The sequence below is a fragment of the Mugil cephalus genome, chromosome 4 (genome assembly GCF_022458985.1).
Source record: "Mugil cephalus isolate CIBA_MC_2020 chromosome 4, CIBA_Mcephalus_1.1, whole genome shotgun sequence".
Lineage (NCBI taxonomy): Eukaryota > Metazoa > Chordata > Actinopteri > Mugiliformes > Mugilidae > Mugil > Mugil cephalus.
The window spans coordinates 3,309,204-3,380,248 of NC_061773.1; the positions used below are offsets into that span (position 1 = coordinate 3,309,204).

General features: G+C 41.3%; 5 protein-coding genes across 6 annotated transcripts; 4 read left to right on the forward strand and 1 right to left on the reverse strand.

Moving 5' to 3' along the window:
* Positions 1-206: 206 nt before the first annotated feature.
* prkcda (protein kinase C, delta a) lies at positions 207-12,925 on the forward strand. Its single transcript, XM_047582202.1, has 18 exons — positions 207-534; positions 3,258-3,387; positions 3,506-3,705; positions 3,794-3,860; positions 4,151-4,307; positions 4,995-5,026; positions 5,139-5,224; positions 5,829-5,958; positions 6,043-6,143; positions 7,123-7,219; positions 7,375-7,505; positions 7,582-7,755; positions 7,839-7,930; positions 10,049-10,111; positions 10,758-10,896; positions 10,998-11,186; positions 11,719-11,847; positions 11,939-12,925. Exons 2-18 carry the CDS (start codon positions 3,279-3,281, stop codon positions 12,095-12,097), a joined length of 2,055 nt encoding a protein of 684 aa, XP_047438158.1. The 5' UTR covers positions 207-534; positions 3,258-3,278; the 3' UTR covers positions 12,098-12,925.
* Positions 12,926-13,849: 924 nt separating this feature from the next.
* rft1 (RFT1 homolog) lies at positions 13,850-16,743 on the forward strand. The gene is made up of 10 exons (XM_047582203.1): positions 13,850-14,116; positions 14,199-14,284; positions 14,375-14,497; positions 14,569-14,860; positions 14,940-15,074; positions 15,153-15,413; positions 15,510-15,654; positions 15,745-15,850; positions 15,938-16,187; positions 16,278-16,743. The coding sequence occupies exons 1-10, from the start codon at positions 14,054-14,056 to the stop codon at positions 16,440-16,442; spliced, it is 1,626 nt and encodes a 541-aa protein (XP_047438159.1). The 5' UTR covers positions 13,850-14,053; the 3' UTR covers positions 16,443-16,743.
* A 2,556-nt stretch (positions 16,744-19,299) lies between these two features.
* mustn1a (musculoskeletal, embryonic nuclear protein 1a) lies at positions 19,300-20,883 on the forward strand. The gene is made up of 3 exons (XM_047582205.1): positions 19,300-19,737; positions 19,818-19,944; positions 20,209-20,883. Exons 1-3 carry the CDS (start codon positions 19,729-19,731, stop codon positions 20,304-20,306), a joined length of 234 nt encoding a protein of 77 aa, XP_047438161.1. The 5' UTR covers positions 19,300-19,728; the 3' UTR covers positions 20,307-20,883.
* ruvbl1 (RuvB-like AAA ATPase 1) lies at positions 20,452-29,182 on the reverse strand. Its single transcript, XM_047582204.1, has 11 exons — positions 28,883-29,182; positions 27,589-27,675; positions 27,343-27,475; positions 26,057-26,208; positions 25,667-25,756; positions 24,979-25,128; positions 24,812-24,875; positions 24,533-24,731; positions 24,324-24,426; positions 24,149-24,240; positions 20,452-21,390 (listed from the first exon to the last, which is right to left on the reverse strand). The coding sequence occupies exons 1-11, from the start codon at positions 29,021-29,023 to the stop codon at positions 21,231-21,233; spliced, it is 1,371 nt and encodes a 456-aa protein (XP_047438160.1). The 5' UTR covers positions 29,024-29,182; the 3' UTR covers positions 20,452-21,230.
* Positions 29,183-29,343: 161 nt separating this feature from the next.
* On the forward strand, positions 29,344-40,593 carry eefsec (eukaryotic elongation factor, selenocysteine-tRNA-specific). Of its 2 annotated transcripts, none has more exons than XM_047584078.1 (8): positions 29,344-29,579; positions 29,806-30,120; positions 32,232-32,439; positions 32,654-32,750; positions 33,485-33,649; positions 34,766-35,395; positions 36,954-37,110; positions 39,752-40,593. In XM_047584078.1, exons 1-8 carry the CDS (start codon positions 29,573-29,575, stop codon positions 39,931-39,933), a joined length of 1,761 nt encoding a protein of 586 aa, XP_047440034.1. In that variant the 5' UTR covers positions 29,344-29,572; the 3' UTR covers positions 39,934-40,593. The 2 variants fall into 2 exon arrangements, with proteins under 2 accessions (XP_047440034.1, XP_047440036.1); XM_047584080.1 differs by having other exon boundaries at positions 29,344-29,548.
* Positions 40,594-71,045: the final 30,452 nt, after the last annotated feature.

The following is a 71,045-nucleotide window of genomic DNA, read 5'->3' on the forward strand; positions in this document are numbered from 1 at the left end:
CACACACACTGTAGGCTGTAAACTAGGGCAGGCTCAGCAATGCAGATCTGCAATGTACAGTTGTAGTTTTCCAACTGAGGTGATCAACAGGTCTGTGGGGACGAGCCCCACACTCGGCTGATTTAGATGGAAAATGACATATAGCCGAAACTGGTGTTTGTGGGATTTGTGGGGGGAGGGAAGTTAACAGTCCAGCCCTGTGGAAACATGTGTTATAACAACAGACACCATCTTTATTTCAATTAGGGCAACTGAGTGCAACCGCGAGGGCACAGACCGCCCTGGATGGGTGTGTGTTTAAGCGTGTGTCTGGTTAAGTGTGTGTATGCGATTAAGTTTGTGTTTAAGTACGTGCACGTGCGCGTGCGTGCGAGGTAAACGTCACAGCTTGCCGAGAAAGCCTCCGCGAGCGCGCGCCACACTTCCTCAATCGACGGAATCACGGAGAGAAAAAACCGACAGGAAGAGAAAGAGCAACTTTCATCGTGCAGTGGAAAAAAAAGATTCAACGGAGAGTTTGCACGACGAGGAGAGGTGAGACTGCCATTATTATCTCGTTTTTCTGTCGAGCACGTCCGTTTGACTGTGAGTCTTTTTACGCCTGGAGTTTGCAGAAAGTTGAGCAAAGACCCAAAAAAGAGAGAACGTCTTCACCTTTTACTGCTCCTAAACAAACGCTCTTAACCGTAGCCGTTGACGGTACATAACTACTTCTTTACAGTGGACACGTACGTTACCATAGCGCAGTAACGCCGTGACCACACATTTGCTTATCAAAGGCAACACTTTCCCGGTTATTTTAACATTCAACATTTTTTTAATCCGTGTATTTGATCTCATTTAAAAAAAAGAAAAAAAAAACGACTGAATCTGATCTGTCAGGCTTGACGGTGCCACTATTTGGGTAAAAACAAACAAAAAAACAAACAAAAAAAAACACTGAGTATATTTTGTCAGGTGACATGTCAGGACTTAATAATAATACTAATACATTTCTATCAAAATGTGTGATCCTGTTTAAATACAACAGGGTCACTATTTGCTTATGGCTAAAGTGCATGTAGTATGGCGGCAATATGGAAACTACGTTGTAACTCCTGCCTGCGAGGAGGAATGTGAGCAGGTCTGAACAACAAGGACAGGCGACTTAAAAAACAAACAACAAAACAAAAAACTAAAAACTCTTATTTTTCATGAAGACTATCTGTCTGTAAGCTGACTTGTGAGTCAGCCGCTAGGTGACATCTGTGATTAGCCAACTGACAGTCAACCACATCCTTCAGAGAGCGCGCTGTCAAAAACAAAATCAAATGCACTGACTCTATAAGTGTCTCTCTCAGTTACATTTTTAATTGCCGTAGTAGTAGCTGCTTAGTAGTGACCTACTTAGTCACAGTCATAGGTGGTTGAGTTTTGCATCTTGTGCAGAATTGCATTCATAACTGGTCACAATCTCAGCAGGTGTGTTTCAGAGAGGTGACTGTCGGGGCTTGTTATTACCAGCAGCTATATGGGTGTAGCTTTTCACAGAACCCTGTTACTCTTCTTTCTGCATTCTTTCTTCATTACTATAATAGCATGATTCTAATGTTCTATAAAAGCTACAACTGGGACTTTTGCAACTGCACCTGTATTATATTTGCAAGTCTTACAATGTAGGCTATATGTTCAAATGTATGCCCACATTCTCCTCCTCCTCTCCTCCTTCTACATACGTTTCTTTTACAGCTTACAACAGAAATGGCACATCTCAAAAACATCTTAAATAAAAGCATGGATGAGTACATTTTACAGCCTGAACGAGGGGCGTGATAAAGTTATAATCTAATTATTAATAGGAGCAGTGCTTCTGCAAACAGATGCATTTTTGTGTTGTTCTTCAATTCGCGTCTCAGGAAGTACACTCTGGGGCAATCTGTGACAGTCTACCAGGTACTGTACACTGGTACATAGGACTAAATAGTGAATTTAACAGTTGAGACAAATCGAAACTGCACACAAACAGTTTGCTGGGTAATCAATTACTGCCGCCCTCCATCACATAGTGTGCTTGCTCGCTGTTGATTAACTCCCCAAACCCTGACATCACTGCTCGCAGCAGCAGCGAACATCGTCGTTCACCCCCCTCCCTTCATACTTTTTTCTCGCCTGTGTTTTTTCTGTCTTACTTTTTTCGTCTTAGTGTGGGCGGTTATGGTTTTAGGATTGTGAATACCAGCTAGGCCCACTGTGGAGCACACACAGCATGCTTGTATTTGGATTTGCGACATGTTGAGGCTTGCTTCGCCTTTGTAGTAGAAGCAAACACCTCCAGGGTTGCAGCTGCAACCTCTCATACACCACTACATGCAAAAAACATGCACTTTTGGGAAATAAGAAAGTGGCTGAGTTGCAATTGTGATGCAAGCACATCTGATATTGTGGTTGCATTTTTTAAAAAAAGGGGAAACAACAAAAAATATATATAAGATATACGGGTGTGACTGATGTCTGGACACGAGATAAATGGGCATCGTCACTTGCATTGCACATACAAAAACTGGGGGTGCACAAGTGCAAGAATCATGCATGCAGTCACTAGTGACTGCATGCATGATTCTTGAGATTTGTCTTGAGATTTTTTTTTTAACCAGTATGCCTCTGTCCTTTCTTTTTTTCAGTTATTTAATTTGTAGTTCTTTAAAATGCCAGTGGCAATAATGCCATTTACCATTTTTTCTCCTCCACATTTTTATGTATAATACAAATTAAGGCCACATATTTAATTAGTTTTTAGTTTAACACGCTTTTAAGTCATGTAGGAGCCTCAGTCCTCCACACGAAAATGGGTACAGGCTAAGAGACTTTGTGTCTCTCCTCCATGTGGGTGTGACGGGGTTTAAGTGTCTATAAGAGAGATGACAAAGTACAAGAGTAAATGCAAAGATACAGTGTTGTTTTTTTGGGTGGTTTCTATATGGCTCAAAAGAATTTGTTCCATGCTAACATGGCAATCTGCTGTTTTTCTGTTCAGTCAAATAGGGTGACAGGAACAGGAATCAGAAAGAAAGAAACCAGTCTTGTGTAACATTGTTTAGTCTCACAATGTATGTGCTCAAATGTGACCTTGCAGTGTTGCTGCATGAAAATAAGAATCTGTGTAAACATATGTAGCATATGAAGTGAGTTTCACGGTGAACTAACTGTGCCTGTAACTAGCATTTTGTAATTGATACATGCCACAGGGTAACAATGTATTCGCCCATCTTTGAACACAGGTGACCTGAGTACTCGTCATCATGGCTCCTTTCTTGAGGATTGCCTTTAACTCGTATGAGTTAGGTGTCCTGCCGCCTCTGGCTGACCCTCCTTTCTGTGCGATCAAGATGAAGGAAGCGTTGACGACTGGTGAGATCATTTTTTAATACATTTAATTTATTAGAGCTATCACATCTTCTTATTTTTTGTTCTTGAAAACGCCACTAAAATGTTTCTCTATCTCCTGCGTTGTTCACCTTGTTCTTAGAACGAGGTAAGACCTTGGTTCAGCGGAAACCCACCATGTACCCGGCCTGGAAGTCCAGCTTTGATGCGCACATCTATGAGGGCCGTGTGCTTGAGGTACTGCTGATGAAGACAGCAGAGGAGCCCTTGGCTGAGGTCACTGTTGGTGTATCTGTCCTTGCTGAGCGCTGCAAGAAAGCCAACGGGCGTGCTGAATTCTGGGTAGGACATTAAAAGTCGTCAGACTGTCCTCTGCCTCATAATGTAAAATCTCAGGCTCTTGTTGTTTAACTATGCATTTTGTATTCAGGTGGATCTCCATCCTTCTGGAAAAGTGATGATGGCAGTGCAGTATTTTCTGGAAGATGTGGATACAGGTGAAAATAAATAAAATAGAAACATTTTCTTCTGTTTCCTGCTCTCGTTATAGTTGATTTCTCAGCTCACACATTCCTTTCAAATCCCATCCATCGTCTTTGCACACTTTCTTTTACAGTTTTTCATTGTTAACTTATTCTGATCATTCACAAACATTTATATCAGAGACTCCTGTGAATATCTGTAGATTATCTTTAATGTTATCAGTTTGTATAGATGCAAATTTACCTTTGTTTTCCATTGCAGTGTTGTGCAATGACTAATTTGTGTATATGTGTCTATCTGGAAGAGAGAAAGCAGCCTGGGAAGGAAGAAGAGGCGCCTACTCTGAACCGCAGACGAGGGGCCATCAAGCAGGCCAAGATCCACTTCATAAAGAACCATGAGTTCATCGCCACATTCTTCAGACAACCAACTTTCTGCTCTGTGTGCAGAGACTTTGTGTGGTCAGTCTGGTCTACACTTGAATTCTTAACACTCAAAAACTGATAAATGATAAAAAAAAAAAAATGATAAACTGCAACACAGAATGAGGGACATGTGGTGTTAAGGAACTTTACAGTATATGTCACCATATGGTGATAAATATAGATATGGATTAAGTCATGCTGTGGCTTTAACATATGCCAGATTTTCAGATAGATTTTCTTCCATACCCCACCCCAACATAGAGGTGAGAGGTTAAAGGCATTGCCCTTGTGCTAAGTTGTGTCAATGTGCACAACCAAGTGCAACATTATGAATATCTCCTTGCAGACTGACTGAAAGTACATGCCGTTATCCCCATTGTAAATCACAGTGGAAAATTCACGTCAGCCATCTGACTTTTCAGACATAGTGGGTTAGGAACATCTCAGTAATTTGAAAGTAATTTGTTTAGGGAAAGTAAACCATCCGTTCCTTGGTGTTATTGATAATGCCGATAGGGTCATGTTTGCCATCCTCGATGGCTAATCATGACTAATTATCTGCTTTGATGCCCACATTGGCATGATTGTCAAGACACACTGATAAACAAATCCGCACACTGCTCTTCAGCTGCATCTTATCACTAACAAATGATTCATCTGCAAATATTCACATGGTCAAATATTGATACAATGGACCCATTTCTGTCTCTTTGTCTCCCACAGGGGACTCAACAAGCAAGGCTATAAATGCAGACGTAAGTGTATATATAGTCATTTTAAAAACCGTCCATGTAGCTTGTACCATTGTGTGTATTATATGTGCTCAGATAATGAATCTAACAAAATATTACTATTGCATTTTCTCAGAATGTAATGCAGCCATCCACAAGAAATGCATAGACAAAATCATTGGAAGATGTACTGGTACTGCTGCCAACAGTCGGGATACTGTGGTACGTAACACAAACGCATAATTCTGTAGTAAACCTGTGTACTGTGTATTCATGCACTGTGAGTGTTCTCATTACATCTCCAGTGGTGAGTGTAGTGTGGGCTTTTCCCACTGTGGGTTTTTATTTATTTTACTGAATCCCACCATAAGAATATCAGTAGTGATGACATTTCATTTCATTAAATTAGCACATGTTGTCGGGTCAAAGTTAAATACAAAGGCTGATATCAGTTAGCGTCGACATCCAGAACAACTCTTTTCAAAGATCATCAACGATGGTGGATAAAGATGATCAAAGCCTAAGTGGCCTAGATAATAGAGACATGGGAAGGACCATGCACACACCCACACAGCGGCTGAATAGCAGCTTGGGTGTGGTCTCAGAAAGACATTTGAATCAGACTAGGGACAGACCTGGGAAGGAACAAGAAACTTTTTTATTCTGCAAGGTTAAACTATCTGCCAAGTTAAACTCAGGGAGGAAATCAGAAGATTAAAGAATGAGGCTGATGCGCAGGAATGTCAGGTGTTATAGACCCCTGGTTGTGATTCCTTTGCTACCAGTCATCCATCGGGATGATGATGAATCCTCTTTTTCGCAACAGTTCCAGAAGGAACGCTTTAAAATTGACATGCCGCACCGCTTCAAGATCAACAATTACATGAGTCCAACCTTCTGCGACCACTGTGGAAGCCTGCTGTGGGGTCTGGTCAAACAAGGCCTCAAATGTGAAGGTACAGTGCAGATGTGATTGAATGGTTACGGGATCGATTGTGTCCTTATTGTGTTTAACATTCTGTGTTCCATTCTGTTTGTAGATTGTGCCATGAATGTCCACCACAAATGTCAGGATAAAGTTGCCAACCTGTGTGGTATCAATCAGAAACTACTAGCTGAAGCACTTACACAAGTCAGTCAGGTAAGTTCACGGAGAGTCTCACAATTCATTCAGAGCATTGTCAAATCAAGTGTGAAGTATAAGGCATGAGAAGGACTGAAAAGGCTGACTCGAGTATCACGCCAGCTAATTAAATCACAACGTAGCACTGCAGACACTGTTGATATCTGATAATGTTATCATATTTGTGCACAGTACTGAGATAGGCTTTAAAATGCTACTGGAACATGATAATTGTGGACTATTTAGTGTCCTGCTCCAGGTAATAAAATTGCTACTCACTTTTTTCTTCAACCACAAACACGTTATGAAATAACTTCCTTGTTTACTAGTCAACTGAGAGTTTGACTTATTTGGATTGTGTAGGTGGATGTAACTGTACTATAATGTGGCACGAATATCACAGAATATAAGATTTTACAATAATTTCACCATGGTAATGACAAGGTGTTAAAATTGAAACCCATTCAACCACATATCTGCATTATATACAATTGAATGTCACTTAACAAAATGAATTCTTCGTGTTTTTATATAAGTACTTGTCATGTAGCTTTTGTTTTGAATGGAGAACAGAGGCAAACACATTGAGTGTTTGACAGCTTTTAAATACACCTGAAATGCTGTAACATTTTGCAGTTAGTTCTGTTTACTTACCCAGACAGAGCATCACAGGGTGCATGACACATTACAGTCCATTGATAAGAAGTTGATAATTAACAATATAGTGTCAAGAAGTGTCACTTGAAGGTGAAACTCCTAATTGTGTTGACAGATTGTGTAGAGTGCGACACCTGACCTTCTTGGTTAACCTGAGCTTCCTGCCCTGGTGTGTTTAAGGACTGTCTCGTTCTGGAACTCCCAGTTCTCCTTTTGTCTCTTTATGGGCTTGTTTATGTTTGCCCTGAATATATTACAACTAAATGAGTGACCATTGCTGGAAATAATTAGTCTGGTGTTTTATGTTTATTTTTTCTTTGTCTTTTCTCTTCTCCATCAGAAATCATCCACTCGTCGTTCAGATCCAAACCTGCCTGCTCTACCTGATATTGGAATCTATGATGAGGTCAACAAGCTCGCTGCACTTGACATCACTGGTCAGTGAGCATTCTTCTGTTTGTGCGTTTACTGAGTAGGCAGTATCATGTCTGTGCTGATAACAATACCTGCACAATAACACACACACGTCTAAGATAATCACAAGTGATTCATGTGTACAATAATTGGACGAATGGCTTTCTTTCTCCAATAGATGGATCCCCCTATGGCAGGCTGTGGGATGGGTCCAGCACACGGCCACAGTCTCGTATTACCCACCTAACCCGGATCAATGTGGACAACTTTGTCTTCCACAAGGTCTTAGGAAAAGGCAGCTTTGGCAAGGTACAAGGCAACAATCAGTGAGAATGAAACTGTTGTCCTAGATTCTGTCTTATCTAATCTTATCCTGTCTTTGAAGGTTCTCCTGGCAGAGCTGAAGGGCCGTGGAGAGTATTTTGCTGTAAAGGCTCTGAAGAAAGACGTAGTGCTGATGGATGACGATGTGGAGTGCACTATGGTAGAGAAGAGAGTCTTGGCTTTGGCCTGGGAGAACCCCTTCCTGACACACCTTTACTCCACCTTCCAGACCAAGGTAGGGCATTTGGGCACAGTTGTTATCTGCATCACTGGTCAGGTGTCATGTCCTCGATACTAAAAGTTAAACTTCATCTACAGGAGCATCTGTTCTTTGTGATGGAGTATCTGAATGGAGGTGACCTGATGTTTCATATTCAGGAGAAGGGCCGCTTTGACCTCTTCAGAGCTATGTGAGTCAACACTTTTGGAAACAAAACACACTACGTAGGCTTCATCGCTGAATGAACACACACTCACGTAGCCGCTCAAACACTCATACAGCATCAATGTGCTGATGGAAAGCAGACATTCATAACGAAGGCAAAATGTTTACTCTTTCTTTGTCTCTCGCCCAGTTTGTTTTTTTCCTTTACATAACGTCCTGAAGGGCCAGCACCCATTAGCTCGCGTTCACCATCAGACAGGCCTTGAAAGGAGGTTGCAGCTTTAATGGCTGTGTACTGTTGTGTTTGTGTATGGGAGGTATCAGTTACTACCACCCACCTCTCATCGCACCATGGGAATCCCTCCAGAAAAACACAATAGCAAGCTGGCAGAAGAACGTGTTACAAAGTCCAAAACTTGGTGGCACCTCCATCGCCATCTAAAGTTATAAAAGCTTGCACATTTTCAAACCTGCTAACACTTTTTTTTGCAAATTCAGTTAGACTTACAAATCAAGTTTTTGATATAGCTTAGAAAAAAATGAGTAAAGATTATGTTAAGTGACGCTTTTACCATAGAAGTTAATTTGGTTTGACTGTGTTAAGTCAAAAAATGTACTGTAGCTTCATGTGCCATGTAAGGTTGTGAAAGACAAAAGTCAGACAAAACTGACTGCATTCGCAGTGATCCTCTGCATGAACCAGTACTGCTGGTCCTCTCAGTTGCTGATCTTACAATGCTGATCCATGTCCTGTTGTTAAACCAGTGTCTGCTCCTGGGACCCATGAGATGACAGGATTAATTCTCTGCTTTGCAAACACAGACACCTGATCTTCTGTTGGCATCTGCCAAAGTCCTCCTCTACTCAGTGACTATTCATTCTGGATAACTTATCCTCAGTGAGCAAGATGGAGAGGGAGGGATGTTTCATCATCGCACAATGATTCCATTTATGTGTTTGCATATTTGATTAGAAGTACGCTCAAGTTTTCACAATAGCAGAAATTTGGCAAATTCTGCAAGTGTTGATACAGAAAATCATTTTCACAAACATAATTATTTGAACATAAATTTTGTTCATTATATACAGTGCACTGTGTTTGGGCTAAAGCAGGTACAACTGGAAAGTTCGTAACAATCGGTATGACTGTCTTTGAACTTATCATGTAAGTTTAAAATGTCGCCTTCCTGACATTATTGTCTATAACTTAGCGCTGAATCCGGCTCAGACACTAAATATGATTATACATGACTCTTGGTTTGTGTTATTCTTTCCACACATTTCACGAGGACTATTGTATTCTAGGATAAACGAGCACTGTCACGTTTTCTGCACAGACTTGGTTCTAAAACGTCAGTTCTCGTGACATCCCTAGTTTAAATATAATAATCTGGTGAGCTGCTGCACAAGCTGCCACAGTTGAATGGATTGTATCTCCTGGATTTGGTTATGCAACATTTTTCCTTTAGGCAGTGACTGAACTGCAGAGTTTCAAGTGACCTCTTTACAAGCGCAAAGGCCTGTTCTCCCAGTGGCCTCGGCTAACCTGTTGACCTGTCCAACAGAGCGCTGTCCATCATTTCAACATTACTGGTGGAACAAAGCCCAGTTTAGCTCTACCTAACGAATACAGATTCAGTCTTCATCCGTTTTGCGTCTGTGCTGGTTGTTTATTGCAGCTTTGTTGTACATGTCAGTCCATTTAACTTGTTCCATGAGAGCTGTGTCATTATTAGTGAAACAAAAAAGTTGTCTTTTGTCTCCGATACCTCTGTTCAGAGTTTGTCAGTCGGTCATTTACAGTGAACGACCAGGAACTAGGTTAAAGTGACAGCTACTCTGTCTACCCTGTAGACTCAATCGTTTCACCTGACACAGATGACAAGAGAAGCACACCGGCGCTGGGCTAATCTTTCGGCTCTCAGCAGCTCTTGGGTTTCACATTATGAGAGCGTTATTCACCTGTCTCCTACTCCATACAAATGTCCTCCTCAATAATTCAGGCCTAAACTGAAATGAGTCTGCAGTGACACCAGTGTCCAGCTGCCAACTCGTAGTGAGATAGCTGCAGCGCAGGCCTGTAGCTTTCCATCAGAGATGAGTGGCTGATACGTGTCTGCCTCTGCTGCCTTTGTCTTCCCAGGTTCTACTCAGCTGAGATCATTTGCGGACTTCAGTTCTTACATTCCAAAGGGATCATCTACAGGTCAGAGCAAATATATGGATACATGTGAATGTACAGAAGTTACACTTAAAATGACTATTTTCTTTACAGCATAGCTCTAAGTATTAGTGTCTCAGCTCAGTGAGTGCACTGTGAAAGTAAACTTGCTTGGTTAAGTAATCCCACACATTATGACACTTTTTTCAATCTGAAAGTTTCGTTATGATTGTGTGGTAAAGCAGCTGTGAGCGAGGAATGTTTAGAAAACTGTCAGTGTGGATGCAGTCCAAAAACCAAACTGAGAAGAAAAATAACGACAGACTTTGTGAAGTGTGAATTTGTTCATGTCTTACAAATCTGACTCTGAAGTTTTAGAAATAGTGGAACTGCTTTGTAGTTTCATAATCATGCAAGAATTATGTAACTTTAACAAATAATTTCAGTGGAGCAGTAGACAACCCTACTTACCTCAAGCAGTGTCAGCAATAACAATATACTGTAGCAGCCTTGCATAAGTGCAACTTAAAATCAGTGCTTATAAAATGCAAATATGTATCAGTGAACAATAAAGTAATAAAAGTTTCATTTTTTTAAACTGACAACACTTTTTTCATCATATATTTAATCCCCCAATAGTAAAAGCATATTCATTCTAATAAGCATCTGCTTTGATTGTGTTTTCATCCAGAGATCTTAAGTTGGATAATGTGATGCTGGATCATGAGGGGCACATCAAGATCGCTGACTTTGGCATGTGTAAGGAGAACGTGTTTGGAGAGAATCGCGCCACAACTTTCTGTGGCACTCCTGACTACATCGCTCCAGAGGTATAAGAAACGCTCTCTTTTTGTGAAATATTCACATATGCAGCTGATATGGTTTTCTTATTCTGTGCAAACATGTCTTAAAACACTGTGTTTTGTCCCAGATCCTGCTGGGGCAGAAGTACTCATTCTCTGTGGACTGGTGGTCATTTGGGGTGTTGCTGTATGAGATGCTGATCGGTCAGTCGCCCTTTCATGGAGATGATGAGGACGAGTTGTTTGAGTCCATCCGCATGGACACTCCCCACTATCCTCGCTGGATCAACAAGGAAGCCAAAGACTTGCTGGAGAAGGTGTGTATTTATGTTAGTGGTGTGTTTAGAAGTTAAACTGACAGAGGTCCCACAGATAATGACCATGAGCTTCATAAAGTTACACCCTAAAAAAAATATAACCTCATATTTGAGCTATAGAAAAAACATGTAGCACAAACAAATACTAAAATCAATCAGTTTCTTGCTTGAGAAGGCAGGAAAATGCCCAACTATATGAACTGTCAGACTTAGTGGATTGTGATTCTAGTTCAGGCTAAAGTCAAGTGTAAATTGCCAAAACATCCTCTAATATGGTTAACGTGGTTAATATTTGGAGATGAACAGTTCTTAGATGATATCACTATGATATTTTCAGATGAGTCAAAATTCAGCCTACACAAATCTGATGGTGGAAAGTTTGTGTGGACTGGTTGAAGAAAAAACTTCAACAAGTCTGCACTGAGGGTACGATGAATCATGTAGGGAGGACCCAGAGCTGATTTACAGTAAGAAAACAAATATATCATGGCTCATATTCCTTCCCTAAATGTCATTATTTTTTTCCCTGCAGTTGTTTGAAAGAGACCCCAGTCGCAGGCTAGGGATTGTGGGTAATATCCGGTTGCACTCCTTCTTCAAGACCATTAACTGGCAAGCTTTGGAGATGAGAGAGATCGAACCCCCGTTCAAACCTAAAGTGGTATGCCCCGCACATGACACTCTGTTTGCTTATGGCTGTAATCTGGGATAATCACCTCTACTTCATCATTTTTGTTTGTGGTCTATTACAGAAAGCACCGAACGACTGCAGCAACTTTGATCGGGAGTTCCTCAGTGAGAAGCCTCGTCTGTCCCACAGCGATAAGAACTTCATAGACTCCATGGACCAGTCGGCATTCGCTGGTTTTTCGTTCATAAACCCCAAGATGGAGCACCTTTTAGAAAAGTGATTATTGTCTGACTCTGGTTACCTCCCTACTGTTCATTGGAAAATTCACTTAACTTAATCCATGTGAGTGAGCTGTTCCATAATCAGTATTGATGAAACCTTATTTTAAGCACAAACTTATCTCTGTGGGTACGTATAAAATGACAAAACGGGCCCTTTACTGTATATATTGGTGTTGTGTTCAAGTGCATGCTTATTATTAGTCTGAGTTGTGAAGGCCTCTCTGAGAAATAATATAAGGACGGGGGGTTAAAAATCCTCACATTCCACTTGACATCATTGGTAACATCTGCAGCCATTCTGTGTCCCTTTTACATTCAAATTTAACCCAAATGGGGAAAATCAAACGAAGAGGGGGGTGGAGAATCTGTATAATTAAACTGTACTGTGTACTTTTGATGTAGATTGTTTGTGTGAATGAGGTGACTGCATGTATAAAAATCTCAGATCATGACAGACTACCTGTCCTTAAAACTTACCTTAATTATGAATGTTGTCTGTTTTTGAACTGTCTGATTTTTTTTGCTTTTTGACTTGATGAATCAGAAGAGAAGGATAGGAAAAAAGAGAACTTCTGGTTTTTGTGGTTGACTGAACAGTGCCATGTAAAGATCAAACTTACAGCTACAGATGTTCTCAGCTGTACTGAAAGGATGGGGTGGACTTGGTGCAGTCATGGATGCAAAAACTGTGGGTGGAAAGTCGCAAATGCTGTATGTAGATAATATATGTATATTGTTGTAACATGTATATTGGTTCACTGAGGATGTAATTTTTTTTACTGTCTCCATATTTTACATCTGATTAAAAAAGCATCAGCTCCCCTGTACGTTGTGTTATTTAATCTTTTTAATAAAATAGAATAAGAAAATATAGGTGTTTTTAAAACGGTTGCAAAGTGTGGAACACTGATGCAACTGTCTGGTGAAACTGAAATGGAAGTAGCAGCTGTTGTGCTTAATTCAATTTGCATTAAATGTGGTGCAGTTGCGTTTAGGGCTTTACAGAAAAGGTTTAATAACATCAGTCTCCCTCACTTGTGATTATAAGGTTTTTAATGTGCAGTTCTGACAAGGTGCAAGTGATAATGTTTATTTTGAAAATCTCTGGCCTGGTGATAAGGATACAGGCCCCTTTTTCTATTTGTTTAAGTGACCAATGACCTGAGGATGTTCATTTTTTGCTTTTATTCAGTTTGAAGGTTTTAATAGTAGTTTTTGACCAGGCATTGAGATTAAACCCTTGGCAAAGTGTGTGGAAGCAAATTTTGTCACTCCAGCAGCTTTCCTTTGAAGTGATTGAATTTAGATTCAATGACCCAGATCAAAAATCTGTGTCAACAGACATAGGATCTCCCATAGGATCTAAATCTAAATAACATGCAAGACTGTTCGCAAATGTAACTGCAAGAAATGTTAATTGCTGGTTTATTGCATGTGTGTGCTCTTTATTATGCTTATATAAACTTTTGTTGGATTAAATGATCTCTTTGTTTGTGTTATTTTATAAAGGTATAATCCACCTCCTGGTATCAATGTGTCTGTAACAAACATCTGATCTGAACATGAGGGTGTATACGCTTGTAGTTGGCGTCTGTGGCGAACATGGTGCGCGGAGGGACAAAGCCGTCTGTATCTCTAATATACGGCTTTGGGGGCGGTATGAAGGTTACGCCCTCTAGCGGCGTCACGGTTGGAATTACGCGTTGTTTGACGTCATCGCGTTACGTGACTCCGTGCAGTGTGTACGGAAGTACTTGTGCTCCAGTTCTAGCCCTCTACAACTGACACCTCACACTTACTTGCTCATGGAGAATAAACGCCATTCACATTTAGTTTTGAGGTAGCCGCGAAGTATTCCTTTCAAAATATGACTGTATAATGAGTTTTCACAGTAGAAAGCAGGGGATACCTCGTCAACTTAACAAAACTTAGTAAGGAGTCAGAGAAAGTCCAAGATGAGCTCCCAGGATATACTGAAGGATGCGTCCACTTTAGCATCCTATAATGTCTTGCTACAGGTAAGTGAACACAGAAACGAGGTGCGAGGTAACACGAGCGTATTGAGTGTTATTTATTTATTTGTTTATTTTAAAATATCAGGTGATGTTCCGTGTTCTCACCTTCTTGCTGAACGCGTTCACGCTGCGCTTTGTCTCCAAGGAGCTTATAGGCGTGGTAAATGTCAGGTAAAGATGACTAAAGCACACTTAGACTGTCACCTTCCACTGCTCCAGCTGCTGTAACGAGTCCTTTTTTTCTGTGTCTTTGTTGTGCAGGCTTACACTTTTATATTCCACATTAGTGTTTTTATCCAGAGAGGCTTTCCGGAGAGCCTGCCTGAGTGGGGAATCTGGCACAACCCGCAGCTGGAGACAAGTTATTAACCTACTGTGGCTGACGTGAGTTCACTGAAATTGACAAAATTTGTACTTTGATGTTCGGCTTTGATGCTTCACTGTTCAATTTTCAGGGTGCCACTTGGTGTGCTATGGGGAACCCTTCTTGCCTGTGTGTGGCTCTGGCTCCTGGAGGTCCCCGATGCTCAGTCCGTCCCTTACTACAGTCCTGCTGTGGTGCTGTTTGCCTTCGCAGGGGTGCAGGAGCTCCTGGCTGAGCCCCTCTGGGTCTTGGCTCAAGCTCACATGTTTGTCCGTTTGAAAGTGGTGGCTGAGAGCTTAGCAATGATCGCTAAGTGCAGTATAACTGTGGTGCTGGTGGTGTTTGCCCCTGGATGGGGCCTTTACATCTTCTCTGCTGCTCATGTAAGCGATCAGCTGAATTACTTTTTATATTGTTTCTTCTTTATACTTTAAATAATTTTATGCCGTGTTCTTCTCTTAGTTGGTGTACACAGGATTCCTGGTGCTGTGCTACACCGTTTACTTCATTCGTTTCTTGGGGTCTAAAGGTGCATCAAGGAAGAGCTTCCCTCTGCACAGTGTTGGAGATCTGCTTCCCCGGAGAGTGGATGGAGAGGTAATAGGCCCGTCCGCAAAATCACACTGTCGATGTACCATGTACCATCCATTCATTGTGTTTTCATTGTGTTTAAAGCCTCTGGTCGATTGGACTCTAGCCCGGCTCACGTGGAGCTTCTTCAAGCAGTCCTTCCTGAAGCAGATCCTGACAGAGGGGGAGCGTTACGTCATGACATTCTTGAACGTCCTCAGCTTCGGAGATCAGGGTGTTTACGATATCGTCAATAATCTGGGCTCCATGGTGGCGCGCTTCGTCTTCTTGCCCATCGAAGAAAGCTTCTACATCTTTTTTGCCAAAGTGCTGGAGAGAGGACATGGTGTCAAAAGTCAGAGACAGGTCTGAACTGAGGAAGTAAACACAAATGCACAATTGTGAGCAACTTAGTGTGATTCGTGAACGCATTTAAAATGTTGTTGTGGGTTATGCCTGCAGGAGGATGTTGCCATTGCTGCAGAGGTCCTGGAGTGTCTTCTGAAACTGGTGCTGGTGATTGGTCTGATCATCACAGTGTTTGGTTACGCCTATTCTCAGCTGGCTCTAGATATTTATGGTGGCTCTCTGCTGAGTAGCGGGGCAGGTATGTTAGTTACAATACAGTTACAAGAGATAGCAACGTGTGAACATAATATCATATCAATTGTTTTTTTTTTTTTGTTTTTTTTTATAGGGCCCAGTTTGCTGCGATGCTACAGCTGTTATGTCCTCCTGCTCGCTGTAAACGGTGTGACAGAGTGCTTTGTATTTGCTGCCATGAGCCAGGAAGAGGTTGATAAGTAAGCATATGCAGGCCTACACACAGATGCCATTATAGAACACAATATAAGCAGTCAGCTAAAACCATGTATATCTTTTGTCCTCAGGTATAACCTAGTTATGCTGGCTCTGTCTGTGTCTTTCCTCGTCCTATCCTACATGCTGACCTGGTGGGCTGGTGGCGTTGGCTTCATACTGGCAAACTGCCTCAATATGGGCCTCCGTATATTTCACAGCCTGATGTACATACAACGCTATTTCCAGTTCAGTGAGTGGAAACCTCTGCGAGGCCTGTTGCCCTCCCCGTTTCTGTTACTGGCTCTCTGCATCAGTGCGGTTGTCACTGCAGCTTCTGAGGTACTGCAGAACTATTGTGCAAAAGTTTTATTGGCAAACGTTAACTATTAACAAATCAGCGCTCATAACTTTTGTATTCTCTGGTTTCAGGCGGCTTTCTGTTGTGACAGCGGCTGGTTGCTAAGGATGGTCCACATCGGTGTGGGAGCATTGTGCCTGCTTGGTGTGCTTGTAGCCATTCTTCTCACAGAGACTCGGCTCATTGAGTTTGTAAGGACTCAGCTCTTGCCCCGATACAGGAAGAAACGAACTTAGACAGAGATGCTGCACCTGTCTGGAAGAAAACAAACACTGACTCAAAGTTTACAGACAAACTTTTATTTTTATATCGGCCTCATGTGTGATAAAAGTGCACTGAAACATTCCTGTGTCATATATGAATGACTTTGAGGATGTTATTATGGGTGAAACAAATGGGTGAATGTATATTGAGAAACCGGTTGAATTTGTTACAGGTCTGGTTTGTTTTGCATGGATTAAACAAGGCCTCCTTATTACCTTTGGTGGAGGCATAGTTTATTAAAGTGGGAAATGCTTAAATGCCAAATGACTCAAACCCTGGTTCCAATGGTTAATTAAGTTTATTTCAGTAGCATCTGATTATACGGATGTATTAAGCACCAAGACATCCAAGACATCTGACAAGATGATAAACAATAGAATTTAATTAGTATCAATTATTGTTCAGCTTACATATATGTATACCCACACACACACACACACACACACACACACACACACACACACCAGACACTTTATTAGGTACACTTTGCTAGTAAAAGGTTGGAACCTCTTTTGCCTTCAGAACTGCCTTAATTCTTTGTGACATATTTTCAGCAGGGTATTACAAACATTCCTCAGAGATTTTTCCCAAAGTTGCTCTAATGGATTGAGGTCTGGTGGCTGTGGAGGTTATTGAAGTACAGTGAACTCATTGTCATGTTCAAGAAAACAGTTTGAGATGATAAGAGCTTTGTGACTTGCTGCATTATCCTGCTGGAAGTAACTGTGTGGTCATAAAGGGATGGACATGGTCAGCAACAATACTCAGGTAGACTGTGACTTTTAAACCATGCTCAGTTTGTACTAAGGGGCCCAAAGTGTACCAAGAAAATACCCCCCACACTATTACACCACCACCAGTAGTCTGAACCTTTGATACAAGGCAGGATGGATCCATGCTTTCATGTTGTTTATGCCAAATTGTGACCCTGCCATCTGAATGTAGCAGCTGACTCATCAAAACAAGCAACAGTTTTCCAATCTTCTATTTACCAACTGTAGTGAGCCTGTGTGAAGTTTCCTGTTCTTAGCTGACAGAGTGACACCTGGTGTGGTCTTCTGCTGCTGTAGCTCATCTTCTTCAAGGTTGGACATGTTGTGCTTTCAGAGATGTTATTCTGCATTACTTGGTTGTAATAAGTGGTTATTTGATTTACTGTTGCCTTTCTATCATCTCCAAACAGTCTGCTCATTCCCCTCTGACCTCTCACATCAACAAGGCATTTTTGTCCACATAGCTGTCGCTCACTGGATATTTTCCCTTTTTGGGACCGTTCTCTGTAAACCCTAGAGATGGTTGGGTGTGAAAATCCCAGTAGATCATCAGTTTCTAAAATACTCAGACCAGCCTGTCTGGCACCAACAACCATACCACGTTCAAAGTCACTTAAAGGCAATTATGAAGGCAAAAGGGGGTCCAACCTTTTACTAGCAAGGTGTACCTAATAAAGTGGCCGGTGAGTATATATTGAATAGTCTGACAGTATTCTCTGTCTTGAGGGTATGTTTGCACCAGTTTTAAGTTTTTTTTGTTTGTTTGTTTTGTTTTGTTTTTGTCCTTTTTCGTTTTCTTCCTGTGAAATTTTACAAACAGCTCTCAGTTCCACTTGGAGCAACTCGCTGAGCTCACTTCAGCGCAACTTGAGTGATATTTAGAAGCCAGAGCATCAACTGAACTTTTTAACTCAGCTGCTTGTTATTGCAGTTCTAGGAGTTACAGACTCTAACATAATAAGAAACACTTCTGAACAGAATGTGGTGTGTTTTTCCAGCCTGCTGGCAAAAAGAATGACCTTGCTTAACTGGAAACAGACAACTGCACCAACACACTCACAGCTAATGATGATGAAATATCAGGAATTAGAAAACATAAACAACATAAACATGAGAAGGGATTTTTAATATCTGGCATGATCAATAAGATCTGGCTTATTGATCATTTGTGGCAGACAAAGGTTTTAGCGTGACCTTGTTTACTGTTTTTTATATATATATATTTTAATTATATTATTATTTAACCTCTGGCTTGATATGTTTTATGATTTGTGTTGTTCTTGTTAATCAGTATTTTCTAATGAAAGTAGCCTCTTTGAACAGGTTTATGCCCCAAGTAGAAAAAAAAAAAGGATTCAGGAGTGATTGAAGGAACAACAGGTTCAAGATGTGAGCTCCTGAGATCTTAACCCAGTCAAGCATTTTGGGATGTTGTGGTCAAACCAATCTGACCCATGCTGGCTCCATGTTGCATATTACAGGACATAAAAGGATCTGTAGCGTGTGAGAGTCAAATACCACGGCACACCTTCAGAGGTTTAGAGGTGGAGTCCTTGCTACGATGACTCAGGTCTAAAGGGACCTACACAACATTAGGCAAGTGCACAAAACGTTAATTTGTTAAACTGCAGAACGAATGTTAAATAATGGTTCATTTTATAGGAAGGTAAATCAACATCTGATGCCAACAGAGAAACTTCACTTGGAAAGACGTGTTCAGATGAAACCTAAATGCTCTCTACTGTCTGGGGATCTGTTAGTTAAAGAGAGATCTCTTTGTTTCACTCCAGTGATCTTAAAAACTATTTTTAACAGTGCTGTTTCTAAGCTCAGCTCAGTGAGTTCACTGATTAATGACATGTTGCGGTCTCTAGATATTTGTGGTTCTTTCCTCTAACTAACTTCAGGATCCCCGAAGGCTGAAAAATGATGTAAGTATAGGAAATGAGCAGGAAGTGGGCGGAATGACATTCTTTTAAAGAGGGGTCAGTGCTTGTTTATTCTCCTCTCTGCTCCTCTGTAACGTATAATTCTGCATGAGTCGGGATCAGAGTAGAGCTTGATGTCTTGACACAGATAAGGCCTTATCCTCAGAATGTGAACTTTGAGCACTGTTTGCTCGGCCTGTTTGTTGCCAGCGCCATAAGGAACTGGTGGTTTCAGGAAGGAATCCGCTGAACAGATTTTGTCATCTTCCTGCACCTCTGGGATTTATTTGGTGAAATGTAATGGCGCAAATCATGGCTGTGATCTCATCATCTTATAATGATACAGCTGAGGAGAGCAGCCCATGAGAAAAACCAGAGACAGAAGAGGGGAGGAGCCCGTTCTCTCATTACGTCATTTATTAGTCTAAGGCAGAGAGATTTATTTTTCCACTAGAGAATCCCTCTTAGATTGTGTGTATATAAGCCAGTGTGTGTTGAGCTGAGTGAGCTTACAGGAGAAAGAAGAGGATTTCTTACAGGTTGTCTCCAGCTACATCATGTCTCAGGTAAGAATCAATTCATATTTTCTTCACACGGTAGAAAGGAGCTGCTGCAGACTCTCTGATCCTGCTGTACTGTCCTTCAGCCCGATCAGGAAGATGAAAAAATGCAGCGCCCTGAAGTGAGAGAAGAGGACCTGACTGAGGCCAGGAGCAAACTGGATACTGGCAGGCGTGTAAAGAGCAAGACGTTTGAAGTCATGGAGGAGTGCGGTGAGAAATATGCACTGACAGTAGATTTTAAGAAAATAGTTGCTTTCTAGATCTAACTGAGATTAACTCACATTAGGGCAGTGAGGGATCCCAGGGGGCTTTTCTCATGTCGCCTAAGTTTCCACTCCATATACAGAGTTGTGTTGTGATGGTGGCAGAGCTCACCCGGTGGGATTTGTCCTCACGCAGCCTCGTCTGCTCAGTATCTACTCAAGGCCACCTTCACAGTGATGTATTTTCATAGTCGACCCTTGCTCTTCGCAGAGAAATCAGGTAAAGCGGCTCCCTCTGTGTTCAGTGGAGTGAGGTCAGGAGCGGAGACGGCTTTCAACACGCGCTCAACTCGACCGATCAAGAAGTAGAGGGAGACTTCCAGACCAGGACTGGACAGCAGCTGTCCCATGTTAAGGGGTGTGGAACAGTTGTTTCCCTGATGTCTTCCATTAACGAAAGAAATCTTGCTTAAAGCTCATTGTTTCAGAGGGTTCATGCTGTCACGTTTGTTTATGGTCACAGCACATTTTACAATAGTGCTGAACATTGAACAATTAACTGATAAATCAAGTTTAAATGTATGACATTTTGATTTGTTAATGTATCTATTATTAGTTTTCCGTGCTTGCAGTACCCCAGTTTTAGTGAGGACAATACATAGATCAGCCATAACATTGTGATCGCCTGCCCTCAACTGGAGAGACATGGACTCCACCTCTGAAGGTCGGTGGCTCCATTGGTTGAAGTTGTTTGTACTGAAAATCCCAGAAATGATCGTCTGGACTGAGATCGAGGGAATTTGGAAGCCAAGTCAGCACCATGAACACCATGAACATGTTATGGCAGATAAGTGTATTGAGACTGATTTTTCTGTGTGTGTCTAAACCGATGGTTTATCAAATGTTTACACTTTAAAATCAATAAAAAGTCTCAGAAATGTGCAAATGTCTTCTCTTCAATCTGCCCTGTCTTTGTTTTCAGTGCAAAATGTAACATCACAAAATATATATAAAAAAGGAAAACTGCCGCAACATGTTTTTTTTTTTTTTTAATTTTTATTCAAATATGTTTATGAACAAATGGAATGACTAAAACTTTATTAGTACAAAACAACTACAGTGAATGTAACAGAGGCTGGGACACTAGAATGAGCCATGGTGGAGAAAATAAAGGTGGAAAAATGCAACAAGCATGGATGAAGAAATAAAGTGAACCAACCGTAGGAGAACACCAGTCCTGGGAACTGTTACAGAAAAAAAGGGTGGGGGTGGGGGGGGGGGGGGGCTCCAGTTTTATTTCATAAACTTGTGATGCTGGTCTTGGAGGATTTTGGCTGAAGACTTTGCATCGTAGAACAACTCATTGATCTCCTCCACCTGCTCCCTCTCCACAGTCTCTTTTCCCTGAACGCGACCCAGCAGACTGGCTGGTGTCAGCAGCTGTACAGCGTATCTGTAGAGGACACAAAGATGATGAGCCACTGAGTACTCTCACAAAGTATATATATACATACATACATATATACATATATACATACATACATACATACATATATATATATACATACATACATACATACATATATATACATACATATATATATATATATATACATACATATATACATACATATATATACATACATATATATATATATATATACATACATATATACATACATATACATACATATACATACATATACATACATATACATACATATATACAGTGGGGGAAATAAGTATTTGATCCCCTGCTGAATTTGTAAGTTTGCCCACTTCCATAGAAATGATCAGACTCTGGTTTTTATGGTTGTTTACTGGTTATGGGTATAGACAGAATATCAGTCGAAAATGCATAAAAAACACACAATCTAAAAGTTATAAATTGTTATGTATTTTATTAAGGGAAATAAGTATTTGATCCCCAAGCACAACACAAGTCAGTACTTTGTAGAGAAACCTTTGTTGGCAAGCACAGCGATGAGACGTTTCTTGTAGTTGGTCACCAGGTTTGCACACAGCGCAGGAGGGATTTTGGCCCATTCATCTTTACAGACAGTCTCTAAATCCTTCAAGTTTCTTGGCTGCCTCTTGGAAACTCGGAGCTTCAGCTCCCTCCACAGGTTTTCGATCAGGTTAAGGTCTGGAGACTGACTAGGCCACTCCATGACCTTAATATGCTTCTTCTTGAGCCACTCCTTTGTTGTCCTGGCAGTATGTTTTGGGTCATTGTCATGTTGGAAAACCCACCCACGAGGCATCTTCAGTGTTCTTGCTGAGGAAAGAAGGTTTTTGTCCAAGATGTTACAGTACATGGCTGCATTCATTGGCCCCATAATGCGGTGAAGTTGCCCTGTACCCTTTGCTGAAAAACAGCCCCAAAACATGATGTTTCCACCTCCATGCTTAACCGTGGGTATGGTGTTCTTTGGGTCATACTCACGTTTTTTCATCCTCCAAACACGGCGGGTCGAGTTAATGCCAAATAGCTCAACTTTGGTTTCGTCAGACCACAGCACTTTCTCCCAAGCCTTCTCTGAGTCATTTAGATGTTCACTGGCAAACTTAAGGCGGGCCTGTACATGTGCCTTCTTGAGCAGGGGGACCTTGCGGGCACTGCAAGAGTTCAATCCATAACGGCGCAGTGTGTTGCCAACTGTTTTCTTGGTGACGGAGGTCCCAACTGCTTCCAGATCATTAACAAGCTCCTGCCGTGTTGTTTTAGGCTGCTCCCTCACCTTTCTCATCATCATCCTCACTCCATGAGGCGAGATTTTGCGGGGAGCTCCAGACCGAGGACAGTTGATGGTCCTTTTATGGGTCTTCCACTTGCGAATAATGGCACCAATAGTTGTCACCTTCTCACCAAGCCTTTTGCTGATGGTTTTGTAACCTATACCAGCCTTGTGCAGGTCTACAATCTTGTCCCTGACATCTTTTGACAGCTCTTTGGTCTTGCCCATGGTGCTGTAGAAGTTGGAATGTAAGAAACTGATTCTTAGAGCAGGTGTGCTTTATATACATGACGAGTTAAGATCAGGAGTATTGGTAATTAGTTGACTGAGCACAGCTGTGTGCCACATGCGCACCAGCCAATCTGTAGGAGCCTGAATTCTAAGTGAATTGTTGGGGATCAAATACTTATTTCCCTTAATAAAATACATAACAATTTATAACTTTTAGATTGTGTGTTTTTTATGCATTTTCGACTGATATTCTGTCTATACCCATAACCAGTAAACAACCATAAAAACCAGAGTCTGATCATTTCTATGGAAGTGGGCAAACTTACAAATTCAGCAGGGGATCAAATACTTATTTCCCCCACTGTACATACATATACATACATATATACATACATATACATACATATATACATACATATACATATATATATACATACATATACATATATACATACATAACATATATATAATATATATATATATATATATATATATATATATATAATATATATATATATATATATATATAGTATTTAGTATGTGCTCTCTTTGCTTCAGTCCTTCAAGTATTTCTCTTTGGGTTATGTGAAATCCTTCCAAAAAAATCTTTCCACTTGCCACCAGATAGGACTAAATAACACCGTACTCATGAGACTCACCAGTTGTTGCTGAGAGTGTAGTGCTGACATCAGGAAGTAAATCGAACACTACAGCTGCTCAATTAATCAGATCAAAAGGATGGATAAAAATAACCACATTTCACTGATTTCATGTTTCTCACCACAATGCTGTCGGACTTGAAGATTCTTCAGCTGCTTTTTTTGTGCAATTACTATTTACTTCACTGAACAGTTGGTTCATGTTGGTTCAACTTAAGCTCGATTTGCGAACCTAAAGACCAGTTTGCTCTTCCATGAATTACTGGAGCAAACACAGAACTTTCCTGTCCCCAGTTAATCTGAACTTCTGTCAGTGACCACAGTGCAACAAAGCCATATGTCTCCAACTCCACCTTCTCACTGAAGCTCTGTTTTTTCTTCTTTGTGGATTTGGCAAACTGGAAGCTGCCAGTTTTAAGAGGTCACATATTCCAACAATGACATCTGCAGTGTTTGACTGTAGTGTTAGTCTGGCTCTCTAAGCAGTTTTCCTTGCAGAGAGATAAATATGAAGAACTGGTGCAGATTTATGCAGTCTCCAAAACAACCTCAGTGGACCAGGGGAAACTCTGTATGTCTGTACCTGAGGGTGGTCTTGGTGCCGATCTCTGCTAGGTGTGTGAGAGCTTCCTCGCTGATGGCGATCCCCTCAGTCTGGGCACGGATCTTGATGATCTGCAATCACAGGCTTGTTAGTGACACACACACGTGAGATAATCACATGTAACAAGTTCAGGTGTTTTGCCGGTAAGACTCACCTGCTTCATCTCCTGTGGCGTGTACAACATGGTGCGGATTATCATGACTCTGTCCAGCAAGTCCAGAGGTATCCCATGTGGGGAGCTGATGTCTTCCGTTCCCCTGGGAGCATAAATCAACCGTTAAACTTATGAACTTTATCAACAAAACCACTGTTTCTGTTTGAAGTTGAAGACTTCCCCGCAATTAATTAATTAATCCCTCTCACCTGATTAGACAGTTGCCCCTGTTTGAAGCGAACACAACGATGGGGGCGATGGTGCTCTCCAGCGCTCGGTGGAGGTATGTGAAGCATTCGATGTCCAGCATATGCACCTCGTCCACGAACAGCACACCGGGTACGAGCTCAGCCACGCCTTGGTCTATGTAGCGGTTCACCACCTTGTTGATCTCAGCACGGAGCTTATCTGGAGCGAGGTAACGACAACTGATGTCACAAACAAAGCCTGTGGGGTTTGGATCAGGGCTGCTGTCAGCTTTGCTCTACCTGTGATTTCTGTCTTTTTGGGCTTCATGAGCTGTCCCATCATGGAGAGAATGTCCTGGCCTCCCTGACAGAAAACAAGTTAATATTTAAAGGGTTATACATAATGTAGACTGTAGGGTGTGGACAGATGCTTTCATTTCTTTTTGATGATACTGTTTTTATTTTACCTGTGGTCGGGCGTTTGCAACATCCAGGTCATGTAGAGTGACATCTTGGACGATCTCCTTCTTTTTGTGGACATCTCCTTTGGGCAGTGGAACGTACTCCTCTGCCTCGAGGTCAAACTCTGTCGCAAAGGTGTCGCAACGACCTTGTCTCTATAAAAGTGAAATAACAAAGATATATATAGTGATGATTAAAAAAGCTGCCTCACATTGCTCAGGTCAGCCATGAAACAAAAGACAGAGCACAGGAGGAGGGAGAGCAGGTGTACTATTGAACTCAGTGCCAGGCTGTCGCGGAGAGGAGGGATGAAAGGGTTTGAAAAAGGCAAGTCATGAAATTGCTGTCAACAGCAACAAATGTGTCACCCAGCCCTCCTCCTTTGCCCTCTGACTAGAGCTGACCGGCGCCCCCGGCCCACCTGCACCGATTAAAGGAACCGTCAACGCGGGCCTGTCAAAGGAGGCCACAACCCCGCTGCTGGAAAAGAGGCATTGTGGGCGATGGAGGAGATAGAAGGAGCGCAAAGGGCTGCAGGAATGAGAGAGGCTCATTCCAGAGCACGTCAGAAATGCAGCAGAGCCTTCACGGAGAACTGAGAGAGATGAAAGCACGGCACCCGGGAGAGCCGAAGAGGACAGGCACGGCAGAAACCATAACTTCTCTCTGGTTAATTAGACGAACGCGGTTTACCTTGACGGCTCCGCTGTTGGCTTCGATGTAGATCACGTCTCCAACTTCCACGCGCTCTTTCTGGAGACTCTCGTAAATACTGGGATCCAGCTATAAACAACACAACAGCGCTCTTTAGTAAAAGACAGACTCCTATCTTCTCCATCTGCATTATTGCGTCAGACATGACTACTAAAACCACCGTCATGACTATAAATTTAAAAAACAAATGCCTGCAGAAAACATGGACAGGAATTAGTACTTTAAAAGCGTGTATTTTTAGTATTGTTCATTATAATAGTTATCCCACTGTTTGTACAAAGAGCTTGGCTGAATTTTCTTTCCAATCAGTAACAGGAGAATTTCACATTGAAAAGTCTAGAAACCAAAAATTCAAACTCCCTGTCTGACCTTGAGCTGCTTTGTGCCTTTGCCCGTCTTCAGTCCGATGATGACGTGGCTGATGGTTTTTCCGTAACCACCCATGGGATTCTCAGTCTCACAGGGGGTCAGCTCTGTCACCTCGCCTTCATACACCTCCTTTGTTTCTTTGATGCGGAGACCTGAATGTGGGCAGCATTACAGTCATGCACAGAACTCAATTGGGCCTTTATATTCCTGTATCGGCTAAGCCACCACATCCTACTGAACAATGTACCTTATTACGAAAAAGAACACGTGTGTCCGCGTGCCCATGAAATGCCAGGACATCATTCAGTGTAACATGATCGCGTTCTTGTTCCTCTTTCACGCAGCCTGTGGCCTCGAGTAAGAGCCGCACACAGGTGCCTGTTGCTCAGTGCTGAGGGTCAGAGATCAGTGCTTAAGGCGGGGACTGTCTGTTACAATGCTGTTATTGACAAAGTGATGACAACCCTCATATGAAACCCACTCCCAGCAGCAAATGTGCCGATGTCCACCTCTCCCTCTAGCTAAGCTCCATTTCCTCCATGTTCGACAGATAACGTCAGCAGTCAGACAAACCCCTTTCCCTCGCCATCTTTTCTTTCTTTCTCAACAACCCTCTATAAATCCGCTTTCAAGTGTTGCATTTCAGCTCATGACAACGCTGTGAGCAGGACACCTTGTTGTCCCTAGTCAAGGACTCTTTATAGGGGAGCATTTAACATATGTCATTAAAATCCCGTTTGTAGGTCTCCCTTGTTCCGCTAAAACAGTTATGACACATCAGAGAATGGACATGGGTCTTCTGAGGGTGTCCTGTGGTGTCTGGTAAAAGAACGTTGTTAGTGGGGGTCTTTGGGTCCTATGGGTTGAGGGGAGGGGCCCACAGATACTTGATCAGTTTGGGATCTAGTGAATTTGGAGGCCAGGACAACACCCTGTGCTGATCTTCATGTTTTTTTTAGTTGTTCCTAAAGTGTTTTCGTGTGTGTGTGTGTGTCAGGCTGCATCCTGCTGGGGATGGCTGCTGCTATTAAGTAGTGTCATTACTATGGGGTGGGGGTGTCTGATCTGGTCTAGGTGGGTGCTATATGTCTACTTAACATCCACATGAATGAATGTCAGGTCCAAATGTTTCCCAGCAGAACACTGAATTGTCACAAGATGCTCAATGTTATTTACTCCCCCCTGTCAGTGGTCATAATGTTGTGGCTGATCAGGGTATTCTCTAAGTCAGTGGCATCTAGATTCTCTGACAGACATTGATTTCGAGCCATCTGTGTGACACTCACCAATTGCTCTCCTGAAGTTCTCCATCAGCACTTCAGTTTTTTTAATCTCAGACGAGTAGACCTCACTACCGACCATGGGGCAGAAGGGTACTTTGTTTCCCAGCTCCTGTGCTACAGCCAAGGCGAGGGCAGTCTGATGGTAGGGAAGTAGAAATAGAAAGAAGAAAGGGTGATAATCTGCAGCAGCAACAGAAACCACTTACAATTTACTACCATCTTTGTGATTAATGAACACTGCACACTTACCTTGCCAGTTCCTGGTGGCCCTGCCAGTAAAACTGCCCTTCCTGCCATCTTTTTTGAGCGGATCAGCTCAACAATGATGCCACAAGCCTGGAGAAAGACAAAAGTGCTTTATATAAATTTAACACACTTTAATACAATAAATAACATTGATATTGTCAATTGGGATCTAATGTTCTTCTGGAAAAGAACACACGCATGTAAATGGCAAGGGGATGTTCCTTGCAACCTGACACTTATTTATTTATTTATTTTTCCATTTATTCGTGATCCTATTCTGATGCTTACATGCCCATTAAAGGAGCTTGCAGCAGTGGTGCAAACTGTGGAGCACATGTTATCTTTACATCAGAACCAGCATGAACTTTTTAAGAACTACTGAGCCTTTGCATCAGTGAGCCTTGATCAACCATGACCCTGTCACCAGTTCACTGCTTTTCCTTCCTTGGACCACTTTTGATAGATACTGACCACTACAGACCAGGAACACCCCACAAGAGCTGTAGTTGGGGAGATGCTCTCACTCGCCCTTTAGCCTCCTTAATCTACTTGCCCCATTTCCCAATTAAAACACATCAGTTTGAAGACTAAATGTTCATTTGCTGCTCAGATTTGCTCATTGTTGTTCACTTGACCTGTGATTATGACAAGGTGGATATTATATTAAGCTTGACCTCATATTAAACTGTGGCAGTAGTTCGATAATTCCTAATCTTTTCAATGCTATCCACAGCTTATCTGCCTCCACTATGATAATATGTTGCACGGGACATCACACCTGGAGGCCAGGTCAACACCTTTATATTGTAAATAAAACAAATAACTGCAATAGATGTATGCTGTACAGCTTTAAACAGTAACAGATTTGTTGTTAACTGCATTCTGACATCGTGAGATTATATCCTGGTGAATTCTGTGTAAATCTGTAGGTCTTTCATTGAGAAAATATTTCCAAATTTCAATAACATGACTATCACTTTTCGACTTAAACGCATCAACTACTTGTAATGTCATTGCTGTCCAGCTGGATTTAATAATGGTTAAAAACACACACAAAATAAAATGAATTGTGTGAATTAATTGAATGAATTGACTTATATTTAGGGTGGATATTCTCTTCACTTGACCTCTGACCCGAGAACGAAACAGCGACACCGCAGTGCTAACGGAATTAGCTCTTGGTGTGCATTACCGAAAGTAACGTAACAAATTGTCCCCGTAAATAATTCCCAACCCTCCCAGTAAGTCCTGCAAAGAGGACATTAACATCATAGGTAAAATGGGACATAAATATTACCTCTCTTGCAGCTTCCTGGCCGACCAGTCCACATGCTGACTGCTTAGCATTGCCGGCCTCATCCAGCCCGAGTCCTTTGACGTGACTGTGAGAAGCGATCCGCTGGGTTTTTGTCGTGCTTTTCACCTCCTCGATTTTCATAGTTGCGTTGTATGCACAAATATGTGGTGTGAAAATGACCAAAATCGGTAAAAACAAGTACAGTCTTTCCTATGCGCCTTGGCTTTTTCTCACCGCCTCAATCGGCGCCGAAACTCAAAACACAGGGAAATCGGTTTCCATGTGGGTTACTAGGGAAAATAAGCGGAAGTAATACCCGTAAGTACCACCCCTTTCAGCTATCGTGGACAACTACTGGCTCCTGTTAAATCATATGAACAGCCATTGGCTGTGCACCTGTCGATCACATAATAGCCCTGCCCCTTAGGGTTTTTATTTCCGCTTGTGCTTCAGTTGCTTTGTCGTAGTAGAAACTGCTAGAAAGTTGTTTGTGTGTGAATTTTGCACAATGGCTAAAGCATAAAGGCGTTTCCATCTACAATGTCCCGATAAACATTAACCAAAGCACCACTATTGAGGATTTGTTTATTTATTCTCAGTTTCATCAGCAACTAAAATAGTTCCGTTGTAGCGTGTTGACCTGAAGACCGAGTGCGCGGACACCAAGTAAGACGTTTCTCAACTGTCTCCATGAAAAGTAAACTCCTGTTCATGGCTTGCTGTCATATGAAAACCACAAACGAATGAAATAGTTTGAAGCTTTAGGTGTTTCTGTTTTGATTCGCGGACGCCAAGAAACGGCAAAGTGTGTAGACGCTGGTGTAAACAACGCCACTTGTTTGCTGCTCCGAATTGAGTTCGAGGTCCAGGTTGGAGTTTGAAGCACACACGCATGAGTCTTTTTTTTTTTTTTTTTTAAACAGATAGTCGACAAATGTCTGAGTCTGCAGACGGCCGCACTAAAACGTTGAATTTCAACGTCGGGGTGCTTGGACATGTCGACAGCGGGAAGACGTCGCTTGCCCGGGCGCTGAGCAGCACCGCCTCAACGGCCGCCTTCGACAAGAACCCGCAGTCCCGTGAGAGAGGCATCACGCTGGACCTCGGCTTCTCCTCCTTCACGGTGGATCTCCCGGATCACCTGCGGGACAGCGGAGAGAAGCAGCCGTATGACAGCCTTCAGTTCACCCTGGTGGACTGTCCCGGTCACGCCTCTCTCATTCGGACTATCATCGGAGGTTAGATGTTCAGGAATTGCTCCAGAATTAACTGTGACCACTGTATACCCATCAGGCATAACATTATGACCACTGACAGGAGAAGTAAATAATCATACCATCTTGTGACAATTCAATCTTCTGCTCTATAATTCTGCTCTGCTCTTGGGCCTGGTATTTATTTGCGACTGACACAGACACACACACACAAAACACTCTGGGAACAACTCATAGCATGAAGAGCAGCACAAGGTGTTGACCTGGCCTCCAAATTCACTAGATCCCAAACTGATCAAGTATCTGTGGGATGATCCACAGAGGCCCCTCCCCTGAACTCATAGCACCCAAAGACCCCCACTAACAACATCCTGTTACCAGACACCATAGGACACCCTCAGAAGACCCATGTCCATTCTCTGATGAGTCAAAATTGTTTTGGAGGCACAAGGGAGACTTACAATAATAGTAGGGATAAGGTCATAATGTTTTGCCTGATCAGTGTACATAAGTTACATCTCATCTCATCTTCCGTACCACTTTTGCACTAGGGTCGCGGGGGTTGCTGGAGCCTATAGTGTACATACATAACAGATGATAATATCAGGGGCATGTTAACCAGACAGTTAGCCATTCCTCAGCAGTTCATTTCCGCTTTTTGCTGTTTAGTCTGTTGCTTAAATTTCTTTAAAAACATGCACACATGAAGTCTTTATACTCTCACTTGCCAGCCTGCCTACCCTTTCGGAAAAGTGGTAACTTAGGTTAATAACAATTTTGTTGGCTTCAGTTTGGGATGCTGTAGAAATGTGTGTTGAACGTCCTGCCAGTTTATTTGGGTTGGGGATAAAACAGACTGTAAAACCCACTGTATTAAGATATTTGGCATAGCAGTATTATGCAATTAACTGCATCAGGAATCAGATGTATTAATTAGTACTAATAATTGACCTTTGTGATTTTTGGACCATGTAAAGTACAGTTTAAAATATGTTACTTCAATAACATATCATAATATCATATTTTGCCTCTGTTGATTCTCACCCAGTGAGAACAGACTAAACATCAGAAACACTTCTCATTATAGTGGCTGTTTTTTATAACCTCTATGGAAATTTGTGGCTTTATTTCACATTGGACCTTCTGGTTTATTACAACATGAAATGTGTTGTTTTCATCGTAAACAACATGAGAAACATGTTATACCAACAACAATGCGTGTTAGTACTAGTTGGTCAGTCACAACAAGACTTTGTTGACAGAGATCTGTCCTACCATTGTGGTCACGATCAAAGTCCAACACAGCATCCTCACTGTAATTCATTCCAGCAGAGGGCGCCTTTCGTCCATGTTAAGCCTGGTTGAAGGTATCTTCTTGGACATGGATGTTTGGGAGCATTAGAGGAAACAGCTAGGGGGGTTCTGTAGTTCAGTGCAAATGATCCAGAGACTTACACAGAGGGACACTGTCTGTAGTATCTATTCCTTTTATTTGTTATGCAAGTGAACACTAAAACTTATGGAACTTATGTTTCACAGAAACCTTATACAAACAGATTGTTGTTGATGTAATTGGGTTGTTCTTGAGGCCCTACAAACACTAAATGCTGCGGCTTTGGTGTGTAAACCGACATAATAAATTAAATCTATGAGCCACTGGGGTGGCACATGCTGTAGATTAGGGAGGAAGAAAAGTGTGTGGATTGGGGTATGTATTAAACTTCCCCTCTGAGTCCCAAGTGGGGAGAGCACAGGAAAGAGAGGGAACTGAATAGAAGGAGAGAGAAGAGGGGAGCACAGGAAAGAGAGACTGCCAAAGTCAGGAAAAGAAAAGAGGGAGAGGAAAGACAACCAAGTGAGCTGCAGCTCTAGTTTCAACCCTCTAGCCTTTTACTCTCTCCTTGCCTTGGTGCACCCCTCCCCTAATTTCTCTTCTTGTTCTACTGTTATTTTTGGATGTCTGTGTCCATTCCTGTTTGTGTTGCTCATAGTCGGCCTCATAGTCTTTACTCTGAAATTTTACATGCTTTCATAGATATCCATCTTTTTATAGTACAGGAAGGCTGGTAAGTATTTAAAGTGCTGTTCAGCTTATTGCTTCTCTCATAACTGTGGAGTATGTCGGTCCTCTCCAGGTGCCCAAATCATTGACCTGATGATGCTAGTGGTGGATGTGGTGAAAGGTGTGCAGACTCAGACTGCAGAGTGTCTGCTGATAGGAGAACTCACCTGCCCTCGCATGGTCGTCATCCTGAACAAGATCGACCTACTGCCACCCAACAAGAGGCAAAGTGCCATTGAGAAAATGACCAAGAGACTGCACAAAACACTGGAGACCACCAGGTCTGCATCTACCATAAGTTAAATTATTAAGTGAGATAAGGGTAGAGGTGGAGCTAGTGAAATGTAAACTCAGACAGATAATGGGTTGTGGATATCATTTTAGTTTCCTCCTAGATGATCTGTCAGGCTGTCTTGTTTTTAAGCTATCTTAAATCAATACTTTCACATGAAAGCATTAAATAATTCCAGCATGACTATTTTTCTTTAACTCCAGATTTAAGGACTGTCCAGTGATTGCAGTAGCAGCAAAGCCTGGGGGCCCGGAGGCCCCTGACACAGAGGAGCCACAGGGAGTATCACAGTTAATAGAGGTAAAGAAAATGCCTGGACACAACTGTTATAACTAATGAAGCTCAAACCTAGCTCAAGGTTAGATATTGGGCATAAAGTGTTGACATGGCATTGTCTAAGTCCTCACTCTGGGGGGTTTCAAACTCTAGGTTCTGTAAAGCATTCACAGACAATTTTGATTGATGCTATATGAATAAAATGGAATTCAAAATATGAAGAGTGAGTACTAGCAAAGTGAAAAGGCAGTTGGTTTGTGAATTAACAGTAATTATTTATTTATTGTGCAAAACATGTATTTACTCATTTAATGACTAGAATAATCCAGAAGGAGTGTTATTATTATGGTTTTAAGAAATTCAAACATATTTAGATGTAATTTCTTGTTTGAAGAACAAGGTAACAGTCATTGGGGAATAATATTCCCCAATGACTCCCTAAAAGTTAGGGAAATTCAGTGTGACGTGTCTGTCTGATGGACAAACTGTGTAAGAGACACATTACAGTCATGAGTATTCATCAGTCAAATTCTTGGATGTGATGGTAATATGACTTTCACGCCAGTGTCAGATCAGCACTAACAACACAAGAGATGGTGTTTGTCTAGATATGGATATGATTAATGCCTGGGTGCGTGTTTGCTCATGTGTGTTTGTGTACCCTAAGAGCTGTTTACACAACCTTGCAATGTTATGAGAGGAGTTACTCTTGCCTGTTGGGTGTCAATTTACAGTAGATGTCTCTATTTTTACTGTAGCTATTGAAGAAGCAAACATACCTCCCCCAAAGAAACCCTGGTGGCGACCTTCTAATGGCTGTGGACCACTGCTTCTCCATCCGTGGTCAGGGAACAGTTATGACTGGGACCGTCCTGCAGGGGTCGCTGGCCATTAACGACACTGTGGAAATCCCTGCACTTAAGGTTTGTTCCAAAAAAGAAAAAAATGGGCACGGATTCTGAGTCTCTGATATTTACAAGCAAAAGCGTTCCAGAGTGGCTGAAATGCATTCGCAGAAACCACAGAGATTCGGAAGTTCAGAAGTTGAGTTGGCTGTGGGCAGACGGAGGGACGGATGGCCGGCTGGGTTCAGAGGATGTGTCAGTTGAATGTGAGGCAAGGATGAGGGGACTGGGGGTGGACTGGCAGCTCAGGAGTTGGGTAATTTAGACCAGATGGAAGCTTTCAGCCAAGCTCAGTGGGTTGGTCTGCAGTTATCATGCGCAGCTCTTGGTGGCAGCATGTGGCTAAATTCACAGTCACTTTTATGGAGCCCTGATCCAGCTGAACACTGATTAACAAAAATATCCAAAACACTGTATAGCAAGGGGTTATGATAGATAGACGTCTTTTAATTGCTCATTTTCCACCTACATTTTTTTTTTTGGACATTCATACTTGATGAAAGAAATTAACACATACTGTCTGTTTTAATATACGTTTAAGGCTATATATTAATTAAACACAAATTCAACTGCAATATTCACCCCCCCAATGACTATTTTCTCCCCACATAATCTGCATACAACAAGTTTGAACGTTTACTGTTTGGAGCCTCTGTAAATTTGATCATTAACAGTCTTAACACGCATCTTTGTGTTGCACAAAAACAGTATTTCGACAGATACCTCTGTTATCTTTTAAAGAAAGAAGCTGTTTAACTGCTAAGTTGTACATATTTAATGGCGTGTTAACTTACATATGTACATATTTTACTGATAGAACCATCTGTAATAAGGCATTTTAGATATGTTAGAAATATACCTGTACGCCAGAGATAATACTAGATCTTTATTTTTACTAAAGCTCTTGCTAAATTTCATGATTAATCTTCAGAGTAAAATGGAAATTAGACCTTAATAAAAGCATATAATCATTCAGGGCTATTCAAGTAGAGCCTATATTGAAATTATAACATTGCAGCAGACGAGGTACTTGTTTGTGAATTGCATAGCCTTCTGTTATTCATTCTGTTATTGAATATAAATCTGTTGTTGTTGGTGTGTAATTATGTTTCTATTTATTTGCTCTGACAACAGGTGACCAAGAAGATTAAGTCGGTGCAGATGTTTCGGAAGCCAGTGTCTGGGGCCATGCAGGGGGATCGTGTGGGTGTGTGTGTGACGCAGTTCGACCCTAAACTCTTAGAGCGGGGTGTGGTATGCACCCCAGGCTCCCTACGCACCCTCTTTGCAGCCGTCATTTCTGTGAGGAAGATAGGCTACTTCAAGGGCTCTCTTGCCACCCGAGCTAAGTTCCACATCACCGTGGGTCATGAGACCGTTATGGCGAAGGTGACATTCTTTGGCCTGCCACCTGCAGATGCACCAGGCCCTAATGCGGCGTCAGAGCCGAACTCACTGGAAACGCCTTTCACGTTTGACAGGGAGTACTTCTTCCAGGATGAATATGCTGTTGGTCAGGGAGAGGGGGGTCCGGGTCCTGACCCAGAGCAATGGGCCTTACTGGAGTTTGAGCGACCGGTCACTTGCCCCTCGCTCTGTCTGGTGATTGGCTCCAAGCTTGACACAGACATTCATGCCAATGCGTGTCGACTGGCCTTCCAAGGACGCTTGCTGCACGGATTTGAAGATAAAAGCTACCCAGAGACATCCCTGCCTCGCCTGCACATCTACAAGACCAAACACAAGGAAGGACAGGTGGAGAGGGTGAGATTGTCTGTTATTCAAAATCTGTTCCTCGACCTTTCCGCTTTCTCTGCCCTCTCTGTCACCTCGTATGCCGTCTTCTGGAGCCGGTTCTTTGGATGTTTCTCATTGCTGGTGGTAGCGGAGCGTGCCTGTCAGACAGAGCCCCTATTGTATATTCATAAACAGACACGTACACACAAACAAGCATGCATATGCAGCCCTGGTGAGCAGTGTTTGAGGCATGGCTGGGTACGCATGCCTTAGCATGTGCTGTGACAGAGGCGTGCGTGGGTGGCCGTCTGACGCCATGTGTCCTGTCTAGCTGTCAGAGGCTGGCGCTGTTTGGACACACCTGAGTGCCACAGGAATACCCACATGACTCCGAGTCATCCTACCTCTTCTCTCCCTTCTCCCTGTGTGATCATCTTTCTCTTTTGCACTCTTCCTCTCTCTCTTTCTCTCTCTCTCTCTCTCACACGCACACACGGCGTCTTGATTTTCGTTCTTGTGTAATTGCTGTTACATTCTGTCCTAATTCCTGAGCTCCAGTTTATGCAGATCTATATCTTATCTAATTCTGTTGTTTTCTAATTGACTTAACTTAATATTGGATTTGACAAGTTTTGAAAAAGTCAACACCCTCCAGCTTCGTGCACTTGTGTTTCCACCACCGCACCAAATGAAGGTGTTGACGATGATGACTCCTGTCATTCTGTGTGTTACAGTTCAGTTTCTCTGTGAGGACCCTTGTGTGGGGTCAGATTCGAGTCAGAGGTCAAGCGTGTGAACTAGTTTCCTGCTTTAGCACCTCGGGCTGCTGACAGCTCCACTCGCTTACTCAGGAGCAGAGCGGCGTGTGCGTGAGGTCAGACGGTGGTCATGTGACGCTACATTTGTCGTTCTCCTTTCTCCAAGAATGAGGCAGCTATGTTTCAAGACTAAAGAATTCCCTGTCGAAAAGGAACACATTTCTGGCATTGCTGAGATATGACGGCCCTCGTCCAGTCACAATTCATACGGTCTGTCAGACATGTACAGCAACTGTATTTTTTTTTTCTTTATCAGCCCATCAGTCACGCTTGAGGGACATCAGGGTCAAATGTTCAAGAATGAATAAGGGTTAGGCAGAAGGGAGAGGAAGAGCTGGTGGCGTGGGTGAGTCGGAGACAGAGTGGTGCCCTCCTTTTATCAGATTAGTAGCGGGTTAGACCGACTTAGTGATGGATGATAAGCAAGAAATACAAACAAATATACCATTAAATATGCAGGACCAAAAAAGAGAGTGCTAGACAGTCAGGTGGTAGACTTTGAGGAAAGTGGTTGATGGTGAATAGACAGAAGATCGTCTCTGACTCCTCGAACGGCATGATGGCAGAATAAAACCATGGCAAAGATCAGTGGAAGGGACCAGGAAAATAAACAAAACATTCTGACATTTTCACAGTCCTAATTCGATCATATGCTTGTGCACCCTTAAGCACGTACTTCTAATCAAGTTTGTCACATTTTGCGCATTCATTGCGTTTTATCACTCGTGTTGCAGCTCATAAGGCTCTTTCCCCTCTCTTGTGCTCAGGCGACTGATGATTACACAGTGATTGGTCGCAGCCTGTTCAAGAAGGAGACCAACCTCCAGCTGTTTATGGGATTGAAGGTCACGCTGTCGACAGGCGAGACTGGTCTTATCGAGGGTGGGTTTGGACAGAGTGGGAAGTTCAAGATTCGCGTGCCAGGTAAGGATCACGTCCAACCCATTCACTTTTAAACTAATGATTTCGATGAATAGATGCGTAAAAGGTAAGATGTGCGGTAAGTCTCCTTCTTCCTCAACACACACACCCAATTTCTCTATCTTTCCTTATATTTTGGGGTTTAGTGGACAGTTTTCAGGATGTGGTAAGAGCGGTAGGCCTGACATCCCGAGCCACATTCCCAGAATTCCTCCAGGGATAGCCTGTGTTCCGGGGGAAGTCTGATCAGTGTTTATTTTACCTTCTGTTGCTCAAAACCCACGACTCCACACCGGGAGGGAAGGGAAAACAAAAACATTTAGAAAGAGAACCTTTACTTACATCCTTCTCACTGCCTTACTCCTGCGTACTCAAACGTCTCGGATATAATGAGACACACATGAACATAATATAGACGTTCAGTGCCATTTGGGCAAGAATGTGAAAATAAGTTGAAGTGTATCTGTGTGCAGCCTGAACGTGTTGCAACTCAGAACCATTTTATTCAGCAAAACATGCAAAATAGTGAATGTGTGGGGATGTTTTACTTCCCTTGATGAGTTATAATTAACCTCAGTTTAGTCCTATTCTGTTTATTCATATAGCAGCAAAAACTGACATCTTTGTGATTTTACATTTTTACCGTATGTTGCACGACTTTCTCTTGAATATTCCATGTGTCCTTTTACCTAAGGACACATGAATACAGTGGAGAGAACAAATGAAAAGTGTGTGTGTGTCTGTTTTCATGTAGACAGATACTTTTGTGTTGTTTATATCAATTGCTCCCTCCAGTATTTCTCCAACTGCAAGTAATGATTTCCTCTGTATATTAATCTGATAAGTGTTTGGTGAAATATTAATTCGCTGAAACATCTTGTCCACAACATGTAAAAAGTAATTATTTAATCGTTTTCATAAATGTTTACATGGGTAGTTAAAGGAAAACAAGAACAGTACAGGTGTAAATACATCCACAGTGGCCTACTACTGTTGCAGTATTACTTATAATTAATAAAACAAACAGAATCAGTTTGCCGTTATGCATGACACCACACACGCACTATAGACTTAGATTTATGCGTCTTTGCTGAATCCATGCAATAGTTTCCTACCCACAGACAGATTTGCAGTAACTACATGTTGCTATGACAAAGACAGCAGCAACTCTGATTGCATTTCCTGGTCCTTATCTCACTGCCTGGACACATGCACAACATTCATTCTCATTCTGCCTCCTACAAACCTTCTAATCAGATGTTCTCTCTCTCTTCCGAGTTGCAATGATTTCAGTGACAGTTCCTGTTGTTCAAAAAGTCCAGTTGTTGAATTTAGTTGCCGAGTAAAATGCATACAGCAGCCTGGGCCTCTCACCTAGGCTCATGTATAGCTATCGCACAGCTCAAGTCGGTGTAGCTGACTGACATAAAAGCCCTGAGGAACTGTGCATCACATCAGTCACTAATTTCTCCATGAGTGCATCATCACTGTTGTTGAAATGATTCACTCACATTGCTATGTTACAGTTTTTTTGTGGACCCGAGGGACAGTAAGTTGATCATTGCTTTACAGTCTTATCTGGTTTAAACACAGAAAATAAAGTTATTTGTCCACCAAAGCCAATTTTTAACCATATTTGGTGCCTGTTGGGTGTTGGGTGTTCATTCTTGGACCCTCATATTTTCTGACTAGAAGGTCATAAGCATCCTTAACACCTCTCGTGAACATAAGCTGATTTTTTTTAGATATATCGTTCACCTTCCTCTTTACAGTTGGTCTATGCAGTGTTTTGATAGTTCTTGTACATTTTTACTTACAACTCTTACTTGCTTGTAGAAAAATACAAAAACGCTCCGTTGTGGACAATCGCCTAAAAATCCTCACATGTCACTTGAGCTAAGATCGTTCCTGACTGGGTGTACATGAGTGTGTTTTGTGGTGGTAAACGGACGTTTCGAGCTGATCATAGATAGCGAGAAGAGATTTCTGGCTGCGCTGCAACCATAACAACCCTCACACTGGCATAATGATAACAAGAAGAATGCTGGCGCCGGTGTACGTGAGGTCAGACAGCCGGCGTGTAAAGCACTGAACCCAGAACATGTCTTACCTTCCGTGTGCAAGACGGCAAACAAACAGCCAGTTTCTGTCCTTGAACCACACAAAGACGAAAAGGCAGATATGATGGAGGAGGAGAAGTTGTAGTGCATGCATGAGCAGCACAACAACAACCCTGCATTCACACAGATAAAAAAAAAGCCCTGTTTAGGATTGCTGAGAACAAAGCCCAACTGAAGGAAGAGTGTAGGCTGCATGTCAGTGACTGTGAGACAGAGACTCCAGGATCTGCTGTGACCTGGATTTCTGTACATTTTCAACAGTTACATGAGGAAGAGGAAGACATCAGTTGATCTCAGGTCAGCACTGGACAGCAACTGATACAGCACCTACTGCACACATAACAGAGAGGAAGAGATCATATCACGCATCAGATATATCTGCACTGACATGGTTAGGTTGACCTAAGTACTGTAGGGCTGTATGATTTATTACACACAATGATCTATCTCTGTGATTCTTGATTATTTTTTTAATATAGTAGATAATTTACTTTCGTACTTGACCTCCCCGTTTATTCCTTCAGAGGGTCTTCATCCAGAAACCAAGCAGCTGTTATCATCCACCTCTAAGAAGAAAGGAAAGAGCGGAGGCAAAGGTGGACCAGCAAACGAAGAGGAGCCCAAAGCAGATACTCAGCCTGTTAGCATTCACTTGCATTTCAAGCGCTATATCTTTGATCCCCATAAAAAGATGGTTCAGTCGTGACCTCTGCTGCATGCGCTCCACACTGACACTGTGTTGCAGTGCTGGTGACAGAGAAGCTTCAGCCTCAGAGGTCTTGTAGAGGTGAGGTGAATAACATCTTGTGTATTGGGGCGATGTCAACCCCCCCACCCTCCAGAGATGGAGACAGTCTGTTGAAATGCAGCGATTGTGGAATGCTGAACGCATGTGAAACAATGATTGTTTTATCTCCCTTTAAAGAGCTGGAGTTAATCCTGTTTGCTCCATCACAAGGGTGAAAGCTTGATCTGCTCTTCTTAATGCATTTGATGTGTCTTTGGAAAAAAAAAAAACTCTACTTTTGTTCTTCTTTGCAGATATCGTCATAACCGATTTTTCTGACTTGCAAGTTTTCTCTCAGTGTGTTTCTAATTCTGCTTAGCCCTAATTGGCATAAAGACATTAGCTTTATAGAAATACTGAACTCGACATGTTTGCACAATTCCATCACTCCCAGTGTCTTTCTAGCTGGGATAGGGATCTGTTATACAGCAGGTTTGGATTAATTTTCTCCTTATTATATGTCTCTATTCTGGTATTGCTTCTTTTCATAATTTTCTTTAATGGCGGTTGATTATGTTCATGCCTGATTTTAACTGAATGCTGATATTGTGACAAATAAAACAAACTCCTGCTCTAGGAGATGATTTTTGTGTGATCATTGGTTGTACACTTTATTATTTATTCAAAAACATCTGTTGGCAATGGAAACCATATTTGTGGACAAACACTATATTCGCAGATTGTTAGCTACAGCTATGAAACCTTTTTCATAATCTATCATAATCTAAATATAAATTACACACTAAATACATATTCAATTTAAAATAATCTAAATCGTCTGTGGTTGCTTTCTCCACTGCAAAACATAATGGTCACATATCCTCTGATGTTCTGATTTTATTTAATTCTTATAAAGTCCCAGCTTAAACTCATTTCCATAAGACGTGTATGTATTTCTGTAGCATGCAACACGAAGCTGTGTTGAACTGCGCTGCTAAAATGATTTCAATACAGGTTATGAGTCGTGGACATTATGTCATTTTCATTGTATTTGTGATTATGGATGCAGTGTTGGATTTATAATATGATCTATTAAATTGAGTTAAAAAATTAATCATTGGAGAATTTGGAAATTGTATGTGTTACACTGCGTATGGATTATCACGTGAAGAAGAAATATTCTGCATATACTTAACATTGTTTCTTTTTTTAATTTAAAATAATCCTTGCATCAGTCATGCATAGAAAATAATAAAAGTCTTTTGTTAATTGTACAAACTGTGGCTGACTGAGCTAACTGTCCAGGCTGGAAATGGTCTCATCTCTGAGTGTCTGTGTGTCCGTCCTGTCTCAGGGGAGTTGTGGGGAGGATGCAGTGAGAGTGCAGGACGCTCAGTATGTAGAGGATGATGTCAGCAAACTGTCCCTGTGAACGGCGACTCTATCTCAGCAGGAATCTCTGGAAATTGGAGAGAGAGAGAGAGAGAGAGGGAATGAGGGAGGGAGGGAGGGAAGGAGGGAGGGGCCGCAGGAGCAAGAGGGGACACTGGAAGGATTGTTCCTCTGAGTGACAGTCCTTTTAGTCTTATCTCCTCTCGTCCCTCTTATAGAAAACCAGACAGGAAAAAAAGTCGCTTTTTACTCTTGTGTCTCTCCAATTTCTCTTTCTTGCTCAACTCTCTTTCATTCTCCTTTTGTTTTTTATTGAAAACATTCATCTCTTGTCTGTTAATGGTCTCATCTGTAGGCGGCGAAGGGAATTATATTTTAAGATCCTAAATATCTCTGTTAACGTTATACTTAAACATGACATGACCAAGACGATGATGCGTGTATTTGTGGCGTTGCTGCAGCGTGATCAGATGAATGTGAGAGTATTTTAAAGACCATTAACTGAGTTCATGTTTGCCAGATCTGAATACAACATCTAATCTTCATCTTTATATCCGTGTCCTTTAACACACAAACAACAAAACCAATCTGGAATCACAACATAATTGATAAATGAATTTGCATTATGCTCTAATAGAAAATGATTACCTTCATCCTTCTTGGCTTGATAAAGATCCTCCCGTTTCATTAATACAAGCGCGGGAGTGTGGGTGCAGCGCATTTCCCCCAATATGTTTTAACATGCATACTAATCCTGTTGTGTTGAGCGTGTGTGTGAGTGAGAGAGACACTACAGTCCTTATGAGCTTAGGTGAAGATGTTTGACTAATCTGCTTTTAGAGCTGATTGTGGTGGGAGGAGGCAGACAGCCAGGGAGGCTATGGGACGGCAGCTGGGAGCGTGTTCTCACCTCAGTGCAGTGGACGGGGATCACGTCTTCTTCCAAAGACAACGGCAACCTTTTGGCCTCATATCCTTGACTATAATTTCTCTTAAGACTTACCATATTTATCTCCTTTTAAATCACCCCCTCTTCCTCCGAACACACAAGGCAGAGCCACGATGGTTTTCTCTTCAATAACCCCTGTCCTTTTTTTTTTCTTTTTTTGTTTTTGCTGGCGACCTCCAGGTCAGCCGGGAGTCGAGGGTCAGCGTCTGAGCTCCTGAATGTTTATAGATGGGGAAACAGCCACTGATGAGCGCAGATAACGGGGCGAGAGAAAGAAACGATAGGGAACAGGACTATTGTGGCTGGATTATTGACAAGGCAGAGGAGGAGGGCAGGAGGAAAGTGGTTCAAGGCAGAGAAGCTTGAAAAGACTAATTAGCAGCTATTTGCCTGATAAATGGATGCAACATTAATTAACAATTTCGCCAGTGGGGAGGTGGTTAGGCAGCTAACATTCTCTTAAATACACCCCTGACTAATGTATTCCCTTCTTTATTGTTTGACGTCAACTTATAAGCTGCTCCAGATATCATTTTCAACATTTCTCTGTCTTCGTACAAGCAGCTCCGCTCAAGTGTCACAATGCAAACCTGCCTACAATCAAAGTTTTAACAGCGTCACCTCTGACAGAAATGATTATTTGGTGACAGAAGCTATACTTTGCCATCAGCTTAACTATACTAATGAGCACAGGCACAGATAGAATCACGCTCAGCCCCCCCACCCCCCAGCGCCTCTAAACCTGCGCGTGCAAATATAATTAGCTGTGATTAAAATGGGCATTGTTTAATGAATGCCTCTGAAGCCTCTTTCAGATGACTTTTCCATTTCCGGTGCTGCTTATCTCCGCTCCTCCCATCAGCTGTCCAAATCTCCTCTAGGTGTTTTGTATCTTGACATATGCCTTCTTTGTAAATAGCAGATGCGAATGTGAGCCCACATTTTATACTAGAATGAAGTTATTCACCTACAAATGGTTTCACTCGTCAGAGACAGTTCCAGAGACAGTCAGCATCTAACAGATACTTGATCAGTTTGGGATCTAGTGAATCTGGAGGTCAGGTCAACACCTTGTGCTGTTCTTCATGTTTTTTTAGTTGTTCCTAAAGTGTTTGTGTGTGTGCGTGTGTGTGTGTGTGTGTGTGTGTGTGTGTGTGTGTGTGTGTCTGTTATTGCTATGGGGTGGGGGTGTCCGGTCTGGTCTAGGTGGGTGCTACATGTTTAAGAAGCATTCATATGAATACCAGGTCCAAAAGTTTTCCAGCAGAACATTGAATTGTCACAAGATGGTCAATGTTATTCCCTTCTCCTGTCTCCTCCTCCTGGTTTTAATGTTGTGGCGGATCTGTGTATGACGTAAGCCTACACTGTACAGCGCCTCAGGCCCTTCTCTCTACCACAACAATGGTAATGGACATTTGTTGTCGCCATCAACCGCTTTTCTTATTTAGTCTGTGATCTTTCATTAAACATATAACATTTTTTTTTTATCTGGAGCATCATATTTTTCCTTGATGCTTCCCAGGCTCTATTTGTTCCTGACCAACAGAGTCATTGAACCCAAATTAACTTCTCCACCATAGGCCGTACTGTAGGCTTCTCCATCCCTGTTGCTCATATAAAACACATTGCAAAGAGAGTGCCTGAGCGGAAATATCAAATAACAGAAGTAAAACTCCGGTATACTGCCTAATGAGACTTACCGGGGCTGAATAGCTCAATCAGCACTGTGTGAACCAGTCTGACAAGGGCGTGAATGGACATTCATTTATATTTTAATTTATAAAATTGCCACAATACCTCTTACTACACAGTAAATGTGTTGTAGATTTTTGGCTTCTTCCCACCATCTAAAGACATGCTCATTAGGTTACCTGATGATCACAGGTATGAGCGTGAATTGTTGTCTGTCTCTCTGTGTAAGTCAAATATTTCACAATAGTAATAATTTTCCCTCAAGAAAAGCTGTTAGCGAGTAGCTCCAAAAAAACCAATGTTCTTTGCATTTTAAAGAGGCCCGTTAGCTGACCTGCCCACAACTGTTTTAAGGCCTGAGCAGCACCGTAAAGAACAGAAAAGCTATTAAACCTGGTCCTGTGTCATCACTGAGTTTTTTGCATCTCTCCTCCTGTCTCATTTACACAAACTGAAAAACATGCAAATCAGGGCTGGCGCCTCCATAAAGCAATGTATTGATATACATTTTCCACGCGCTGGCACACGCACAAACGGCAGCCTGTTTTTTTTTTAGCGCCGCTGACATCCTTTTAATCTCCTTCCTCATCACCTCGTGCTGAGGGGACGGTCGGTGAAAGGCAGAGGCTGATGGGTGAAGAATGACAGTCGATCATTACAGCTGAGCTCAGCAGAGTCCGGCCGTCTGGGTCAGAGGTCACCTGCAGCAGCACCTTGACAAAAAGTCAGACAGTTTTCTTTCTGCGCCTGTCGATGTCATGTTGTCCATCATTCACGGTCACACACATGGACACGTGGGGGACACACATACACACCAGCGGATGTGACTCAGATTGGTGAGAAGAGCAAAAGCTGAAAGGAAACTGCTGTGATGGACATCAAGTTCATAACAGCAGCAAGATTTTTCTTTGATAGCTTTACTCTATTATTCAGCCTCTATATATTTAAGCCCCACACCTTATGTATAGTTTACAGATAGCATATGGCAGAACAAGTATATCTGCCACTGCATTTCAGCTGCATTTCAAATAATAACTAATGTATCTAAATGTAACTAATAAGTGTTTCCATTATGACTTAACCTACTAGTGATTTATTCTCAAAACCAAAACATGAAAAATGCCCAAATAGGTCCGATAAAATATCTTGTTTTTCTATCAACAGTCAAAACCTATGACAAGTGGGAATGTGTACTCCGCTAATGTTTAGTATTTTTATTTTAATATCAGTTCCAAAAATATTGACTGCTTATTATTTTTCTGGTCAAATAGTCTGTTCAGTATTTAGTCTGTTGTTATTCAGTGATATTTAAATATGTGTGCCAGGTAATCAATATGCGAGCTGATATTAGCTCATTATAGGCGTGTAGCATTCATGCAAGTGTTGGTCATGTAACGTAGATATTATAATACAGAAATTCTGCAGCTGTTGTCTATGTTTGAGATGTCAGATATCCACATTAGTACATACCCGCAGTAGTTTGAATAACAAAGTTAAGCAGTCCTTGTCATAAGTGTATATATTCATGTAAAAATGACGACATCTAATATTTCAACAGTCAACATCAAAAATCTCTCAGTCTCTATTGTGTATGTTGACCAGTAAGGTGAAGACACATTTGAGATGAAGAAAGTAGAAAAACTGAAGATGAGCTACGATACAGTATTACAAACCAGGCCATACTTTTCTTTTTATCCACAGTTATAATGTTCCCCACTGTTGCCTTCAGCTCAGCATCGAGCCTCAACTATTGTTAAATGATAGGATTTTGGTTTGGGATCCAGTGTAGCTACAAAAATGTTTCCAGTAATTATGTTAAACTAACGTAGTAATGAATTTGCTGGAAAGGCCCGGAGCAGTTCCCTTTCCAGCATTCTGTTACTGCTGAGGGGACATCAGGGAGCAGGGAGGAGGGTTTAAAACACAGGGCCCAGAAGTTAAGTTGCTGCTGATGGGGTCATGTGACGTGTAGGGTCATGTGAAAAGTCACTTACACTCTGGATAACCTTGTAAAAGATGTCAAAGAGATGTCAACTATTCTTGGATCTTCATGCTTGTTTTACAATGTAATGAAATGTCTTCAGGGAGTCCATCTGGCCTCCTGGAACCCAGAGGTATATGATATGCTTCAGCTAGTCAACAAACACGAACGTCCTAAACAGAAGGAACCGGCCCTAACTCACTCCTCATGTGTCAAGTTATGCCATTAGGTTTCTGAATCCATTGAGCCTACAATATGTTGAACTAATTATTTAATTTATAAATAAGAGCAGTCCAAACAGTATCATGTTCACGTTAATGGATCTGACGTAAACAAATCTGATAATTAAATGGAAAAATTTGAACAGCATTCTCCTTAATAAATAAATAAATAAAAAAGTTATAAAAAAAGTTATTAAAAGTGGAATTGCAAAAGTTGTATGTTTGATAAATGGAAATCTGAATGCACTGAGAAGGGAAGCCGGTCAGACATGAACAGTGTTATCATTCATTTGTCTATGACACACAGACACACTTATTGTGGTGAGTGTGTCTGTCTGTGTTGGTTTTGGAGCTACTTGCTGCATGTGGAAACAATGCTGAGTGTGAATCATCACATTTACGTTGTATGAAAAACAAAGTAATTTGCTGCAGAAAGCTAAAATGCTAGCTGAAAAAAAAGGTGATTAGACAAGCTATAGTTATCTGTGAATTTATCACTGCAAGTTTTTTTTGTTTTTTGTTTTTTTTTACCTAAATGCAGCCATTGCATCAGCCACAACATTAAAACCACTGACAGGAGAAGTTAATAACATTGAGCATCTTGTAACAATTCACTGTTCTGCTGGAAAATTTTTAAGACCAGACCAGACACACCCACCCCAAAGCAATGACACACACACACACACACACACACACACACACACACACACACACACACACACACACACAAACACTTTAGGAACAACTAAAAAAACATGAAGAACAGCACAAGGTGTTGACCTGGCCTCCAGATTCACTAGATCCCAAACTGATCAAGTATCTGTGGGATGATCCACAGAGGCCCTTCCCCTCAACTCATAGGACCCAAAGACCTCACTAACAACATCCTGTTACCAGACACCACAGGACACCCTCAGAAGACCCATGTCCATTCTCTGATGAAGTCACAATTGTTTTGGAGACACAATGGAGACCTACACAATATTAGAAAGGTGGTCATAATGTTATGCCTGATCGGTGTATACTGCCACAGCTTTAATGGTCTGTGAAATAACATTTAAGAAAGGAACTACCATAGTTCTGTCTTTTTACTGTCAACAGTTAACCCTGAGTAATTTGACTATTGTTGCAAATATGAATAAAACCAAAGCACGTTTTTATGTTTGTAAGTAGGATTTTTAAATATATTTGAGGACCATCCACAAGAAGTGCAGTTATGTGGCAACAGAAAGCCAAAAACACACAACCTTAGGACCTCTTTATTTACTATTGAAGAGCTGTAGTAATAGATTAGTTTAATCTCACAAAAAAATAAAGTGACTTTTTTAAGCTAATGTAAAGTTATCTGATGAGTAAGGGTATCTGATGTGCCCTGAGGTATCTGTGTACTGTATTTGGCTAACATGTATACAGCGTTAATCCCGGACTGACAGTGGACTTCTGATGGGCCTGTATCTGTAGGGGGACCCAAACATGGCGCTAGTTCTATCTGGGACCCGTCTGAAAGCCCAGCGCTGTCAGCCTGGCCCAAACACTGTCTGATGGGGCTTTTAGAAGAGCAGAGTGAGTGACGGAGGTTTAGAGGAGATCTGACACTGCAGCCTGTGGTGCTGCTGTTTATGTATGTATGCTAGCCCTCCAAAAACTGTGTTTATGAAAACAGTGGCTCCCTGCCCATCAGATACGAGCTCCGGGGCTGGGACAGGGACAGCTCCTCTGAGAGAGCAAAACGGAGACAGAAAGACAGACAAAGAGAAAACGGCAAGAAACACGGACAGAAACCCAAACGGATCATATAAAAAACAAGGCAGGGGGGTTCATTTGATGCAAATGTGGTCTGAAATAACTCTCCAAATCAGCTTTAGCAAATGCTGTCCTCATCTGTCTTCATTCAGGCTTCCATCACAGTTTGTCTCATCCTCTGTCTTTCCAAATGTTTTTGCTAAACTCTAGAAAAAGTACTCACTGCTCACTAATCCTCTCCTGCCTTTAATTTGGTTTCTTCCCTCTGTTATGCCCCTTTGGTTGTCTTCCTCCTTAATTAGCTCTTATCCCTCTGGTTTTCCAGATTGAGGGTGTTGACATGCACACAGCACAGCCCCAAATCAAATATATATAGCCCCCCCAACTACTTACATCACATGCACACTCCTACTTCTGCTTATTTCAAGGAGCCCTAAGTTTTTGGTGTTTTCCGTCGGCTGTAGCAGTTATCTCTTGTTTTCTGTTTCAGTTGGCAGCAGCAGTGGATGATAGTTTACTATTGTATTGACATTTAGGACCATTTGTTTTATTTGAAATAAAGTTCAAGAGCCAGTTTATTAAAAACACTTGTTTTAGTCTTTGTCCTTGTGTGCATATTTTTAGCTTTAGCGTTCACCTTGTGTGTATGGTTTCGTGTGCTCACTCTCTCGCGCTCTAAGTTCATTTCACTTGTCCTTGATCATATTTGTGTTATCAAAGGGAGGCGGAGGGAAAACTACTTCTCAAAGTTCACATTTCAAATATTTTAATTGTTTTATGCAGCTTTCATTTATTTTTCTAATAATCCCCTGAGGCGGATGGAAGACTGTTTACAGTCTTTGATTTGCAGTCCTGTAGCTTTCACTCCAAGCGTTAATTAACCTTCAAATGGAGAAATTATAGTCGGCACACAAGTGTGTGACAGCCACAAGAGCACACACACACACACCAATACACGCACGGACTCAACAATGGAAGAGGGCTTTTTTCCTTTTTGCTTTTCATCTGAGATCTCCCTCCATGCTTCTTTCTCTCTCTCTCACACACACACACACACACACACACATATACGAGACAACATGCAAGTCGACATTTATTCTCTGTCTTTCTCTTGCTCGCTCCTTTTGTGCACCAAAGTCTAACTCAATCTCCGCTTCCAGATTCTTTGAACTTCTGTCGGCGCTAAAATAACATTACAGGTTCAAAGACAACAGCTATCTGTTTCCTGCTCAGAACCAGTTAATCTCCCTGCCTTTCACTCTGTTTGTCTCTCTTTTCTGCTTCTTCTTCATCCTATATGTATTCCTTGTGGGGGTTTTTGTTCACTTTTTCCATAGCTGGTAAAAACATTCTATTATTTTGATATAGGCTCTCATTAGCTGTTCAGTTTAATTAAATGAGCTCATTCATATGAAAATGTGAGGCTGATAGTGATTTCTCTCCTTAGCAACTATCACTAACCTTGCACAGCAACTGTTAATTAGAAACCAGCTTGATTGACGTTGAGCACTATATGCATTTATACTGTACACACATGCACACATAAGCATTTTAAAACAATATATTACCGTCTCTGGCTTATCTGTAATCTTTGGAATAAACTGCTGTGAATCAATATTTGCTGTGACCTCTCCAGTATTCTTTTTTTTTTTTTTTTCAGTTGTTGTAGCATCTTGGAGAACTTGCCACAGGTCTCTTTGTGTCTTCTGTCTCTTCATGTAGTCCCACACTGACTCCATGATGTTGAGACAGAGCTGTGTGGAGATTATACCATCTGTTCCTGGACGGTTTTTATTCTGTTGTTTTTGCATTTGATTCATCACTCTGGCCGTATGTATCGGGGTTGCTGTCATCCTGCAGAATTAATCTAGGGATGTCTCCCTGGTGGTGATGTGTGACAGATACAAATCTGAACTATAGTATATTTATCCTCACCCTTTCTTCTTTTGTTTTCCGCTCACGCCTCCTCGTGTCAGAGCTCTGATAGGTTAATTCATGCAGTGTTTACTGTCCCGAAAAGATTCCCATCAGCCCTTTCTCCCCTCCGTTTTTCTTTTATCCCCAGTCCCTCTTTTCACTGCTTCATTGCTGCATATTAATCATCAGGTGTGTGTACATAACATCATTTGACAGAGGCGCACAGCAGCGAGGAGACAACAGAGGAGCAGAGACCATTCAAGAGTGACAGTGAGCGGCAGATACAGTGACTGATAATGCAGAAGGAAATATCCCGTTCTTTTCTGTCTTCATCTGATTCTACATCTGCGTCTTGAATCCTGTTCATTATGTTACAACTCTCTTGGATATGTTAGGATCAGTGGGGACGCAACACTAAGCACGAGTTGACAAGACGCAGTGTGGGAAATGATGCAATTTAAAATATATATCAGTCCACTTTCCTGTTGACTATCGGTTCACTCTTACATATTATTTAGCTTCTGAACAGACACTGAGTAACCTTGGACCTGATTTATACTCCTGTATCAACAGCCGCAAACACTGTGGACGTATATGTGTTGTTATGCTGCATTTAGAGCCTGAGGTTTAAATGATGCTAGAAAGCTACAAAACAACAACAACAAAATAATGCAACAAGCTGCTGTTTGGTTTTTGGCTAGAGATGAGTTTATTATGTGACAGCAGTGCAGCCTCCTCGCTTACATAAATAAAACAGATGAAAATTGTTGAATGAGGTAACCGGCGCCATGGCACATTTAATGTTAAGGCACGTGTCTGCTTGACATTTCACTTGGAAAGTATGTATTATTAATTAAAGAGGCAGATATATTGTTTTTTGTCTTTTAGTTGTGAGTTGGTTACACCATGACTGGCTGTGACTGTGATACTAAACAATTACTTATCTTAAAAGTCCAGTTAGATGGATTTGTCAAGTTAACAAATAGGAGCTCTTCAGTGCAACAAGGAGCTTCTTTCTTCCAAAAAATAGGTGAAAACAACAAATAATTAAATCTTAAATTTAACTAAAATTACTGACAGTCAAAGTTGTTGTGGGTAAGAATCTGTTTTTTTCTTTAAGAAGAAGAAGAAAAGAAATGTCCACATTATTACCTACAGCGTTCATAAACAAATTTAAGCAATTCCTTTTGTAAGTGTTAACTTTTATCTGTCAACTGTCAGTTTCAGTATCAAAACTTTATAGTCATTCACTTTTCAGTAATTTTACAAAGTTTAAATGTTTGTTACATTCATTTCAACAAGACACTCTACAAATCATATTTTCAGATCATCGAATTCAATATTTCTCATTTATAGTGACAGCTCCTTCTGATGAATGTAACTCCTCAACTATTTAAATAAACAAATAAATTCATATAGATATGAATAAATAAATTCACCACCACCACCAGAGGACAAGTGGCTATAGAAGGTTATAGAAGATGAGATGAGATAAATAAATGTCATCACATTATCAGGCTTGTTTATTTTGTATTCAGGAACCGTTTCCTCAGTTATCATTGGGTTTTGGAAGGAAAACTTTTTTCTTCTTAAATAAAACTAGAAAAATATGAGATGACTTAGATAATGCAGTGTTTAACGCGGCTCCGTGGAGTGTAATGAGCTGACGTGTTTTGTAAATATGTAAACATGGCAAGAACTAATTTATTTCTTTAAGCCTTTTCTTTGCTGGTCTGTTAACTTTGCTTTACAATTTATAATCCATTCGGTCGGCTAAAAAGTAAACAAGATAAATGTGTTTCATATTAGTCAACCAGCAAAGTATACAATATATTTGAGACTGGTGTTTGACTAGTAGTCAGATTTGAAATGTGCTATTGTACCATCTCTGTTAATATCTTTACTTCAAGATTTTTCAGAGTTACACAAACATGCAGATACCTCATCATGCATTCTGTGTGTTTGTGTCGGTATGTTCACCTGCCCTGCTACCAGCAGGTCTGACTGTCTGTCTCCTCTGGTAGAAGAAAAATCAGATTAGACATTCTCCTGACTTGTATAACTGCTCAGACTGCGCGTGGATGGGGATTGGATGGAGGATGGGGGTTGAGAAGTTGTCTCTTCACTGATGTCAGGCCCAAGGCTTAAGGGTAGTTTCCCATGGAAATGAGCCATTAAAATTGAGGATTTATTTATTTTTCTCCTTCCCCTTTTCCTTGTCTGCATTTGGCATGGGGTGCAGGAGTCAGACAGGCTGTTTGGGAATGATTTAGGGGACAGGATAAACGGCCCTGATAGAAACCCGGGCCTGTGAGTTAAATTTCCTAAATGGAAATGCCGCTTCGATTATCATGGTTTTATTATTTCATCAGCAATATCTGGGAGGAGGTTGGGTGTCTTAAATGCTTCCGATTTGCCCAGACAGTAGTTAAAGCGTGTAACCGGATCTCCTCTTGTCACACACGGCCACTGCAGCGAAGTTAAGTGTGCACACTATTGCCTCTATGAGTGGCCTTCTCATTTCTGCTCGAGTTTTTCTCCTTTCCACGTCTCTTCTGCTATTTTGTGTTCTTTAAAATGAGCCCCAGACGTGCATGTCGAGGCTGGCGTGAGCAGATAGGGTGATAGCACAGAAGTGAGGGATGTGGTTGAAGTTACGGATAATGTGTTGTTTTATCAGCCTGCACAGGGCCAGGATTGGTGCACTGAGCACATCTTTGATGTGAGAAGCGATCCAGACGGTGAGGATGTGAGCTATCACACATACATACACACCTGATGAAGAGAGGAGGCTTTGTGTAGACGCAGATGAGCAGCACAGAAACACCAAAACAAATTCAACCCACATCAAGCAAATCTACAGTAAATCCAGAAAGCGGGCATATTTTCTGCTCCACTTCTGCTAAAATAGTTTGTTGTTTAGCTTTCCCTTGTAAAATTCTAAAATAATAATTTTCATGAGTTTTTTATGCTGTCTCATATGTTTGATGGATAATATTTCTCCTATATAAAATGATTCAGTAAGGTGTCTATGTTTATATGCCACAACACATCAGTTAGAATATCTTTTTTTTGACATGTGTAAAATTATTCAACCCACTGTCTGATAGGTGCTGTTTTCCTGTTTAATGGACCATCAACAAGCTTTCCCCATCTGATTTAAAATTTGGAAGTTCCTCCGTCTGCAAAAGTTGTGAGGAGGAATTTTGCAGAGTCATGGCAGAGTCATGCATGTAAGCGCATATCGTTTATAAGTAAATGGCTGCTTTCAGGAAAAGGAGATGCAAGATCTCTAATGCAAGAACAGATGCTGATAATGAAATAACTTGTGCAAACACTTTGGCATTTGTCACAAAGCGTATGCCACTGAATAGACTGCTCTCAGTGGTTGTTTGACTATCCAGTTGAGTGGAGAGTTTTTTTTCTTGAGTTTTTTTTTCTCTTTATTGAAACACGGTTCATTATGAAATCCGAAAGCATGAGCAGACTTTTAATGAAATGATTCATGTAATTTCATAATTTATTCATCAAGTAACAAATTCCAGACATTTCAGGTTTTATATAAGATGTTTCTGCAAAGCAAGACAATTTTAAATTAAATTAAAAACTACAAGTCAACCTGGGTTCAGAAAGATGCTGATGCATTGACATTTTATTCGTTAGTTTACGATAACAATAAGCAGAAGCTCAGAAAAGATGATAGTAACCGAAGGTAAAATGAAATGCTGTTTACTATGACTAATATGATAGAACTCACAGTTAGTAATAACATAGAATGTGGGTTCTCCAAACAGACTTAACTGTCACTTAAAGTATCTGACAAGCTACTCTCTCAGGTTGCTAATGTGATGAAAACAAACACTCAATGTAGACTTTTTTTTAACTGTATTAGCTGTAAACACCTGCAATGAAACACTGAAACATGTCCCTCATCCTCTTATTTAGAGATTAGACACTCGCACATTTAGTCGCAGCCTTGGCTCGCTGTGTGCTTTTGTTTTGTATAGTGTGTTTTTGTGGCATAAATAAGTACGGGACTCACCAAAACCATATAACCATATAACCATGTAACCATGTAAGTGATTATGACTGTTTGGTGTGATTGCTCCGCATCAACATTCTCTCTCTTTGTGTATTAATCTCCGTAACCTTAGTGTTTATTTAACAATTGTTGTTGATTTGAAACTTCAGTGAACTCAAAAAGCAGAGCGATATCATATGGAAAGGTTTAACTCGACTGGCTCACTCATCTGGATGTAGTTTTGACTTATGGAAGACACATCTTGGTGTCATTTGACTGATTTTTTCTTAATGAAGGAAAACAGTTTTCAAACATGGACACCGCTGCGCTGTCCCCTCATTTCTTTGTCAATGCAGACTTTGCTAAATCCTTCCTCTTTGTCTTAACTTTTTTTATTTTTTATTTACATCGTACAACCATAATTAAGTGAAGGTAACAGTCTATGTTTAACAATGTAACAGTGTTGTATTTGTTGGCTGAGTAAAACTGTCTATGTGTACTAACATGAATATGAAAAAGTTCCACGTTTGAATTTTCACTTTATTTTTGTAATAAAGCATAAACAGCAGGAAAAGCTGCTGTATCTGTTAGCAAAGGTTAAAAGCTTTCTGTGCAATATTAATCAGATTAGGTTCTTCTTTATTGTGATTGTGCAGCGGAGAGTTACAGTTGTCAAGACATGAATGAGACATGAATGGGCTAAAAGAAAAGACAGGGAATTATCTTAGAAGTCAGCAGACTTCATCCTCCAGGGATAATGGATGTCATGTTGCCAGAAGCCTTGGCAAAAAATTTAGTTTTATTTTCAGATTTGGTGTCCACATACTCTAACCTCAGTCAACTTTCTAAACGTATCTATGTGCCGTTCAACAACTAAAATTACATTTACTTCTATTTTCATTCAGAAACACATTCATTATCAAAGATGACATGAAGCCATAGTCTAAAGAAGTTTGCATGTCGGATTGCTTTTTTTTTATCTAACATCCAACAAAAAATGTTAATTCGTAATGAATATTGCAAAACAAGACAAATGTGGATGATTTTGTGACTGTCTCATATCTTACACATAGAAAAGGAAAATATTGGTAACATCCAAAAACTGCTTTGATCAATGCACACACAAACATTTACCTGAAAACATTCATGGAGCACCAAACTTACAGAATCGATGTGCAAACATGACTGACACATTGGCATCTGTGTATAGTGTTGCTAAATATGCACTTGGTGTACAAACTCCTTAAGTCTCGGTTCACAGACTTTCAGCTGTCTCCTGTTACTGTGCACCAAGCACCGCTTCCCCCCTTAAGGATTTTACCTTTCTGTTTGTCTTACATAAATATGAATGAAGTTCAATTTCATTAATTACAACACGTTGGGGGGAAAAAAGAAGTAATTTCGCTAATTTCTGCTGCCCTCAAAAACACTGCAGGCAAGTAATGAAGCGACATGTGTGTACGCCAACTGTACACACATAAATAGGCACGTACGTAATTGCTAACACAGGAGGTACGGACACATGCAGACATTTACAATCAGGTTTTCTACTACTTTGATCCATTGGTCCAGGCCTCGAGGCTTTGAAAACCATTCAGTATCTCGCTTTTAGCCCTGACCATATGGTTATTTTGGTTAGTCTAATGTGTAATATTGAGGATTAATGACATAACTCCCACCTGGAGAAGCAAGCTCTGACCAGCCATTATTAAGCCTGCTGGAGAGATAAGGCAGCCATTAGCCAAGAGTGATCATTTCATGGCTACCCCAACAATAAGAACAGCAGCCCCCTTAATGTTAACTGTGCACACTGAGATGCACTGCTTCCTCTTTTTTTTAAGGCATGTCCACAGAGATGTGAAGGAGGCTATTGTGTGTGGGTCAGAGGCCGTTTTAAATAAGCAATAAATGTTAAATCTGCCTGACATCTTCAGTATCCATTACTGCAAAGAGCATGCGAGGAGGAGGAGAAGAAAAAAGCGGGAGTGAAACTGGTAGACGGAGGAGATGAGATCAATAGAGGCAGAATGGAGGATTGATTCAGGCTCTTAGATCTTTCAGATTAGCAGCTCGATTAGAGACAAATATGGAGGCTTATTCATGTGACCTTAGCAGTGACAGCCTGAACTAAGTGACCATAGAGTAATTACATTCAAACCCCAATACGCCGCTGATGCTGGAGATTTGTAGATGAATGCTGCAGTGGATTTTCTAGAGAAGTTTCAAGACAAAAAATTGCTTGTATGGCCCAGTTTTAGACAAAGCTGGTGCACTCTGCCATTTAATGTTTTTCTGTACTGATGAATCCATCCTCAGTGGCCAAGTTATTCTTTTCACCGGTCAGTTAGCCTGCAGGATCTTGGATTTGACAGAATTAATCCCTGACATTACATTTTGATACTATCTCGTGTAGAATGCTTTAGGGGAGTTTCACTTTTGCATGAAAAACGTGTTTTCAGATGACTTGAGGTGCTCACCACATTGGTTACAAACAATGGAGGCTTCATGCGGTCTGGATCTACCAGTATGAAAACAGGTCCCATGCAAATATAAGCAAATTCATGTGTGCAAGTCAGTGTGTTATCTGTTCGCTCTTGTTTGTGAGAACTGGTCTAACTGGTGGACTGGTCCAACACCCTCTCTTGAACCAAAACATTTTGAGATAACATTTTATACGGTGACCCCCGTAAGGACAAAGGTCAAAAGAGAGAAACAGCGAAAACATAAAACTAACTCCAAGACGTGGAAGTACTAAAATCAATACCTAATAACACACAAATTGGTTTTGAAAAATCTACAAAAAGAATTGCTCAGTCAGAAATCATCCACGCCACTAGACGGAGTGATGAGCTCAGATTTAGTTGCTCAGAATATTCAATGTAGGTGCTTGAGTTTTTGGGTTTGTAACATTTTTTTATTCATTTATTCATTACCATAATGTTTGTTGATTCTTATGGAGGCTTTGTTCTCAGTGGTCAGTGTGACTCTATGACTGGACAGAGGTTCATTTTGGTTCATACGTATCAGCACTGGGTTTGCTCTATCATATAGTAAACAATGAAAACAATATATGCAGTATTACGACAAAATACATAATATGTATTTCTGTGCCAGTGGAACATTTGAATGCCTTTAAATTTAAATTGGAGAAATAAACCGTGTTTGATGGAGTACGTCATAGCCCTGTGAAACTTCTAAACACTCACTGCTTTGAAATTGAACTTTTGAGCTTGTGGTAACCACATAGGAAGTTAAGTTTAAATAAAATGCTTGCTGCTAAATTGCCACTGCTAGGCAACTGCCCAAATGTAATCCACCTAGGCTTGTGGTTTAGAAAGCTACCTGCAACAAGTAGACGCACAATGAAACCATGAGGTCATTGGGAATATTCCTCAGACATGTTATAAAATCCACCAAATTATGAACTTCTATAGTCGCAGCTCAACAATTTTTTTCATTTGTCAGCTCATGAATTCTATGTATGGCCTCTTCTCAGGAACTCATTTGAACTAACAATTGACGCAACATTTGCAGAAACCAAGGAAACTTGTTAGCCTTGCTTGCTAACATTAGCTCAAATTGGCGCTAGATGTTTTTCTGGATGTCATTTCTGCACCATGCCATTATCATTTAAACTCCTCGAACATCAGCACTTTGTCACCTCAACAGCATTGTTCACAATTTTGACCTTATGTGTCCAGAATTCAAAACCAAGCATATTCATGTTTAAAGAATTCTTGGAAGACTTAAAGACTTAAACTTTAATTTCAGATTTACTGTAGCACAGTCTTTGTGTTGACACAAATGCTCCTTTTCCCACTATCATTGGTGTGTAATTAATGTAGCTTACGGCTTGTTTATGATTGGCAGGTGAAGTTTGTTTCTGTTGCCCGCGCTGATACGACCGTGAGAGATACGACAGTAAACACTTACAGCTAGAATTAGTGAAGGAAAGCCCCTTCCTACCATGCACCAAGCTCCTGTGGAGACGGCCATTTTAAATTAGATGAATAAATTTGGAAGCTTAATTATTTTTGGTGCTTTGAGCTATTATTCTTCTCTATGGGGAGAGTGAGGAATGAGATGAGCGAAAGGGAAGGGTTATATGATCCCAAGAAAACAAATGCAGATGTATTCGCTCAAAATCTCCTTCACTTCTTTCGTCCCTCTCCTTCTGTCGCCCATAGGCATGACTTTATTTTTCTCACCCGTCATTAGATTGGCACCAAACTAAACAAACTCAATTAACCTTATATGTCCCCCGCAAATCTCTCTTTCTAAGACACTCCATTCATTTTGCGCATACAGATACGGAGACCTGCTTTGATTCTGGTTCTGTAATGGTGCAGCTCTAACGTTTAATCAGTCATTACAGCACTCTTATTCAGTGTATACCGTCATTATTAACCACAGCCTGTCAGTCTCTCCTCTTTCAGCCCCACACATGGTGTTTTTGGCCAAGTGTAATTCAATCAATTCACACTAACTTTCTCCTCCTCCCCTCTTTTCCTGCTGAACTTGCCAGGTCATGTTCTGTGGCTCATGTGTTTGATTGAGGCCTCCCTCTCGTGTCTGGGAGAGAGGCGAGGTGAGCTCCGTGGGGAGAGACGGCCCCGGTCGCATCGGGACTGAACTTCCCCAAGCTGGGAAACAATTACAGACCCCCCCCCACCCCATTTCTCCACTGTCTGTGTCCACCACTATTCTTTTCTTCCTCTCTCTTGCTTTAACACTGTGTCTTCCATCCCAGTCCTGGGGCACTACATACCCCTTTATTTATTTATGTATCAAGAGACGGAAATGGACTCCCACCCAGGGAAGAGGGGTGAGAGGGAGGTGAATTGTGACTGCGTGAACATGTTGTGTGTCTTTGTGTGTATGTGTGTGGAAATGTAGTGGCATGAGCATTGTGCTGTGATGAATGGTGTGATGTGCAAGGGCACATGAATGCTGCTTTGATATTCAGCAGATCATGGCTACAATATGGAAAGTGGTGTACACACACTTCTTGGTGTTAAAGTGTTATTGTCAGCCTTCCGTCATGGTCACACAGCTGCTAGGCAACTAAAAGCCACCTAGGCTAACACTTTAACAAGATAATGATCAGTAATGATGCAAAGACATGAGCCCATTGAAAACATCAGCACTATCTTCAGACATACTGTAAAATGACTGTGAAACAGAGAATTGTCTCTTTTTGTCTTTGGCCGTGTGATTGGTCTGCTAGCCACCAATCAGACGACTCTTACCCTTTGTGTGGTACCAACTGCCTATGTTACTGTTGCTAGGTTTTACAAACAACAGCCACGTGGGGGTTCACTCCTACAAAAATGTTGAAAACTTGCAATAATATACCAGTCAGGCATAACACAACAATATTTTGTAGGTCTTTAGTGTGCTTCCAAAACAGTTGTGACTCATGGGTTGAGGGGAGGGTCCTCTGAGGATTATCCCACAGATATTTGATCAGTTTGGGATGTAATGAATTTGGAGGCCAGGTCAACACCTTGTGTTGTTCTTCATATTTTTTGAGTTATTTCTATTTGTGTGTGTGTCTGTGTCAGTCTACATCCTGCTGAGGATGGCTGCTGCCAGTGTCCAGCTGACATCGACATGAATGCTGGGTCCAAAAGTTTCCCAGCAGATTTCTCCTGTCGGTGGTTCTAATGTTGTGGCTGATCGGTACAGAGTCTAGAGATGACATGAAGGTGAGACTGCTGACATTATAAAACTCAAATGTAACCACAATGACAGATTGCATTTTTTCTGTGTTTTCAATGTTTTATGGGTGTAGACCCCCACTGTCGATCTTACCTAGCAACAGTAACACAGGAAGTCGGTACATAACAAAGGGTTGGCTGGTGGTCAGCAAGCCAATCAGAAGGCCAACAAAGGGTCAGCTGACAGTACTGCTGCTAAGATGTGAGGGAAAAATGCGTTAAAGTGGACAAATATAAAAAGTAGACCGATATTCAGTAAACAGTCCAGAATCAAACACTAACAAATTCATCAGACCGTAAGGATATGTGAATGTTCTTCTAATAAATTTAACAAGTATATAGCTCAATAAAAGCATAACAAAGAACAGATATCCTAAGAAGTGATTTTTCAATATTATTTTTGACTGTGTTGTAAAGCAGCCCAGATGTAGTCTTGATACTGTTAAGTTTTCCTGTAGTAGGGTTGACTTACTCTGCTGTGCTTTTCAGCATGAAAACCCTGAGCCAAAAAGTCTCAGCCTCAAAAGAAAAACAGACAAAAACACACACACACACATAAAAATAAAGCAGGCTTACCACTTGATGAGAAGTTCTGATTGCATTGTCAACTTCCCAACTATTTCCTGTACATGACCTTTGCGTGACCTTAGGGACACCCCTTTGTAAGAAGTGACAGACTCCTGCTCATTGGCTTTGAGCTGGAGCTGGAGGGATACGGGGTGAGCTGAGGTTCAGAGTGGCAGCTTTCTGTTTGCCCCAGAGTGTGCGTTATCGCCTCGATCACTGGAGCACGCTGTTGTAATTGCAGCCTGTGATCTTTTCCTGGCTGAGTTTTCATTTTCCTCAGAGGAGATTTTTGAAGGTCTTTCAAATGTTCTCCTCCGCCCCGTTCGTCGCCTTTCAACCTTTTCACTTTAGATACTTAAAAAAAAAAAAAAAAAAAATCAGGATTTTGACAGAAAAGCCTAATAACTCTGTCAGGCCTTAGTTTGAGCTGCGTGTGTGAGTTGCTGTAAACACCACACGTAATAAGTGACTGAGCAATTGCCAGAGTGGCTTAATAACCGCTTATTCTTCTCCCTTTCAAAGTCTACAAGATTTGGGATGTTTGAGATACTCTGAATATATTACAGTCTCACAGCTTTCCAAAGACAACATGCTAAGCTTGTAATGACACAAGGCATGCAGATAGTTCACAGGCTTTTAATGATAAAGCAGTGTACACGAAGAAGAAAGTGTGTGTTATTAGCGTTTTATAGTCCTCGTCTTCTCCTACAAGATACATATCTGTTTAAAATCAGATACAGGCATCAGGACTTTGCTTTATGGGACGTGACCTTTAATCAGACTGGGATGACCAGTAAACTATTGTTTTTTTTTTTTATTATTATTATTGTGCTACAACACAAGACATGGACAGGATAGTGGACAATGACTGTTCACTCCTTTGACAAAGGAGGTGTATTTATGAGGTGAAGCTGTGCTTGGTTCAGGACTAACTACAGTGAAATCAGTCAGGATTGGTCCAAGCTAAGAGATGTGACTCAAATAAATCTAACTTTTTCTTTAGTACATATATATATATATATATAAATATTTTATAGTGTTTCATGACAAGTGCAAAAAACGCATTTTTTATTTTTCAAACTTTACCTGCAGTGCTATGCATGGCAACAGCAATGTGCTTATGCTTAGTGCTCATTGTGTGTGCGTGTGTTTTTGCATGTGGTTTGTGTTGCTCTGAGGCTTGCGCTCATCACCTGCGGGGCCAGGTCTGCTTTCTTATCACTTTCTACCACTCTGATTGGCCTTTATCAGTCCTCTGAGCTCTGATTGGCCTTTTATCTCTCAGCCAGGCTCTGATTGGGAGGTCATAACGCCTCGCTGCAACGGAGCATAAATGGCCTGATAACACACTGATAGCAGAGTTCAGCCCCAACACTCTGATAGTACTGAACATTATATCCCGACCCTGTTCCATCCACAGGAAAAATAGTTTTTAATGTTACGCAATAAGAACTTGGATTGTATTAAGCTAAAAAATTATTTAAGATTCTTTGTGTGTGTGTTGCAATATACCCTGTTTATAAATATATAACGATTTTCATCTGATATCAGTTGTAATGAATTAAATTAGTTTTCTTTCATAAGAACAGCTTCAATTTTCATTTTGTTAGTTTTATGTTTTTGACTTATTAAATAATAACTGAACAGACCAAAGATTTAAGACCGGAAATCCTTATTTTAACCATGTTTGTGACAGACTTTTCTTCTTCTTTTTTTTGACGATACATGTTTTTTGGGTCTTTGTACAAAATTTTCAGTGCTAAAAGTTGACCTCACCAATGCCTCCCTTTTGTCTTCAGGATGTTCATGTATACGGTTGTTACGTGGTAAATAATATCGGTCCCTCCTGTGATTTGTGTGTGTTTTACATGGAAAAACTGAGAGACTAAGTTGAACGTGTGGTTTTTGTGTTTTTTCTTTTTGCTCCAGTGGGAAGAGAGAAAACTAGAACAAGTAGCTGGAACTGAGAAAAGAAAATATGGACACAGATCAACACTGGCACTTAATTCTGCAGAAGCTTCTCTAGTAGTGGTGATTTCACTGTCAGAAATTAAAATTATGGGAACATTTTCAAAATGTTCTGAGTATTTATTTATTTACTTTTCAAAAGTTTTAACCAGAATTCTCTGCTGAGTGCTGCATTTCACTGCATTATTACGTGTGTTACCTTTAATATAGAATTTAATTTAAGACAAATATATACTAGTAACAACATACACTCTGTAATACTAAGCTAAAACAAATTATTATTTAAGTTTGCTTAGACTTGTTAGTCTCTTTTTAATTAGCAGTTATGGACAGTCATTTTATTCTAGCTAAGCATCATTTTAGGGTACTTGAGATATGATTTAAAAAGTATTTGTAAAATACAATGTGTAACTCAACTAGCTCCAGCTTTTCCAACTACTGCTTGCACATGAATACACATTTTAATATTGTAACTGTGGCAAGGGCCATTCTGCATCCTAAATCTGCATGCAGGCTTTTTGCTTAAAGTTGCTTATGTATTCTGCTGTATTGTTACTGGTGATAACAACAGTGCCCTCCATCTTGATGGCAGTATTATACAGCCCTATATCATCTCTCGACCGGACCGCTGCTGTTGAGCAGAGTTGAACTTAAGTTAAAATTATTTAAAATACTCATGAGGTTTTAAACTGTGGAAAATGTCCTTAGCCATGAACTCAGCCGTTCTCTCCCTCAGTAACCAGCTCAGGCGTTTAGTTTAATGGTGTACAGTGTATCAAACACATCCAGATCTCAATTATCATTCTTAATGAGGGAACGACTCTGGAGGAATCCCTTTTCCATCTGTAACCTTCAAAGGTCCTTAAAAGAACATCAGAGGGTCTTTATCGGACAAAGTTTCTCCTTCATTTGAATAATTCTCTAAATCGGCCAGAGGGAGATACGGGAGTGAAGAGTGAGGTCCTAAACTCCTGAAGCTGAAATGAGATCTGAGTATCACAGTGAGAGAGACATAGTAGACTATGATATGGATTAGAGTTTAAGGATCTGTATCATTCCCTTCCCTCTGTTTCCACCGCTTTCGCTCCACTTACACTACACTGGTGTACAAACCTCTACAAATGTGTACATGCATGCACTGGTGCAGACACATTAACATACACACTTGCTCAGAGGTAAAAGGAGGGTCAGGAGGTGTCGGAGGGGAAGAGAAAACGTCTAAGATATGAGTGTTCAGAGCGCCTGTATCTCATTACATAGGAGTGTGATAGCCATCAGAGTCAGAATAATATTTAGCACATGCTGCCTGCTAATGAAGCGGTAATGTCCACAGACTGGAAATGAGAACCAGAGATGGCTCTCCTTTTCTTTTATCCCTCATCTTTCCTGCACTCTTGAGCCATCTCTGCTTTGTGTTGACTATTGATCAGCAAATTACTGAATGCTAAGTGCTACCTTTCTTTCTGTCTTTCTTTCTGAAACATAACCGTCAGTATAATTATGTTCAGGGAAGTTTTACATAAGTGTCAGTGGAGCAGCTCGTCTGTGCTTTGTAAATTCATGGGATTTCCTTTTTAAGGTCAATCACTGCAACACTTTACCGAGAACATTCACTACATAAAAGGAACATCGTGGCTGGTATTTAGCTGTTGATTCTAAATTTAAGGTCTTTAAAACAAATCAGCTATTTCATCATTTGTACTGTAGCCTGTCTGCTATTTTAAGACGAGATGTTTTCGACTGTGTGAGCGTTTTGCATTGGGAGCCTTGTGCCGGTACTTTTCTGCACAAAGAGTCAAACTGAAACAAAAGCGGTGGCTATATGAAGAGTTACTGTTTACAGTCCATTTACTAATGCAAATCCGGTCATCATTACTGTACATCTGTTATTGGGACTCGACTGTAGGCCAGTAAATGTGCACATCTGACGCCTCCGCCTGTGAGTTTACAGTAAGTTGTAGAAGTGTGTAATTAGTTTGAAGAAAGAGTTCATTATTTACAGGTATAGTCCAATAAAATAGGAATAATAACGTGTTTTTAATGTATTCTTTTAGAGATGTATCAGCACTATTTGAATTCTTGTTGACCTTTTTTTACTTTTATTGCTGTGTGGATGGAATTACCTGTTTTATAAATTAGATGTCAACACATAATAGCACACGATAGCAACAGCGCACACAGACACACACTTAAATAAAACTGTCAGTAACTATTGGTAAATGTGCTTTGAAGAGTCTCGGACCACACTCGTGGCTCTGATGGTTGGATTAGGTTTACAGTCAAAGCGTAAATAAGGTTTTATTGCTCCACAATAAAACAATCTCTGGACTAACCATCCGCTGCTGACTTTATTTCTGGTTGTGATAAAGTTCTTTGTTCCCTTCAGTGGGCCCATGTGCTGTTTTTATGAAGATGGAATTACTTCACCAAACATTTGTTACAGAACAAAATCGTGGATCAGGCATTGCACTTGTAGATATCATCAAGCATAACATGAAACATGATAACATTTTTGCTAGCAAAACATAAATCTGAATTTTACTCTGAAATAAATAAGGTCCACAAAAGATCCATCTCCTTCTTTTCTCTCCATCACACACATACAGTGTTTTCAGTTGCTATAGGCCAAATGCAAATCATCCAAAAGCTAAACCAAAGGAGAAAGGAGATCTGAACTCAGCTTATTTGGTTAATGTCATTGAGTCTGTGTGTGTCATTCACCCTGCCCGCAGCCCGTCTCTTCTCTTCTTCTGTTTGTCACACGTGCACACACACAGAAACACCTGCACAAAAGAAAAAGTGATTGTTTCAACTTTCATCCGTGCCCCCTCTTTTCTCTCGCTCCAGCCCTCTTCCTTGTCAAGAAGATTTACATGCTCCTGTTTTTTCTTGCTCTTTTATGTCGAGACTGTCCTATGTAGACCCACCTCCTCCCCCTCCCCTCCTTCCCTCCCACCCGGTCCCTGCACAAACACAGCTGACAGGAGGTGGAGGCGCTGCCATGACACAGTCGCGTGCCGTCCAACAAATCCCTCTCAATCCCTCAGCCAGCAGGCCCCAAGTGGGCTTGTGTGCGTCTATGAAACCGTCCTCAGTTTTGGAGTGCGTGCATCTGTGCATTTTATGGGCTCTGCACTTGTGTGTGTGTCTGTCTCGCTGCCTGCGCGTTGTTTCCGTCTCAGCTTTTCTTCATAGATCCTCCAGTGATTGTTCACAAATATTTCATTGCTGTTTGTCCTACGGACCAAGAAGAGAGTTTATTGATTATTTCTTTTAAAAGGAAAAATAGTGACACGCACTCAATGGATCGACTCGAGGAGCTTATCAGTGTATTGGACATCAATGCAAGTTTGTTTTGTGCCAGCTTGCTGCGTTCATCAATCCTCTGACGGATCAGTTTGTCACCTTACATTAGGGTATTTGTCAGTCAGTTGGATCAGCATGCCTATAAATCCATCTTATCGTTTTACCTAAAAAAGTTTACCAAAGATTACTGTCCGCTTAGTAGCATTTATTGCTAACATGAGTAAAAAACAAGGCGGCAGCCAAGCTAATGGCTCTGTGAGGTTGTACTTTTAGCCAAGTGATGCTTTCAGCTCATCAATTGAATATTGTTGAGCGTCATTAGCACTAAATACAAAGTACTGAGAGGAATGTTATTAGTTTGCCTACAAAGATCATTGGACAGATGCGATGGAAGCAGTACGATTCATCCTCTGTCCTCTGAGATGTCTGTATAAAATTGGAAACTTCCTTGAAATTTCTTGTCAAGGAATGTCATTGTAAAAGTAATTATAAAAAATGTAAACCTGTTTGTTGTGCCATATAACAACTTAGCAACTCATTAGGGTGTATCCTAAAATGTAATGGAAAACCCATCAAATATTTGTTGGGTTATTTTTAATTTGGACTGAAATGTTTAGAGAACCTGTCTCCACGAATGTCAGTCTGGTGAGCTGAAGACCAGGAACTGTTCTATTCATCAGTGATACAACAGAATATCGTTTTGCTCAGAGCCTCGTCTCCTTTCAAAGGCCATTTCTTTCATGCATGACCTTTGCCCTGTCACACTATGTAAAGAGGTTGCTGTTTGTCTTTGCTATTGTTAGAACGTTAGAAACCGTGCCGGCAGACTATTGTCATGTAAATGTGAGCTGATGGTGGTCTATTGTCTATCATGATATTAAAATTCTAGACCAGCCTTTATATATTTTTAATATATTTCATTGTTCTTACACGTTTAATACAAACATGTTAAACATTAGAAACTTATTAAATCATCATATGGATCATAGTTTGTCTTGTTGCTGGTTGTACATTAGGTATTTCCATCGCTTATATTGTGCCTCTGCGTCTTCTTCCTTTATGTCTTGGAGATTGAAGCGATCCAGTCAATTATGGATGGATTTTCTTGGCTGTGTGGCATTTTAACCAGATCTTTAGAAACAGTTCTGCAGCTGCCTCCTGTGTGTGTGTGTGTGTTTAACAGTGAGGGTTAAACACACACTGCAGCCCTCCAGCTCTCCTCAGTCCAGGGGGCAGTAAAGTGGTTATCTCTCTCTTTCAGATCCTAATCTGACAGCAGCTCCTGCCTGTTGCCAGGTTACCCCTGGGGCGTCAATCTCCATTTAAATCCTCGCTGCCTCCCCGCCCACCCATCAACACCAGCCCCGTACACCCACCACCACCACCCTCTACTGCCTTCCTCCACTACCCTTTTCTCACTCCTCCAGCCCTGAGGGTCTGCGCTCCTACTCCCTCTCCCCTCTGCCAGTTCCCAGCCTGACTGTGACGGTGGCATCAGGCTGAATTCACACAAGGCAGCAGGTGACACATGGATGCTTTGGAATCAGTTGGTACTCAGGAAAAGACGGATTGTCTTTTTATGGTGCACAGGTGCTGGGTAGAGTTTGTTTGCAGTGTGCTGTACAACAGGCCCTTCCTAGTGCGGTTTGACGAGGGTTCACTCACAAGGAGAAACCTGGTCTTGTAGGAGAAGGGGATGTGGGCTGAGTGGGCTTGTTTTAGAGAAGGGCGGCAGACGGGAGTCTCGTAGCTGTAGGAGGATGTGGGCATAGTCAGCGTCTGCTCTGCTCAGACAGATGAGGGGAAATGATGGAGAGATAGGGAGGCTGATGTCTGGGAGAACGCTCCTTTTCTTCTTCTCCTCCTTCCCTCCTTCTACCCCTGGCCTGTGAATGGCGGCCCATTGTGCGTGCTGGATGCGGCGTCTTGCGTTTTGACCTTGACCCTGGGGTCACGGGGCAAGCACGGCGGACGAGAGAGAGAGAGCGTGAGCGAATAATTGCAGCACAAACGCAAAGACGAGCCCACGGAGAGGCCCTGCCGTTGGGCCAACTCAGCCTCAGAGACGCTGCCAGCCTGAGCTGAGCAGGCTGCTGGTGAACACGCTGCTCTTCCTGAGCTCTCAGTAAACAATGCACTATCTGTCCATTCTGATGGTTTCTGTTCCCCTCTTTGTTTGATCTGTTATCTGTTGTTGTCTGGCTAAGGCCTGGAGGCTGAGGAACTTGTAGCATTGTTTTCCATACAAGAAAGAAGGAAGCGCTGCCACCTTTTGTAAGGTAGGATACACAATAGACAGACAGATAGATGGATGGATATCACACAGCAACAATTTACATCAGTTTCCAGTGTTCAGCACGGACGCATGATCCGCATTAGTGCGCCCAAGGCGAAAAGCAAAGCCGTGGGGGTATGTGGAAAGACTGCTTTATTAATATATCAGTATCTGTGACTGTAGAGACAGGAGATGAGTGTGAGCACACTGTGTGTGTGTCTGGCAGTAGAGATGACACTGAGCCGTCCCTGGCACTTCCAATCTGGCGCCCGGTGCCAGGGTTCAAAGACTCTGGGTAGAGAGCGTGTTTGTGTGCGACTGCAGTTCAGTTGGCCCACTCCTGGTCAGTGTGTCAGTCAGTCTGTCGTGTGAGGGGAGGCATGCTCCGTGCATCTGAAACCTCTGGGCTGGCGGCCGGCGGGCATGGCTCGGCCACCGGTGCTCCACCTGGCTGATTGATGCGGGCTCGTTTGAAGTCCCCTCAGGGAGAATGAGCTCCATTCATAAGCTGCTGCACCCTCCACGCTCCCTGCCCCGCCTCTCACTGCTACCCCTCCACTCTGTTAACAGCTGAAATGTTACACTGCTCAGAGCTCACAGTGGCATGAAACTGAGGTGGACAGACAGCAATATGATAGATAGCCTCGGGATATTCTCCATCCGTGTCTGTTGTGGCTTTAGCTTCCTGCTCTTCTGATTTGAATATACTGTACTGTGTGTCAAAAGATCATCATCTCTGATCCTGGTTTCTGTTGACATTCACCAGTGGATTTTAGTGCTACTGTTGTAAATATATTAGTTTTGTTGCCAATTAATCATTTTTTTAAATGAATGGTTTTGTTTGTCAGAATCACAAACAGGTAAAATTGTGGATCACAAGTTCATGCAGCCCAAAAATATTTAATATATTTAATATTTATTCCTACAATAGGAAGAGCAACAGGTGCTTACTTAAAACAGGTTTAACAGCTGCATGCACTTGACTGAACTCAAAAAAAAAAAAAAAAAAAAAATCTTCAAGTAAAATATTATCATAATACATCTATAGAAAACAGGCAGGGGCATTTAGTCTGTCTCTGTCTTCTTCTTTTCCTTTTGGCTGTTTCCTTCAGGGGTCACCACAACGAATCATCTGCCTCCATCTTGCCCTACCCTCTGTATCCTCTTCTCTCACACCAACTACCTTCATGTCCTCCTTCACTACATCCTGCCTGGGAGCTCTAACCTCAGCATCATTCAACCAATATATTGGTATCTCTAACCTAACAAGTGTTTGCCATCATCTCCAAATTTCACCAAGTAACACACTGCGTCTCATTTATTTAATCATGCAAAACAAAAAAGAGACATGCTGCATTCTTTTCAGTCAGGCTTCCACTGTATTCATTATTCATACTAAGTTAAGGCAATTGGCTAACTTGTTATAGCACAGGTGTCCAACATAAGGCCTTCAGGCCAAAAGTGGCCCTAATCTCGTCCCAGCAGATGCAAGAATTACATTAAATTATTATTGTTATTATTATTATTATTATTATTATTAATTTCCCCCCCAAAAAATAATGGCTTTTCCTAAGTTTCACACAGTTTTAGTAAGCGTTGTGGATATAACACAACTCTGAGACCTACAACTATACAGAATTGCACTTCTTTTTCTTAAGAAATGTCTAATTGTTCATTACATGTTTTGTAATAAGAGGAAGAACTTTAATGGGCATTGTGCACAAGTTACAATCTTCTACAATCTTCGGTAGCAGCTTGATGTCAGGAAGGTAATAAATAAAAGATGAAAGGTGATATGTTACATGTTATGTACACTATAAGAAAGACATAAAAAAATGGCCTGCAGATAAGTCTGATTCAATCTGTGTTTTTTCCCCCAAGACTTTAGACTTTTCCCAATAATTTTGACTTTTTTTTTCTTTTTAGATAAATAATTTGTCTATTTTGATTTTACAATTTCTTTTCAGTTAATTCCTGTTTCCCCTTTTCATGTTTAAAAAAAACAAAACACTTTCTCAAATCAAATTACAGTGAAACAGTCATCTAAAATCACAACAGTAATTATTATGAAATCAGGCCAGTCCAGATCAGTTCAGTTCTGTCCTGTTATATTATCCTAATCAGTGAGTTACCAACAGTTCGTTTGACTGATACGATGAGGATGAAGAAGAAGAAAACAATGGTCACTGGGTCTGGCTCGCCATCTTGTATCCCGCCTGTGTGTGTGTTAGCCCGCACACCACAGATGAATCCTCGTTCAGACCGAGCTTCCAGCTGGAGCAAAAATTCTGATCAGGACAACAGTTCACAACAAAATAAATAAGTGTAGCCATTCAAGTTAAAATAAACAAGGTATTACAAACTGTGTGAACTGTAAAGTTACTGCTATGTCTTTCACAATGTTCTTCTTTGCACTAAAACAAAAGCAAGCATTTGGAGTTGTCGTTATTTCTAGGTTAATACGCTATTGTGTTACTGGTCCAGCCCCCTTGAGATCAAATTGGGCTGTATGCGGCCCCTGAACTAAAATGAGTTTGACACCCCTGCCTTATAGACATAATAGTGGTGAAAGTTGCGTTTGCAATATAGGGAATAAATTATGAAAATGCTTAAGAAGAAAATATGACCAAAGATCTATTATTAGTTAACAAAAGAACTGTTTTTTTGTTGTTGTTTTTTGTGCAGTGTGTTCATAGAGGCACCTGTTCATAGGAGTGTTTTGCTTGTGACCTCTTGTAGCACACATATGTGAGTATAGGCCCTCGCAATCTCTATCGCAGGGATCTGCTGTTGACAGGCAGAGCCGAGGTCAGTTCCTGGCCCTCTCACCACGCTTTGTCTGAGGGATCCCAGGAATGTGCAGGAATGTGGGCTCCGACAGGTGGCAAGGTCCTCCTCAGAGACAGACACCCAGACACAACCTCAAACCCCCACCTGCCCCCCTTCCCTCTTGTTTCCATCCTTTTTCTTCCTCTGCTAGTCTGACTGCCCGGTCCATCTCTTTCAAGTTTCCCCACAGTCTGGGTCTGCAGAATGAATGTCAGGAAACCGCTTTCTTCTTGGCTCCCTGCGCTTGGTAACAAAAGGAGAAAGAACCGTAGACAAACCAGAGAGAAAGGTAGATCTAACATGAGTGCCAGAGTCCTATCATATCCTTGGCAATTTTCTTCCTCCACCTGATTGATTGGGTTTGGACACCAATGTCATTACATACACAGAGATATTTCCATTGACCTGCAGATGGACTGTCTGGACATTTCTGGAAAAAAAAAAAAAAAAAAAAAAAAACGGGTCCAGTGCGTTTGACCCAACTAACGGTCTAACGTGAAGTTAGAA

Coding starts and splice junctions, on each gene's coding strand:
- rft1 (XM_047582203.1), top strand. CDS start 14,054: ATGAGCTCCCAGGATATACTGAAGGATGCGTCCACTTTAGCATCCTAT. Junction 14,117..14,198: donor CCTATAATGTCTTGCTACAG/GTAAGTGAACAC, acceptor TTAAAATATCAG/GTGATGTTCCGTGTTCTCAC. Junction 15,655..15,744: donor TCTGCTGAGTAGCGGGGCAG/GTATGTTAGTTA, acceptor TTTTTTTTATAG/GGCCCAGTTTGCTGCGATGC.
- prkcda (XM_047582202.1), top strand. CDS start 3,279: ATGGCTCCTTTCTTGAGGATTGCCTTTAACTCGTATGAGTTAGGTGTC. Junction 7,931..10,048: donor TTTGACCTCTTCAGAGCTAT/GTGAGTCAACAC, acceptor TTGTCTTCCCAG/GTTCTACTCAGCTGAGATCA. Junction 10,897..10,997: donor CTGACTACATCGCTCCAGAG/GTATAAGAAACG, acceptor GTTTTGTCCCAG/ATCCTGCTGGGGCAGAAGTA.
- ruvbl1 (XM_047582204.1), bottom strand. CDS start 29,023: ATGAAAATCGAGGAGGTGAAAAGCACGACAAAAACCCAGCGGATCGCT. Junction 25,129..25,666: donor CCAACAGCGGAGCCGTCAAG/GTAAACCGCGTT, acceptor TCACTTTTATAG/AGACAAGGTCGTTGCGACAC. Junction 24,241..24,323: donor CGCCACAGGAGATGAAGCAG/GTGAGTCTTACC, acceptor CTGTGATTGCAG/ATCATCAAGATCCGTGCCCA.
- eefsec (XM_047584078.1), top strand. Junction 32,440..32,653: donor AAAACACTGGAGACCACCAG/GTCTGCATCTAC, acceptor CTTTAACTCCAG/ATTTAAGGACTGTCCAGTGA. Junction 32,751..33,484: donor GAGTATCACAGTTAATAGAG/GTAAAGAAAATG, acceptor TTTTTACTGTAG/CTATTGAAGAAGCAAACATA.
- mustn1a (XM_047582205.1), top strand. Junction 19,945..20,208: donor TGAAGTCATGGAGGAGTGCG/GTGAGAAATATG, acceptor TGCTCTTCGCAG/AGAAATCAGGTAAAGCGGCT.